Source organism: Pinus tabuliformis, chromosome 2_2 (genome assembly GCF_031772625.1).
Source record: "Pinus tabuliformis cultivar Carrire ecotype Pingquan chromosome 2_2, CPIR1, whole genome shotgun sequence".
NCBI classification, from domain to species: Eukaryota; Viridiplantae; Streptophyta; class Pinopsida; order Pinales; family Pinaceae; genus Pinus; species Pinus tabuliformis.
In genome coordinates, this window is record NC_142300.1 from 1294992682 (window position 1) to 1295064770 (window position 72089).

Here is a 72089-nt window from a genome sequence, read left to right on the forward strand (position 1 = left end):
AACTAAATCATTTATTCGACAAATTAACAACAATTATCAGTCAAGGATACAGTAGCAATAACTCATTCCTTTTTTAACTGATGTAAACTAAATCAAGCATAAATAAGATCCCCAATCTGAGAGCTTTGACAGCAATAGCCAATGTTATTTACAGTTGTTGACCTCACACACAACACACTAAATAACCAAATTGGAAATGACAATGAAGTAAATCAACAATACCACTACAGATTATGTAAATAAGATAATTCTATTTAAGAATGTTAAAAGTCAAAACTAGATGATTGCAGAAAGCAAATTAGCAGCAAAGCTATATAATAGAAATGAACAACAAAGCTTATGTGACTGCAATGAACAACAAAACTAAGTTACTGAAATGAACCACGAAGCTCTGTAATTAGAATGAACAACACAACAACATACTTGTAGAAAGCAATGATCATGTTATGAGGGAAATGAACAGCAACACAATTCAATTACAGAAGGTAATCATTAAACAAACCACAATTGCAGAAATTAGAAATTAGGCAAACCACATTGTATGGTACAGGAATAGCAAGTAGATCCACTAGGAGCCGGGCCCTTAGCTGCCGATGAATACCGCCGGATTACTTCAGGAGATGCGAAGGAACAACAACTCTACTTATATATTAATCATCAAATCGGGCAGCATTAGAGTAAGTTGTGTCTTCTCAGTAGTGAGAGTCTGCAAATAAAATTACAATTCGGAATAATAAGCATTCCATCCCCCTCTCCTCATATCGTATCCTATCTATCTCTAATCTAATAATCCATCTAATTCCCCATAATTCCCATCTCCTGTCTTTGATCTCTGTTTTCATTTAAATACACAGAGAGCAGGGAGCAGTTACAAGAAAGATGATTACAAAATGATTCTCATTACAAAATTGGCTTGTTCACAACAAATTGATCTACAAGACCATATTTGAAATATCTTTCCATCAGCATTCAACAGGAACATGTCGAATTTGGTATTGCAACTAAGATAATTTGGAAAATGGCCACAACAACAAATCTGAGAAAAATGTCTTCAGAGAACCTTCCATTTCTCTTAATACGGATCGAATTTGGGAAAACGGTTCAATAGAAAACTAATTTGGTCCGTTCTGGACAAAACCCATCTTTCGGATTTTCTAGATTCTTTTCCATTTGCCCAAAACGTCCAATGAAAAATTGTCACTTCTTGTTCCAACGAATTTCTGAGTTGACACCTTTAATGATGAGCTAGAGATCAAATTTGCAATCTGGAAAATATCTTGGAGGCTAAAATAGTGAGTGATGTTACAACAAATTTATTAATAAACCATCATTGGTAAAAACATGGATAATAATCAATTTATTAAAAATAAAGGAGAAGGAATAATATTTATCCATAAGAGCATAAATAATTATAAAATGGGATTATAATATAAATCATGATAAATGACATGATAAAGAAGAGTAGAAATGGATGAAATAGGTGTTAAAAAGTGATAATAATAATGACATATTAATGGCCCAACAATGGGCTGACTTATATCGTGGATGAAATTTGGTGGAAGGACATCATTCACATGGTTATCCACTAGCTGAGACTAATATGGTAAAACAATATGACCTTACTTAGCTCCATGTTAGTCATAGCGGGTGTAACCTTAATCTATGAAGGAAATAGTTTGCATGAGGACATGCAACCAAGCCAGTTGGGGATAAATGTTGGATGATGAAATTACCTACTTTCACCTATCCCTTTCCATCTATTTTATAGGTCTTATGAGGTCAATTTGTATCCCAATTAATGAAAAAGTATATCTTATTGGCATGTCTTTTTGAATTGCTAATTAATGAAGTGGTAGTTTTCGGTCGATAAAATTACCCATTTTCACTCACCTTTACCTGTTCCTTTTTATCCATTTCATAACTTTTATGAGGTCGATTTATATCTCAAAAACGAGAAGGTATATTAAATTGGTATGTTTTCTTGAAATGTTAATTAATAAAGCGTAGTCCTAGTGGAACATTGCTTAGATGAATTGTTGACTACATTCTCTTGAAAAATCATGACGGATGATGTTCAGTGGGATGCGAGTGCGCATGATGTTGTTAAAGGGCAGGAAATGCTATTCAAGGATGGGACCATAAAAACTATTCAATAGTCAAGGAGTTGATAAATCGACTCTGACTGTTATCTTTTCATTTTGTTTCTATCTGAATAATCATTGTATATTTGTGGGTAGGCATGATTGCCACAATTTCTGAGTTTGTTAATTTCTATTCATGTAATGATAAATTGTATAAGTAAGGCTTAGTGGAGCAAATTGGCCAACTTTTCCTTTGGACGTGTAACCACAAAAATTTAATTGTAGTCCCTTTTTTATTAATGAAAATTCCAGTCTTCTGTAATCTCATGTGATATCTAACTCTTCACCACAACCATGATCAGAGAGTTGGGACCACTCCCCTGATCAGGTGCTGCTGGATTTAATCGTGTGAATAGGTATGTGTTTTTATGATGTTATTGTTGTTCTTTATTTATAGTTTTATAATCTTACTGTGATTCTGAATTGTTGTTACTTTAGGTTGTTGTTACTGTTATTTACTTTGTTGTTATTCGATTCATAGAAATTGTAGGGCCTTGTATTTTGTGAATGCTCAATACTGGGTAGGGAGCTTGTGGCCTGCATAGACTTTGCACGATAAACATGAAATAATTAATGAACCCTAGATTGAAAATTAAATGTGGAAGGGATTGAATCTATAACCCATATCTGAACACCAACACTAGTCATAGGAGAACGATACTTAGATGATTTGTTGACGAGATTCCTTGCAGATTGATATTGAGTATTGTTCAAGGGAACAGAAGCTAGTGTGATGCTGTTGACGATAGACTGGTGGCACTATTCGAGCACTGAACCATCAACTGATCAACTGCCTGAATAGATGGAAGAACTAGCTTAGTTTTTATCTTTTAATTATGTTTTATATTTGAGGAATTATGATGTATTTTCGAACAAACAAATTGCCATGATTTTAGGTTTGTTAAGTAATGCTATTCATACAATGATGGTTGTGTATAAGTATGCATAGATGAGAAGAACAATAAGATTTATTTTGCATGTAACAACATAACTTCAGTTTGTAATTCATTTTTATGAATTAATGAGAATATCAACATATTGTAACTTCATGTAATCTTTAATATTCATCCACGTCCTTGATAAGAGAGTTGGGCCCACTCTTTCGATCAAGTAATATTGGATACAGTCATCTCGATAGGTATGCTTTTTAGCTAAATTGTTAATGATTATGGTCTCTTCATTGGTGGTGTCAACCTCCTCCTAATATATGATATATACCTTGGCATAGTCAGTAGAGTCTTGAAGGAGTGCTTCAAGTGGAGGGAGCTTCACATGATTTGCAAGGCACGTAAGCAGGGCCAAAACAATAGTCTAAAGGGAGATATCTAGTTCATTCATATGCCCTCCTAATATGGTGAGAGAATGGTTAGATTTCATTACCCTTCATGAAGAGTTAGAATGTATTTAACAACTTCAACATAAAGGAGGTCATTAGCTATATCAGTGTCACCATGCATAGAATTGAATTGGGATCTTCGAGTCTCTCTTTTCTCAATTAATATTGTTTTGATAGTCTTCGTCCCTATCAATTCAATTGAATTAACATTTACACAATGAGGAACCTCCATTGTGTTTCTAACAATTGTTGGGCATAACACTCCATTGAAAACAGTGAAACATCCAAACCGAGGGGAGACACAAAGTAATGACCAAACCCTACATAGTTTTCCCCAAGTACTAAGGAAGGAAATAATCCATAGAGCTTAGGAGAGGAATGGAATGGTGAAATCTCGAAGAAGCACATAATTTGATGGCTAAGGGAGATGTTGTATTGAATTCCCTTATTTATTAAGATGTCTTCCAACCACGAAAAAAAAGAGAAGAGAAGGTCCAAAGAAACTATATCTTCAAGCATGCAAAGCATAAATTTGATGGGAACTCCTACCTGTCAAGTAAATTTTTTATGACAGGTCTCTTTTTAATCACTTCACATGACATTTTATAGCTATTGATGCTCGTCATTTAAATGTTATTATTATATATGTTTTATTAATTTTTTAGAGAGAAAAAGTTATCTTGATATAATTTTGTGTTTTATCTTATCAAATCTACCTTGACTATAAAGAAAAATGAAAGCAAGTAAAATCATAGATATACGTGTTAAAGAAAAAACATATTGAATCATGTTCATTATTGTGAAACTAGCCAATATTTAGGAAAATATGTATAGTCGTTGTTTACATATTGAATCATGTTGGTAACTGTGAAACTAGTCAATGTTCTAGGAAAATTTTGTATAGTATTTGTTTATGTAATGCCGAATCTTTTGCAATTGATTGAATTATTCTAAAAAATTTGTCAATTAACATGCTCCAACCCATTAGTTGTAATGTATTTTGAAGAGGAGCAGTTGACCTCGACTTTCAATGTGATCACTTGGATTGAAAGATTAGGAAATAATAAAACAAATTTGAACTAACTTTTACTTTTAAATAGGAATTTGGGAGGATTCTAATATTTCAAGGAATAGTGATATACAAGATATGTGTTATGAAGAAATTCATCATTGTTTAACAAGGAAAAATCTCTCTAGCTAACATCTCAAGATTTTCCAAAGGTCCAAACCTAGTGATGCTCAAATTCAATTACAAATTTATGGAATGCATATGACCCATGATAACTTCACATTTGATATTTGCATTTACAACCATGAAATAGATCGATTTTAAAAAACCCAGGATCTATCATGAACATACTATTTTAAGAAACTACATAAAAGCTCTCAAAATCAAACAAAAAAATATTATGTCACATTTATTATTTTTATTGAACAACTACAAAAACCCTTCAATCTAGTTACTCTATCCTCATAGGTTAGTGTTTTATGTAACATACAAATGGCCCATGGGTGAGAACATGAGTTTCAACCTTCAAGCTTCAAAATTTAGGGTTCAACCGGGATGGTGTGGGATTGCACGATGTGAGTTTGTTTGTGCAATAATTTCTACTCTCCACAATTTTATCTAAATTCATCATTATTTCATAAGTTTATGTAAAGTTTTAAGAGTAGATAATTTTTTTTTGAAATAGTGAGAGTACTTATCATAAATTAGTTATGTATTAGTATTAAGGATAATAATTATTAATTATTATCTTAATAAATAAAAAATAGATAGTTTATTGGTGGTGTCCTTCTAGAATCTTCATAAAAATTAGTTGTCAAATTCATTTTCAACACATAGTTTGATATAAATCTTTTACAAGTTTTTTCTAGAATCTTCATAAAAATTAGTTCTCAAATTCATTTTCAACACATAGTTTGATATAGTTTGTTTTAAGCTTTTCCAAAGTTGCAATAGTATATTTTTAAAAATAGGGGGAATAGTTATCATTCAAAGCTCCATTAATAATAGAGATAAATACTATTGGTTGTTATCCATAACTGTAAACTAATTCATCATAGTTATTCAAAGAATTGAAGTTAAAGATTTCATAAAAAATTGGAATTTTCATGTATTTTTTATTTTTATTTTAATAAAACTAATTTTATTTATTTAAGATATAGTCAAAAGAAAGAGGATAGAATTTGTTGTTAAAACATTTTTTTTTTAATTTTGGATATAGAATTAAGATTAAGATATGATAAAAATATGAGTTTATTGATTTGGTTAATACTATTTTATTTAAATTAATTATTTTTCTTTTGGTTTTGGAAAAAGATTTAAAACTATTTTTAATTACTAAGAAATCACATTCTTCACACATAAAGAAATATGTGAGTTATCTAAGAGTCAAAAGTATTTATTAATAACAAATACATTTACATTTAAGAGTGACAGTTTACTCATTACAAACTATGAACAAAATACATTAAATATATTTTTAAATTATAAATTAACAATAAATTATGAAAAGATAAAGAAAGCATGTTTCTCAACTTCAAACAACCCTCACTCAATCAATGAGATTGAGATTTGTTCAGTCAGTGGAGTGGAGTGGAGTGATTCCAGCCAAGCTATTAGAGGTGCTACACCATTCAATTCATTTGATTTACAATTCGTCTTCGACTAACTCCATCTCCCCCTCCCCTTCTCATTATATTCTAATAATCACATGGAGTGGAAAGTGGAGCTAGGATCTTTCCGTGTTAAAAATAGCTAATTATTTGAGCAAGTAGAGCTCTAAATTTAGAGAGTAATTTAATTAAGTTAACTGACTGAACTGACTGTGAGTGAGGAGGAATTTAATTTAGTTAAGTGTTAAAATCTAATTTGTGTTATTATGATAGTCGAAAAAAAGATTAAATAGTCGAGCGAAGATTGATTTTTGATTGTAATGCAACTAATTGTTCATATCGACGCAAGCAAAGCAAAGAAAGAAGTAAAATCCATACACTTACAATCGCTATAGATAGATTAAGTAGAGCACAACACAACCCTTGGGGATGGGAAGTTACATTTCTTGCACTTCCAAGACTGTACCTTCCAGCACTGTGAAAGTCATCCATTGGAATGGCAGCGTTCATGACCTTCCTAAAGGCGGTGGCCGTGGGATAAAGGCGACAAAGCTAATGCTGGACAATCCTCAACAGTTTGTATGCCATGCCAATGGCTTGTAGATCGGGCAGAGGATTAATCCTCTCACGGAAGATGAAGAACTGGAGTTGGGGCATCTCTATTTTCTTGTGCCCATGCCCAAGCTGCATTCCCTACTCTTTGAGACAAACATGGCTACCTTGGGATTGAAGGTCAATTCCACCATGAAATCTAAAGCTAGAGCTAAAAACAGAAGAAGCTCTAGAGGCAGAGGTAGAGGCAGAGTACTCGCTTTCTGTGGTGACCTCATGTGTCGAGAGCCAAAAATAGAAATGAATACTGATGCATTATTGTTATTGGAGGAGGAGAAACAAATTAGCAGAGTGCAGGAGGAGGAGGAGGAGCTGTTGGAGCTAAATTTGGAAGACGAAGATCCAAAGGAGCTGCTGGAGCTGAATTTGGAAAACGAAGAAGATCCAGACGAGCTGCTGGAAATGAATTTGGAAAACGAAGAAGATCCACAAGTATTAAGGGGGCTTGCGCAGCTAAGATTGAACCCAAGCAAATGCAAAGAAGCCAAAGTTGGAGATAGTTGAGGAGTTCTGGCCAAAGCTTTAGGATATGTTGCAGTGGAATGTGGAGCTACATGAGAATTACTAAGCTGCACATTTAATCTGAACCTAAATCTTTTCTTTCTTCCACAATATGGATCAATGCTTTACAAACATACACATTCCTCCTCTGCATCTGTTGGAATTTTGGGTTCTATGCCAACTTAGTTTTGAAAATCACACAGTGATAAAACCATATGTACAACAAATTAACTCACAAACAATAAACTGGTGGAAAAGGTAGAGAGCCATCATGTGGTCTCTCATGCTCATGTCATTCTCTCTTATTCAAATAATTTAATAATACATTTAAATGCATGAGCAAGTGGTCTTAAGATAGTGCGTCTATCTTAGACTCACTTAGTTGAGACAATTTCTCAACTTACACACTAATTTAGGAGAGCTAGTTGGAGAGAATCTCTCATCCAAAACTAGACTTCTTAGTTTGAGAAACTAACTCTCATGATTTAATTTAATTAATTATTTTATTTGGATTTATAATTGTTTTTAAGAGAGTGAGGCTAACATTCCCCCCCTCAATGATAAATCCAAAAATAACAAGGAACCGCCTTCCAAGTTCTCAAGTTGCTCCTCAAAAATCATTTGCCTGAAAAACTGCCAAATCTAGATGCTGAAAAAAAACTCAAATTTGAAGAGAACATGAATCAGTTGCATGTCTGATTCATCTCTGAATGTCGCTTGACAACTCCATCACGTGCCAAGTTGCAAAAGGATCCAACTGTCCTTTGGCATATTCGTTGATGATGATCGCCCACTGGAAAATTTGTTGATGCTCACTACTGATGAAAAATGCCCACTGGCTGATGAAAATACCCACTGGCTTGTTAATGTCAGTGCCTTCATACTACCATCAGTGATCAAAATTCATTCTTTTGCATTCATATTAGGAGTCCTTATTTGGATTTATAATTTTTTTTAAGAGAGTGAGGCTAACATTCCCCCCCCCAATGATAAATCCAAAAAGAACAAGGAACCATCTTCCAAGTTCTCAAGTTGCTCCTCAAAAATCATTTGCCTGAAAAAACTGCCAAATCTAGATGCTGAAAAAGAACTCAAATCTGAAGAGAACATGAATCAGCTGCATGTATGATTCATCTCTGAATGTCGCTTGACAACTCCATACGTGCCAAGCTACAAAAGGATCCAACTTTCCTTTGCTTGAAAACAACATTTGGTGTCCACTAACACAATTTGATGAACGCCCACTGGCATATTTGCTGATGATGATCGCCCACTGGCTGAAGATGTCAAAAAACAACTCAATGTTGCTCACTACTGCTTTTGTTGTTGATCACCCACTATCAAATTTGTTGATGCTCACTACTGATGAAAAATGCCCACTGGCTGATGAAAATACCCACTAGCTTGTTAGTGTCAGTGCCTTCACACTACCATCAGTGATCAAAATTCACTCTTTTGCATTCATATTAGGAGTCCCATTCTCAATGAGTTGCATTCCATTAGGTCATGGATCAGCTGATGGTAAGATACATTCCAATTTTTTCCCTCATGACACATATCTGCTGACTTCTTTTCATGTGTGTTTTAGTCAATTTTTCAGGTTTAGGTTCATTTTTAGTTTATTTCATTTAATAGGTCTTTGGTCTTAGGGTTATAGTCTCATTAGGTATTAGGGTTTCACCATGTCGAATTTTCAGTAACCATTGATTAATAATGGTTAGAAAACACATGAGGAAGACAATAATCATCAGGAAACTTTTAATTTCATAATTTGTAAATTTAATAAGTTTTTCACCTCAAAACCAGTTTGAGGTGAAAACAGAGCATTGGTTTTTATTTGTAAATTTCATGTAATTTTATCATTTCTCATATGTAATTAATGGTATCATTCTACTCCTGGTCACCTGCTGACATTTCCAAATACATGCCACTGCAAAAACAAAAGATCATCAAAGCATCAATTTACCTATTTCCATACCATCGACTAGATTGTTATTAATACCATGCAAAAAAACATTATTAACCCTAATATTAGTATTAATAAAAGTAAAAATGGCACATGGTATTGACCCATGGTATTCACCAAAATGGCACCTGGTATTGAACCATGGTATTCACCAAAATGGCACATGGTATTGACCCATGGTATTCACCTGGAATGTAGCCTATTTAAATGGGGGAATTAAACCAGCATAGATCCATCTTTACTCTGGATCTACTAACCCCCGAGAGGTATCAAATATCGTGATATGCAAACTAGCATAGAGTGAAAAAATATTTGATCCCTCTCGGGGGTGGATGAAGAGTAAAAATGGATGTTGTAATTTTGGTTAAAATAAAAAATAAAATAAAAATCAACTATTAAATTTATTAATTTTTATAAATTACTAATAGTAACTTTTAAGCTCCAGGTTTATAATAACCCATGGTATTGACCCATGGTAATACCAAGATCTTACAAGATTTTATAATTGAGTAAAATATTCGCCATGCCTCGTGAGAGATTCGCCAAAAAATTATATATACATATTATATTATTGATAAAATCGCCTTCCATTTTTCCTATATACCATGGAGATTCGCCCATTTATTATATATATAAATTTAGGGGGGGTTCTTAAAATTTTCCCTAAAGAGGTCTCGCCTTCATCTTCATGCTACAGGCAAATGCTATCTCCACAAGGAGTGGAAGGGGCTTTGCCTTCATATTCAACTAAATAGGTACAGGTTGGGCAGCAACACAAGGGCAATGGTAAAGGCAAGAAAAAGATGCATGAGAATGATCTTAAGGATGGGCAAGAGAGATATTTTGACCTTGTTGATCATGGGGAGACACAAGGAGTTGATGTCATTGATTAGGAAACTCAAGGTACAAGGATTACCAAAGACATGATCATTAAGGAATAAGAGGATGAGATACGAGACTTGTCAGTCAATTTAGAGAGGTCTAAATGGGTCATCAATTATCTAGAGCAAGAAAACAAACAATTGACCAACAAGCAAGTCCTCATGGAGTTGCAAATGATCAAGGAGAACTGGCAAAAGGCAAAGAAGGAAAAGGTCAAGATGACCTCCATTGAGCAAGAGATTGAGAATGACTGGGAAACTTGGCTTGAAAGGGTCAACATACACCTTGAAAAGCTGCTTGAGAAGGCCAATAGAGACAAGAAGATGCTTAGTCACATGGCCTATCACTATATGACCTGGAACAAAATATGCAATATAAGGATGAGGAAGCTTAAGGCAAGGTTGAGGAAGGTCTTGAGGAGCAAAAAGGAGCAAGAAAAGCTAAAAATATTGGCTGAGGCCTCACTAGCCCATCAAATAAATTAATGAGAGTGCCTTGTGCCAAATCTGGGCAAGTTTTGGTGAGTTTTTGTCATTTTGAAATTTTGAAATTTTCCAACACAGAAAATTGCATTAGGTGTGTAGCACCACCGGTGCTACGCTTTTGACTGGAGAACTTTTTGGAGAAATGGTTTGCATATTTGGATTCAACATGATGAAAACATCAATCCCTGAAATTTTCAACAATTTTGGAGCAAAACTTGGTCACCTAAAGGTCAAAAAACCATTAAAAAATGACCTCTCTGCCTCTTTTTGGACACACAGGAAGTAGCCTTGGGAGATTCCACTTTTGAGGGGGCAAATGACCTCCAAATGCAAAAATTCAAGATGTTCTAGAAACTAGATAGGAAGAACTTTCCAATGAGCTATCTTGGGCTCAATTTGGCTAAGGGGAAGGCCTCCAAAATCAGCTGAGAAGTGGCGCTACGCACCTGGCAGGTGGCGCTACGCATAGAACCAGTTTGCTCAAAAATCCAAATTTCGCCTATTTTTCTACAAGTTGACTTTTTCTCTCATCTTGGATGAATTTATGATTGTAAATGATGTTATGCTATGTAAATGTAATTGTAAAATGACCTTAAAGGGTAGATTCATCATTTTGAGGTGGTTTGGGGGTGAATGAATTAGTTTCCATGGTTTTAGAGGCAAGCTGTTCCACTGCCTATATTCCTGTTCCTAGTTTAGATATGGTTGAAATAGTACCTTATCTCTTGGATTCAACCCCTGATGGCTAGCATAGGTGGTTTTCATGTCTATATGATGTATTTTCTTCCTCATTGGTAAATGTTTGACTCTTGTGGATGCTTTGAGCTACATTGTACATCTCTACAAGAGTTTGGCAAGGAAATAAACCAGGATTTGCAGCTATTTTTGTGGGATTCTTATGGTAATGTGATTTTTCATTGTTTCTCCTTCTGTCATTAGTTTTTCTCATGTGTTGTATGTGCCAAAATCTATTTCATTCTTCTTAACTAAATGAAATCAAGATAGATACATAGAATATATTAGTAACAGTGCTCTGCCTTGCGAATACATTTAGTTTTTTATGTTTTCAGCTATCTGAAGATGACTCATGATCCTTGCATGCCCTCCTCAGCTTCTCACCAGTCTTATATCTATCATCCCGCTCAATTCCAAGTTCCAAAACACCTACTTGGGTTTTCTCCACTGTGTTATTTTGAATTGGCGCTACGCACAGGAGCTGCGTTATGCACCTAGCAGTTGGGCTACCAACAGTTGCAGAATTCATCAAATCACCTCAAAACTCCCAAATTCCTCCATTTCAAGTAAGTAACATCACTACTCTTGCTAAAAAGAATTGTTGCATTGGTTTTGAGTTGTGTTGTCCCTCCAAAACATCAAACCCTAATTGTCACTAAACTATCTCATATATTGTAAAAATACAATCATTATTGTTGTCCCATATTATCTTTTATTGTTTCCCTAAAACTCATCTTCCCATACATAATTCCCTCACTAAAACTTTTCCCTACATCCCAAACCTTATACCCATACATCCCAAACCCTACAATACTCCTAAACCCTACACTATTCATTAACCCCACTCACTCCCTACATCCCTTTCCCATTCTAGTTTACCCTCACTTTTTTTCTTATTTAAATCTCTTCATACTCATCATACCTTTATTCACCAATCCACCACTCTTCATTTACCATAAATACAAACAGTTGTACAACAATGGAGAGGGATAGTGAGTATGAAATGGAGGAAGAAACACATAGTGACAGTTCCAGGGAGAGAGACACTCAGGGAAGAAGGCCTCATAAGGGAGGAAAACATATCAGAGAGGAGCCCACCAATTTGAGGGAGCTACAAACCTGCCCATTTGCCCTTTCTTGTTTTAGACATCATTCATGTTTCAGTTTTGGTGAAATGGTGGAAAGGGTAAAATTTCACCATGAATCAGCAAGGTCGTTTGTGACACACTTGGACAACAATGAGGTCAACCTTGTTGGGGTTACATTCACTTTGTCACCAGCTATCATTTTAGAGGCTACAGGTATTGCAAATGTGGGTGAAAAGTGGAACAAAGGTCAGTACATTGACAGGGAGTAATATGAGCCTTACATTAAGGATAAATATCATAACAAACTCAGCAGAGTATTCCCCTTTAAATTCTTGGAGGATAGGTTTGCTCCATTGATGAAGATCATCATCAAGTACTTTACTTGTGAAGGTAGGTTCTCCAGACTGTATGCCGACCACATTAGATTGTTGATGCATTTCACTAGGGTGAGAATGATGAATATCCGCTACTTCATCTTCAGAAACATTAAGAAGATGGCACTCATTGTAAGGAAGAAATCATACCCCGAGTAGCTAACCAGCATCTACCACTTCTCTGTGATTAAAGTCATTGCCTTACATTAGTTGAACCTACTTAACATACCATGGGAGACCTTCATTTCTCATGAAATGTTCAAAGGCCCTCAAGTCTTTTCATCAGTGCCACATGAAGAAGGTGGACCTTCAGGACAGGAAAAGGTCCAAGAGACTGAAACTGTTGGAGTGCCAGTATTTGTGACATATGAGAGAGGCACTAGGAAACTTTTTGCAGCTTCCAGGCGAGTATTATCTCCACAAGGAGTGGGAGGGGTCTTGCCTTCATCTTTAGGCCATAGGAAAATGCTATCTCCAGAAGGAGTGGAAGGGGCTTTTCCTTCATCTTCAGCTAAAGAGGTACAGGTTGGGAAACAACACAAGGGCAAAGGTAAAGGCAAGAAAAAGATGCATGAGAAGGATCCTAGTGATGGGTTGGAGAGAGATTTTGACCTTGTTGATCATGAGGAGACACAAGGATTTGATGTCATTGATTTGGAAACTCAAGGTACAAAGATTACCAAAGACATGATCATTAAGGAACAAGAGGCTGAGATACGAGATTTGTCAGTCAATTTAGGGAGTTCTAAATGGGTCATCAATTATCTAGAGCAAGAAAACAAACAATTGAACGACAAGCAAGTCCTCATGGAGTTGCAAATGATCAAGGGGAACCGGAAAAAGGCAAAGAAGGAAAATGTCAAGATGACCTCCATTGAGCAAGAGATTGAGAATGGTTGGGAAACTTGGCTTGAAAGGGTCAACATACACCTTTAAAAGCTGCTTGAGAAGGCCAATAGAGATAAGAATATGCTTCGACACATGGCCTATCACTATATGACCTAGAACAAAATATGCAATATAAGGATGAGGAAGCTTAAGGCAAGGTTGAGGAAGGCCTTGAGGAGCAAAAAGGAGCAATACAAGAAAAAAATATTGGCTGAGGCCTTACTATCCCATCAAAGTAATTAATGAGAGTGCCTTGTGCCAAATTTGGGAAATTTTTGGTGAGTTTTTGTCATTTTGAAATTTTGAAAGTTTCCAACATAGAAAATTGCATTAGGTGTGTAGCACCACCGGTGCTACGCTTTTGACTGGAGAACCTTTTGGAAAAATGGTTTGCATATTTGGATTCAGCATGATGAGAACATCAATCCCTAAAAGTTTCAGCAATTTTGGAGCAAAACTTGGTCACCTAAAGGTCAAAAACCATCAAAAAATGACCTCTCTGCCTCTTTTTGGACACACAGGAAGCAGCCTTGGGAGATCCCACTTTTGAGGGGGGGGGGGGGGGGGGGGGGGGGGGTGTGGTGGGGGGGAAATGACCTCCAAATGAAAAAATTAAAGATGTTCCAGAAACTAGACATGAATACCTTTCCAATGAGCTATCTTGGGCTCAATTTGGCTAAGGGTAAGGCCTCCAAAATCAACTGAGAAGTGGCGCTATGCACCTGGCAGGTGGTGCTACGCACCTAGCAGGTGGCGCTACGCCTAGAACTAGTTTGCTCAAAAATCCAAATTTCTCCTAGTTTTTCTACAAGTTGACTTTTTCTCTCATCTTGGATGAATTTATGATTGTAAATGATGCTATGCTATGTAAATGTAATTGTAAAATGACCTTAAAGGGTAGATTCATCATTTTGAGGTGGTTTGGGGGTGAATGAATCAGTTTCCATGGTTTTAGAGGCAAGCTATTCCACTGCCTATATTCCTATTCCTAGTTTAGATATGGTTGAAATAGTCCCTTATCTCTTGGATTCGAACCCTGATGGCTAGAATAGGTGGTTTTCATGTCTATATTATGTATTTTCTTCCTCATTGGTAAAGGTTGGACTCTTGTGGATGCTTTGAGCTACATTGTACATCTCTACAACAATTTGGCAAGGAAATAAACTAGGATTTGCAACTATTTTTGTGGGATTCTTGTGGTAATGTGTTTTTGCATTGTTTCTTCTTCTGTCATTAGTTTTTCTCATGTGTTATATGTGCCAAAATCTATTTCATTCTTCTTAACTAAATGAAATCAAGATAGATAGGTAGAATACATTGGTAACAATGCTCTCCCTTGGGAATACATTTAGTTCTTGATGTTTTCAGCTGTCTGAAGAGGACTCATGATTCTTGCATTCCCTCCTCAACTTCTCACCAGTCTTAGATCTACCGTCTCACTCAATTCCAAGTGCCAAAACACCTACCTACCTTGCCCCATAGAACACCCTACAATTTTGACTTGATTTCCCAGACCCAAAGTTGCCTGCTCCATTTGATCCAACAACAAAACCTTCAAAGTCAACCAAAAACCCTATAGCTACTATACCTAGCCTAAAATCCATATTTAATTCAGTCATCTCAACTGATATTGACAAGGAGTGAGCCCTCTCCCGACCTGGTAGGGCTAGCTACCAGGTTAAGCTTGGTATGTGGTTATCCTAAGATTGCCTCCCTTCAGCCTGAGGTCGATCTAGGCTCTAACGATGAAGATGTCTACTGGCTACTTCACTGATGTTGTTGGACTTTCAGTCTGACAACCACTTGTCAATTTCATTGACATTTCCCCCCTTTGTCAGCTGAAAAGAGAGACAATCTGCTTCAAATTATATCTGAATTCTGAACCCCCCCCCCTTTCAGGTGTAGGAGAGTTTCATTGTTGTACTCCCCCATTCAACTACATGAGAGTACCATCTTCATTTGACTATTGGCTGCAATATGTGTGAGTGAATCCGATTGTAAAACTTGTACAATCTTCTGGTTGTGGATGACCATTCCTAGGGACAATCCATGAATAATTTATCTTCAATATGGCCGATTGGTCTTGTTTGCAACATTTCTTTGATGAATGATTCGACTTTCCACAATGGTGACAAGGATGGAGATCAAAACACTAATCTTCCAGATGACTGGTTCTTTGACAATTAGAACATTTTGGTTTGACTACAACTTGAGTTTGCATGCATTTCTATTTGTCTGCACTTTCAGTTTGTGTACATTGATGTTTGTTTGCAACTTGTGGAGAACTTGTTGAGGTGAGATGTTCAACTAATCCACACTGATGAACTGAATGGGCTTTGAATAATCAGGGAAATGTAAGTTGTCATCATCTTCGACATATCCTAAGCCATGTCGATTTCGATTACTTTGAATTTCTTCTCATGGCTTGATGATGGGTTTGGAAGAAAGTTGAACTGGAACAACTTCAACACTTGCAGCTGGGTGGATGAATGAGATCAAATGATCAGCTGTGTCAGGATTGGTTAAAGACTTGGAAGCAACACACTTATCTTGCAACCTATTTCTTTGAAGTTGCGACTCCAGTTGAAGGAACTCAATTGTTTCATGTGCATGTTGAATATGCACTTGAATGTCAACAAGAGTTGCTTTGCTGATGTTCACCATGTCGCCAGCTAATGATAAAATCAAATTGTTAAGAATTTGGGACAGTTGAATGTGTGTCGCCATGTTAGCTTGCTCACTTTAAATTCAGGCTTGCTTGTACTGTTGTTGATTGCTGATGCTTTAAACACTTGCTAGAGTTTTATAACTTGTTTGCTTGAACTTCTGATTTCATGCTCGCTTGATGACGATCGCTTTGCTTCAATGCTTCACTGACACTTTGTGAATGCTTCAATCAACTTCACACTGGATCGTTTGTTGTAAATGTCATGCTATGAACTTTCACACTTGATTTTGACACGCTCGCTTGCTTGGTTATTTGAATGACACGCTCGCTTGCTTTCACACTTGCTTTCTTTCACACTTTCTTGCTTTGATTGTTTGAATGATGATTGCTTTAAACATTGGCTTGATTTGATGCTCACTGGAACATGCGTGAGTGATTACTGACACTTGTGATTTCTTGAATGTACTCATTGAATGTGATGACTTGTAAAAAAGGAAAGGGTGTTGAACACTGTCGAAAATGCACCAAAGATACAAATGACAAGTTCAATATTGATGACTCAGTTGAAGACTTACTTGAATTTATGTATTCACCTTAACAAGTCAAAATAGGGTGTCGGTTACAACCGAGAATGCACCCTTACAATTCAAATGAATTCTACTTTGATTACAATTCAACTTACAAATTATGATTTGCAAGTTATAGTTTTGTATTGAGCTTATTAAAAGAAATGGTGCAAGTGCAATTGCCAAAAAATTGTTGTTGAATAGCTGCAAAAAAGAAATTGTTGATGTAGGTGACAACTTGATTGAATTTTGATGCAGAAATGTCTTGACTGGAGATGCTTGATTTTGTAGCGTCCTTAACTTGATTTCTTTGGTTACATAATGTGAAATGTTGTAGCAGCTCTTATCAAGTCAATGATGTGACACTTTGTGTTTATGAACTTAATTGATCATGGGAGCTTTGATTTCAGGAGCTTGATCGATGACTTGTATATGTAAACTTTCTTATGTGCATGTAGTTGTTTTGTTTAAGCATAATAAAGAAAGTGTTTTACAAATTCAACTCAAATCATGCAAGCACATTCGCAATGTAGAGTGTACCTATGATCCCCTTATTCAATTTCGGGTGGATCTAGGACACGATCACCACAAAAAGAGATGTTTTTCTTAACCTTCAACATACATCATCATGACAATATCTTCAGTGAGGCATCTCAAGCACAGATTGAGAACTCCTTGGTGTCAAATTGTCTTCAAAAATTGCCTTCACCGACTCAATCACTCTCAATGTAAAATATTACTTTGGATTACAACAATGATTTTCTCTCAAACAAAAAATTGCTTATCACTCCCAATACAAAACACTTATTGCTCCAAATACAAAATAATTTCACATTATCACTCCACTACATAAAGAATTACAAATACTCCTTATCTCTCCAAAATATACAAAAATCACTTCTCCCTCCGAAAAAAAACTTATCACTCCAAAATATTAAAACATGTACTCTTTATTTTTCTATTACAAAGATATATATAAAACTTTATGATCCACCTTATCCGTCCATTAACTTTAATCTCTTTTCTCCCATTAAAAGAATTTTATGAAATTCTTTATAAGGTGAATTAAAAAGTGAATGGATTCACTTTAAAAGTGAACTAATCTCTTTTTTGAAAGGTCAACGGAAAATTCAAAAACACACCTTAAAAAGAAGGGAAGGAATTACATACGTACAACACCAAAAAAATTAACGCATTCACTTGTTTGCGTGGATGCTTTTCACCACATGCCAATGAGAAAGGAGTCTACATGGACGATTTTTTGAATCTTAACTTGGAAGTGCTGGAAAAGAGCTAACATCAAAGTGGTGGTAGAGGTTCTTGATGAGCGAATGATCTGCAAGTGTGAGACTGGCAGCGTGGAGCCCAACTTCTTGAACTTCTTGTTGTTGAAACGATGATTTCTATTGCTGCATTCATCAATTATAATTCTCTGCATCTTGGTAGCTTTGTTCTCTATAATCTTTTGCATATCTGCTTCATCATTTCATTTAATATTCTGCCATCAAATGATCAAAGGCATTGAACGCATCTCTTTACCGAAACAACTATACAACAAGAGCTCTGCATTTACATTTGAGAGTCTATCTTCTTGCAAAAACCATTAGACACAATCATAGATTTGCGTCTGTACACGTCCCGATACCAATTAGGCAATGAGTAGGAGGAAACCACTGAATCATAGCTAGTGGCAGATTTCATTTTTCTTTCATTCTACATCAAAACCCTTAATTTTCACATACTTGTAATTTCTGGCTTGAGTTCCTCTTATGTTAAGCAACAATTTTTGGCGCATATTGGCAGCTTTGAGCCACTTCGGTTTGTCAAATACCAAATTTATAACCCCTGAAGTCGAGAAGACTTACTAAATACTTTTGCATTAACTTTTAGAAATCTTATTTTTTCAGCCGAAGAAATCTTATTTGGAGCGATTTTCAAGTATACACCCCATCTAACCATTAAACCACATCTTTGCGACTACTCTACATCAACCCTACTTACTCACTTACTCACTGAACAACACTATTGTTAAAAGACTGACTGCCACACGGAGTCTCTCGGTAGTTATTGCATAAGGTTGCCTTTTGCTTTCAATAAAAAGACCTTGGGCAACTAACAACTTCCCTAATGTTGAAACAACTAGTAAGAACGGTCGTTTCATATAGGCAACAATTTTTGGAAGAAAAGGGAAAAAAATTAAGCTGCAGAACTGAGAAGTTCTAATTTAGAATACCTGTGGTGTTGAAATCCTTGGGAAGTAAATCAGAAGAAACGAAATTACAATTCCCCGTCTGATTATCAGCATTTAACAACTCGGATAGAACTTTTCTGTTCTCTTTTACCATCCAAAGGGTGCTCCTCTTTAAATGTCACCTCAACCATGGTAGCCAAAACCTCCACAACTGCAGGCTCCCATTGAAGGCTTTGAATGCAGCCTCCTCCCTAGCAATAGCTCTCACGCGGTTCTCACGCCAATACAAGTACGCAGCCTCATGTAGCTCTCAGGTAGTCAATATAGGTATGCAGCCTCACACAAGTCTCACGTAGCTCTGATACCACATGAAGAAAATCACACAGCAATAAAACCATATGTACAAAAAATTAACTCACAAACAATAAATTGGCGAAAAAGGCAGAGAGCCATCATGTGGTCTCTCATGTTCATGTAATTCTCTCTTATTCAAATAATTTAATAATACATTTAAATACATGAGAAAGTGGTCTTAAGATAGTGCGTCTATCTTAGACTCACTTAGTTGAAACAATTTCTCAACTTACACACTAATTTAGGAGAGCTAGTTGGAGAGAATCTCTCATCCAAAATTAGACTCCTTAGTTTGAGAAACTAACTCTCATGATTTAATTTAATTAATTATTTTATTGGATTTATAATTGCTTTTAAGAGAGTGAGGCTAACACACAACTTTTCCCTGTCTCAAATCTGCCAAAGATGTTGGAATTCTGGGTTTTGTACCAACAGATCTGCCAAAGATTTGACAGGTGACTGAATTACAAAGAGGCTCCTCTCTTCTTCATCTACTGCAAACTTGTATTTATTTGGGGACAATGATTATTATAAATATATTTGATTCTTTTATATATTGTGGATGGTTGTCCTATGCCTCCTTTTTATCCTGGCAATGGTTATGTTAATTTTAATATATTTAAAATTCATAAATTAAAACACCAATTTCCCCAATTTTTAAAAGAAAAGGGAACTTCAAAATTCATATATTGGGGATGGTTGTCCTCTGTCTTCTTATCCATGCAATGGTTATATTAATTTTAATATATTTAAAATTCATAAATTAAAACACCAATTTCACCGCATGATCTTAAAAATAATTATATATATATATATTGATTTTTTAATTCATTAATATTTAAATTTTAAAAATATTTTATTTAATGATATTTAAAATTTTCAAATATGTTTTTTATTTAGTGGTATTTTAAAATAATGATAGTGAAATTAAAATTTATTTCCCCAATTTTAAAAAGAAAACGGAATTATTTGAATTTCTTAAAATTTTTGTTTTTATATTACCAAAATATTTTCATGGCTTAGAAAGATATGTATTCTGTTAAATATTTTGAAATTGTAATTTAATTTAGGTATACATATGACACTTCGAAAGTGTTTTTCATTTTAACTCTTTTAGAGTCATAGAGATAATAGAGTCTTTTACCCCAAATATTCTAGGAATTATCCAATGGCATCTTTTATTATGCTTCTTCTGAGAGTTTCTTCTTATTAACAATTTTATTTTTCTTCTTTATAAAAACCTTGAAATACTTTGATCTTTTAGATTAGGCTTGACCAAATGCTTGTAATATTTTAATTTTCTTTATCTCATTTTCTCTTTTGCATTTAGGATTGTCCTTAAATTTATCCCTTATTTCTTTTTTTCATTTAGGATTGTCCTTAAATTTAAATGTAATAATGCTTTTGATATTAAAACTGACATCTTTATATCATCCTCATCCATGGTTCCTTTTGGCTAGACTTTCAAGTAGTTTTTTGGGATCCGCATTACGTTCGTGCTTTTTGTCTTGTTCTTGCACATTAACTACCTAATCATAGCCATGCCCTCAAAGGGAGAAATGCTTGCTTCTTTGATGATGATATGTTAGATTGTATTTCCGTTAATATTGATATTATCAATTACGAGATTCATTTCGATATCTATCTTTCTCTAGGATTCTTTAGAAACACTAAATCCCCAAACTTCACATCCATAGAAGATAATGGCAGTAACAAGAGTCTCCAAAACAAGTTCCTTCTTATCCCATAGCCAAAAATTTGCTAATTTATAATTGTTTTCAAACTCATAATAAGCTTTCCATAATCCATTTAACATTTTATCAATTGGTGTAGTTCCAAATGAGCCTGTATTGACTATCAATTTTGAGAATCGTATTTGTAAAAGGTACTTCCTCCAAGTGACCATCATATACTATAATATCATAGGTGAATTTTTCGGATTAGATTATCATCATCTTTATTACAATCCATGAAAAAGAGGAAAGAGGGAAACCCAGTGGGAAGAAACCCACCCCTCAAAATAGAATGCAAAAAGTAGAGAAAAGGCAACTGTTAGGCAGTTGTGTCCTTCACCTCGAGATGATGTCACAAAAATTGAAACTTCTGCTCAGTGAATGCCTTAGTGAAGATGTCAATAGTCTGCTCAAAACTGGGATAATATTGTGTTGGGTTGTGTTATATTCTTTCAACAAATAGTTGACATAGTTAACTGGGGGGCTAGAAGGGGGGCGGAGGTCCCCCTCCGTTGTGTCGATTGCATAGCTGGGGGGGGGTCACAGGGGGTTTGAGGGGTGCAGGTAACCCCACTCCATGGGGTCTGGGGCAGCGTCGCAGAAAATTTTGTTTTTGGACCCTATATTAGGTTGGGTGGACCTACCTATGGTTTTGTGCATGATTTTTCGCACATGGTTTTGGACTAGATGGTTTTTGGTCCATGGTTTTGGATGCGATGGTTTTCAGTCCATGGTATTGGATGCTTCGGCATGTATAAATATGTATTGTAACATTGAAAGGAACATAATGAAAAATCAAGCTAGTAGTCCCAGTTTTGGGATCCAAGGGAAAATCTCTGTGTATATGTGTTTTATGTGTTATGCTCTCGCATTGTTTATTTTCTGTGTTTAAGAATTCATATGCAGGTAATTTTTGTATAGGGTTAAAACCTACATTTGGAATCGAAGTTGTTTTGACTTCAAGGGGACACCTTTGTTGGTGAGGGGTTTCGCTCGGGCCTGTGGTAGACCCTGTTTAGTGGGATATCTTCAAGATCGATTCTGGTGGTGAAAAAAAGATGGCAGTGGAAAGATAAATATTGAGAAATTTAATGGTCAAAGTTATGAGTTGTGGAAACTCAAGATGGAGGATCTGGATAAAGATCAGTTGATCGTGGTAGATCCGGGTACTAAACCAACGTGAGTGTTCGATGAAGAATGGAAAAAGTTAGATTGGAAGGAAAAGAGCACAATACGATTGTGTGTCTCAGATTCAATATTGTTGAATGTATCAGGGAAGCTATGACTAAGGCTTTCTGGGACAAGTTAGGGACTTTGTACCAATCTAAGTCTTTGGTGAATAAATTGTTCCTGCGGAAAAAACTGTATAACCTGAGGATGAAAGATGGAGACTCAGTGACAGAGCATCTGAATGCATTTAATACTGTGGTAAGTCAGTTATTATCTGTTGATATTAAAATTTCAGATGAAGATATGTGCATCAGTTTGTTGTGTTCTCTACTAGATAAATGGGATAGTATGGTTATTACAATAGGTAGCAATACAACTGCCTTATAGTTTGATGAAATAGTCTCATCCTTGCTGACGAAGGAGATGAGATGGAAAAATATGGAGAGCCAAAATGGTGATGCCTTGTTTGTACGAGGACGGTCCTCGAACATAAACAAAAATAAGTCATCGAGTGGGAGATCTAAATCTAGAGGGAGATATAAATCTCCAGGAAAACCTGTAAAGTTGGTTTGCTGGAAATGCGGAAAGGAAAGGCACTACAAAAGGGACTGTAAATCTAAAGCTCCTGACGAAGGAAAGGGATCTAATGATGCTCCTTCTGCAGAGGTGAAAACCACCTCAGATGAAGGTGGGGATGTGTACTTGGCTTCTTCAAGTACACATGTAGATCACGAGGCATGGTTGATTGACTCAGGTGCATCCTTTCACTTCACTCCCCATAGAGAGTGGTTCTGCGAGTATGAGAAATACGATGGTGGTGATGTCTTCTTAGGGGATGATAGTAAGGCTAGAATTGTTGGTCGCGGAAAATTAAAGTTGAAGTTGCAAGGTGGAAGGGTTAGAACACTTCCAGGTGTTCTGCATATTCCTAGATTGGCCAGAAATTTGATTTTTGTAAGCAAGCTAGATGATGCAGGTGTAAAAACAATGTTCGAGAAGGATACCTGCAAGATGGTTCGGGGAGCATTGGTATTGATTCGGGGAGTTCAGATTGGAACTCTGTGCAAGCTACAAGGTAGCACTATTATTGATGGGTGCAACAGTTCCATGGTTCCTGAAAGTGGAGCAAAAAATCTAGTGGTCTCTGGAGAGAAGACCATGTTGTGGCATCAAAGGCTTGGACATATTGGAGAGAATGGCCTTCAAATACTTCATGGTAAAGGTATGATTAATAACTCTCTGGATTTTGATTTCTGTGAAAATTGTGTATATGGGAAGCAGAATCGGGTGAGTTTCCCCTCTAGTGGTAAGAGGGAAAAACAGATATTAGAGCTTGTGCACAATGATGTGATTGGACCTGTGAAGGTTCCATCACTGGGTAATTCTGTGTACTATGTATCATTTATAGATGACTTCTCAAGGAAAACATGGATATATTTCCTTAAGAAGAAATCTGAAGTTTTGACAGGTTTAAAGAATTTAAGGCTCTGGTGGAAAACCAGGCAGAGAAGAAGATAAAGGTGCTGAGGTTAGATAACGGTGGAGAGTTTTGTAGTAAGGAATTTGAAGAATTCTATAAGCAGTGTGGTATATCACGGCAGAAGACTACTCCATATACACCTCAGCAAAATGAAGTTGCAGAAAGAATGAACAAGACGTTGATGGAAAGGGCAAGAAGCAAGCTCAATGGTGCCTGGTTAGGACAAGAATTCTGGGTAGAGGCGGTGGAGACTACATGTTACCTGGTCAACAGATCACCTTCATCAGCATTGGAGGATAAGACTCCACAAGAGGTATGGATTGGTAAGAAACCCTCTCTTTCACATCTGAGCGTATTTGGATGTGATGCATATGTACATGTTCCAAAGGAGAAAAGAACAAAGTTGGATAGTAAATTTGAAATGTGCATATTTATTGGGTATAAGGATGGTTTAAAGGGTTATATGCTTTGGAACCCAGTAACAAGGAAGTTTGTGTACAACCGAGATGTGGTGTTCATAGAGGTGAAATATGTTATTAAACATGAAGTCCAACCAAAGGAACCTGAGAAGATAGAGTTTGAGCTTAAGGAGGAAGATTCAGACCGTACAGCAGAGGAGGAATCAGAAGATGAAGAGCCACAAACTCTGGGTGTGAGAAGGCCAGTTCGAGAAAGAAGGTAGCCAAAAAGGTATATTCCATCTGCTTTCTGTTCAAATTTTTCTTTATCTATTACTGATGATGATCCCAGAACTGTGAAGGAAGCAGTAGATTTAGAGGATGGCAAACTCTGGAAAGAGGCCATGGTTGAGGAAATGGAATATTTGCACAAAAATGAGGCATGGGATCTGGTGGAGTTGCTGGCTGGAAGGAACCCATTGGTAGCAAATGGGTGTTCAAGAAGAAGACAAATTCAGAAGGAAATGTGGAGAAATACAAAGCTCGGTTGGTAGCAAAAGGTTATTCCTAGGTGCCGGGAATTGATTTTAGTGATATTTTTTCTCTTGTTGCCAAGGTAGCTTCTATTAGATTACTTCTATCTGTTGCTATTGCTTTTGATTTTGAGGTAGAATAGATGGATGTGAAGACAACATTTTCTCACAGGGATCTGGAAGAGGAGATCTACATGAAGCAACCTAAAGGTTTTGCGGTGAAGGATAAGAAAGAACTGGTATGCAAGTTAAATAAGTCTCTGTATGGGTTAAAATAGTCACCAAGGATGTGGTATCAAAAATTTGATACATTTATACGGGGACTTGGCTTCACAAGAAACAAAATAGATCACTATGTGTATTTTAAATTAATTGGTGACTATGTTATTTATCTGGTCTTATATGTGGATGATATGTTGCTGGTTGGAAATGACAAGGAAATTATCCAGGATTTGAAGACCCATTTGTCCTCCAAATTCGACATGAAATATCTTGGTGCTGCAAACCATATTTTGGGCATCAAAATTAAAAGAGATCGGAAAAAGAGGAAGCTCTGGTTAAACCAGAGGAAGTATGCCAAGCCAATATTGTAGAGGTCTAATATGTAGGATAGTAAAGTGGTGAAGGTTCCTATTCATGTAGGTGTAAAGTTATCTGCTGAACAGTGTCCCAAGACACAAGAAGAGGAAGAGGACATGTCCCATGTTCCATATGCAAGTGTAGTCGGTAGCCCAATGTATGCAATTGTCTGTAATAGACCATACATTGCACATAAAGTGGGAGTATTGAGCAGGTTTATGTCAAAACCAAGGAAGGAGAATTGGACAACAGTGAAGTAGGTTTTCAGGTATTCGCATGGCACTAGTGATTATGGTTTGTGCTACTAAGGAAGACCAGGATTGGATAGTGTGTTGGATATTCGTGGCTTTGTTGATGTAGATTGGGCTGAAGATCTAGATTAGAGAAGATCTACAAGATGGTATGTGTTTAACCTATTTGGAGGTGTAGTCAGTTGGATGAGTAAGAAACAATCTGCAGTGGCACTATCAACTACAGAGGCAGAATACATGGCAGCCACTCATGCAAGCAAGGAAACAGTTTGGTTGCAGAGATTGTGTTCAAGTATGGGGTTAGTATAGGGAGCTATAAGGATAGACTGTGACAACCAAAGTGCAATTTTCTTGGTAAAGAACCCTGCATATCATTCAAAGACAAAGCACATTGATTTTTAGTATCACTTTGTGAGGGATATGATAGAAGACAAAAATGTGTTGCTCATAAAGGTGGAAACTTTGAAGAATACTGTAGATGCATTGACAAAATCTGTGAGCTCTGAGAAGTTCTCTTGGTGTAGAGAAACAATGGGCATTGTAGGACTAGATAAATGACTAAGCTCTCCTGTGGCCCCCTGTGGAAAGAAGCAACAAGTGGGAGAATGTTAGGTTGTGTTATATTCTTTCCACGACTAGCTGACGTAGTTAACGGGGGGGTTAGAAGGGAGGTGAAGCTCCCCCTTTGTTGCACTGATTGCGTCGGGGGGGGGGGGGGGGGTTCAAAGGGGTTTGGACGCGATGGCTTTCGGTCCATGGTATTGGATTCTTCGGCATGTATAAATATGTATTGTAATATTGAAAGGAACATAATGAAAAATCAAGTTGGTAGTCCCAGTTTTGGGATCTAGGTGAAAATCTCTGTGTATATGTGTTTTATGTGTTATGCTCTCGTGTTGTTTATTTTCTGTGTTTAAGAATTCATATTCAGGTAATTTCTGTATGGGGTTAAAACCTACATATTGCAGATCAATGATCACATCATGAATCAGTTCTCTAATGAAGTGCATGTGGATCTTAATATGTTTGGTTTGTTGTCGCTGCACTCGATCTCTGCAAAACTTTAGCGTACTCTGATTATCACACCATATGAGAGTCGAACAATGGAAACTAATACCAAGCTCAAAAATAAAATTTTATCGCCAAATGGACTGAATAGTGGCATTGACTTCTCCTCTGTACTCGGCCCCTGCTAATGATAAAGAAATCACATCCTACTTCTTGCTTGACCAACAAATTGGGCTGGATCCCAAACTAATTACATAACCAGAGGTGGACTTGCAATCAAGGTTGTCACTATCCCAATATGAATCTATGAACCCAATGAGATCCAAAGAACAATTTGTTGCATAATGGATCCCACAGGTTATTGCCCCCTAGACATATCAAAGGATGCACTTTGTAGCTTTCCAGTGTGTTGTACTACTCAACAACCCCCATTAATGTTAGTAGTAGAACTAATAAACAATGGGGATGCTTTTGAATTTAGGATAAAATCCTTTAAGTTTAAATAAAATAAGATGATATTAGTTTCATTTTTCCAAAAAACTTGACTAAAATGAGAAATCTCCCTTATTGGAACCTTTATATTGGAGCTTAGGCCCATGGTGCATATTCAAAAATATTGGATTTTGTATAAAATCCTTTATCGACAGAACTTTATCGAGGTATTTCAAATATGGTAACATGTGATTAGACTTTCCCCGATTAAAGTTTTCATGTGTTTTAAGCTTAAAAGTAACAAAGCACCTTTTCATGAATATAATAATAAGGTCTGACCCCACAACATTTCCATGTAGCATTTATCGGAGCTTCCAAATATCAGAGTTTTAAATGTAAACCTCATATTGCCAATCTCTGATATTGCGATCCCCGATCCGCTAATATCCCTTCTCGCTTAGCCTCCGATATAAAACATTGCCAATATTGCAATAGTCACAAAGCTTCGATCCTCCGATATCCCCAAACCTATGATCTCCGATAAACCTCCCGCTATTCATATCGCAACTCTTATATTGAGACTTTCCAATCGCCTGCCATCCTTTCACACCTCTGATACCAAACCTCCGATACAGGATCTTCGATACCTCTTCCCGCCTACATTTTTAGCCGTTACACTCTAAAAGCCTATCGGAGGATGAGAATATCGCATGTTTCAATGATACAACCATAAGATTTCTCTGATAAAATCCTCCAATATGCTGACGTGTACCAAAGCCCATGTGAGTCCACGTTTTACCATTTAATGGAAAAATGTAATGAATTTATGACTTCGAAGTTATTAATGGTTTCATTATTGTGAAACGATATCATAAGATTTTTCTCATAAAAGACATAGATTCATATGAAATTGGCTATTCTCTCTGAGTTAGAAAGTTTCTGCTTATCCTTGTATTTCTCTTAGCAGGTCAGTCCAAATAAGAAAAATTCAGCAAAAATGAAAATCTTCAGTGCCAGAGACATTTCAAACAATATCACAGAATCAATTAGTGAGAGCCTATTACAGGCTAACCTGATATTGGACTGCCCTAAGGATACTTTACCCGATGTAAAATTGTTGACTAGAGCATGGAAAGAATCATCGAAAAAGAAGGTTGAGAGGATCAAAACTCTGTCAAAAGTTGACTTGGAATGTCATTGGAATTTCTTAGTTAAACCGCATAGTCAGTGGCTGATGTTGAGGTGTCTCTCCAACACAACCACTCATCTGCTTCCAACACTCAACGATGCGCTATTCACTACACGAATGCGCATTCAACCTCATCATCCACCTGAATTAAAGTGTCCATTATTTCATACTAGTTGGCGCTACAGACTAGTATTTGTAAGAATAATAACATAGTGAAAAGAACAATGGTGTCACACAGGCCATAATGCCTCGTTATGGTTAACCAAGACTTGTAACACTCCGCAAAAGGATGAAAAAGAATATAAAGATTTGTTTCAACCATAGTCTTGTATATGTTTGTCACTAAAAGAAACGAGGGAGGGATCATATATATTATTTTTAAGGATAGGTGCACCGTAAATATATCAGAAAATACATTGTGTGACCAACACACTTGTGTGTCTGATAACATGGAGAGGATTCAAATTTTATAATGAAACTAGTATAGATCTATTTTATTCAGAGATTTAAAATGAGTTGAGAGGGATCGAATTTCTTCATGTGTAAATTTATTTTAGAGTGCAAAAAGCAATGCGTAATTGTTTATTGTTTAAGTTGTATTTTTTAATGTTAGAGAAATTACATAACATATGCATTTTAACCACAGATTTAACATGAGTTGAGAGGGATCAAATTTCTTCATTTGTAAGCTTATTTTAGAGTGCAAAAAAGCAATATGTAATTATTTATTGTTTAAATTGTATTTTTGAATGTTATAGAGATTACATAACATGTCCATTGATTTTTATCAACCCACATTAAACTGGTTTTTGTTATTAATATATTTTTATGTATACGTCAATATTAATTCATATTAAAATGTTTTATTCATAACTCACATTGGATATTTTATTGTATACAACATTAAAATATTTTCTTTTAACATTTTTGTTTCTATATATAGATATATATGAAGTTGATATCACGTGTTAAAATATTTTTGAAAAGTATATGGTTTTAACATCTTACTCACATATATTTTTTTATTTTTTATTATAACTGACAATTTCTTTTATTTAGAGAATATTTTATTTTTATTTTAAGAAGGAACTTACACATCACCTTCACATTGGGTTGTAGAATGAGCCTCTCAGCTCAAAGCTATATGCGAAGTTGATATCACGTGTTAAAATATTTTTGAAAAGTATAAAGTTTAAATATATTACTCACATATATTTTTTTATTTTTTATTATAGCCGACATTGTTTTTTATTTAGAGAATATTTTATTTTTATTTTAAGACAGACAAACATACTTACACATCACCTTCACACTGAGCTATAGAATGAGCCTCTTGGCTCAACAAGAGAAGGGTTATTTGTTAAATTTGTTAGCATGGAGGCATAGAGTAAGTCCTATACTTCGAATGAAAAAGTGAAGAACAATGTTAAGGCTATTTGTCATAAAAATTGTTGTTCGTAATGGGATAGAGAGGCAATGCAAACTGGATGTGGGAAAACTCTCTTTCAAGAGTCAAATATTAACAAACATGGTACTCCCTGATGGAGATAAAAAGCATATTAATTTACTAGCAATGAAAACTCGAGATTTCTACATATGCTTTGTTAAGACAAATGGGACATGGTGTATAATAGTTGTAAAATTATTAGAGCACATATACAGATCTAGCTGAAGAATAACGACACAAACTTGCAAGAATTGAAAAGAAAATTAGATTAGATATCATTTTTTGGGATTCAACTGCGTTAAGTAAGTCATTCAAACGTATGACCATTTCCATGAGAGGTAGTCGTAACTGACTAATTTCTCATGATTTTTGAATAGTTCACTTAGCACTCATTGCATCGGGTGATGCTCACAGGGGTGAAGAAGTGGGATTGAAACTAGTGAAATGTGGAGAACGAATCACATAGCATCAATCATCACTTCCGGGGCTTGCACCTGGTAACCAGGACTTCCCAGGAGGTCACCCATCCCAGAACTCCTCTGGCTCAAGCGCGCTTAACTGTGGAGTTTTCCCCACAATCAAGCCCACTTAGCTTGCTACCCCATTTGCAAAACCTTAGCAAGTATTGTGCCTCATGAACCATTCAAGTAGAGATCCCTTGACTCTTTTTGAATTTAAGTATGGGGGATTTACGCAGTGCATTATATTAGATATCATTTTTTGGGATTCAACTGCGTTAAGTAAGTCATTCAAACGTATGACCATTTCAATTACACAATATTGGTTTGAGAATCAATACATAAATCAACTAAGTTAAGCTTAGTTGTACATGGAATAACTAAGGATAATTAAAGCTAACTAAAGCTAAGTGTGCTTTATGTTCTGTTAATGTGTACATGTACCACATGCAAGCACTAGAGTTAACTAACTAAAGCCAAGTGCACACCATATGTAAGCACTCGAGTTAAATAACTAAAGCTAAGTGCACATCACATGTAATCACTCGAGTTAACTAACTAAAGCCAAGTGCACATCACATGCAAGAAATAGAGTTGAACTAAAGCTAATTAAGCCTAACTAGGTGCATGTACATCGACACCCCCCTTAAGCATATCTCAGGTGAGTGTAATGCAAAATGAATGGGTCCCGACAACAAGGCCATTTTATCTACCCATGTACAATGCATGAAAAAGAGGAAAGAGGGAAAACTTAGTGGGAAGAAAACCTCCCTCAAAATATAATGCAAAAATTAGAGAAAAGACAACTACAAAGCAATTGTGTCCTTCACCCCAAGATGATCTCGCAGAAATTGAAACTTCTTCTCAGTGAATATCATAGTGAAGATGTCATTAGTCTGCACAGAACTGGGACAATACTACAGATCAATGATCCCATCATGAATCAATTCTCCAATGAAGTGCATGTGGATCTCGATATGTTTGGTCCACTTCCGCTGCACTGGATCTCTGCAAAACTTTAGTGTACTCTGATTAGAGTAAGTCCTATACTTTGAATGAAAAAGTGAAGAACAATGTTAAGGCTATTTGTCATCAAAAATGTTGTTCGTAATGGGCCAGAGGGGCAACGCAAGATGCATGTGGGAAAACTCTCTTTCAAGAGTCAAATATTAACAAACATGGTACTCCTTGATGGAGATAAAAAGCATATTAATCTACTAGCAATGCAAACTCGAGATTTCTACACATGCTTCGTTAAGACAAATGGGACATGGTGTATAATAGTTGTAAAATTATTAGAGCACATATATGGACCTAGCTTAAGAATAATGACACAAACTTGCAAGAATTGAAAAGAAAATTAGAATTGAGAATGAATTCAATTACACAATATTAGTTTGAGATCAATACATAAAGCAACAAAGTTAAGCTTAGTTGTACATGAAATAACTAAGGATAATTAAAGCTAACTAAAGCTAAGTGTGCTTTATGTTATGTTAATGTGTACATGTACCACATGCAAGCACTAGAGTTAACTAACTAAAGCGAATTGCACACCATATGTAAGCACTCGAGTTAACTAACTAATGCTAAGTGAACATCACATGTAATCACTCAAGTTAACTAACTAAAGGCAAGTGCACATCACATGTAAGAAATAGAGTTGAACTAAAGCTAATTAAGGCTAACTAGGTGCATGTACACCAACATCCCCCCTTAAGAATATCTCAGATGAGTGTAATGCAAAAAGAATGGGTCTCGACAACAAGGCCATTTTAGGTACCCATGTAATATGCATGACAAAGAGGAAAAAGGGAAAACCTAGTGGGAAGAAAATCCCCCTCAAAATATAATGCAAAAATTTGAGAAAAGACAACTTCTAAGCAATTGTATCTGTCACCCTGATACGATCTCGCAGAAATAGAAACTTCTGCTCAGTGAATGTCTTAGTGAAGATGTCATTAGTCGGCTCAGAACTGGGACAATACTACAGATCGATGATCCCATCATGATCAGTTCTCCAATGAAGTTCATGTGGATCTCGATATGTTTGGTCTGCTTCCGCTGCATTGGATCTCTGCAAAAGTTTAGTGTACTCTGATTATCACACCATATGACAGTCGGACAATGGACACTAATACCAAGCTCAAAAATAAAATGTTGTATCCATATGGCCTGAATAGTGGCATTGACTACTCCTTTGTACTCAGACTCTATTGATGATAAAGAAATGGCAACATGCTTCTTGCTTAACCAACAAATTGCGTCAGATCCCAAATTAAGTACATAACCACAGGTGGACTTGCAATCAAGATTGTCACTATCCCAATATGAATCTGTGAACCCAATGAGATCCAAATAATAATTTGTTGCATAATTAATCCCATAGGTGATTGTCCCCTAGACATATCGAAGGATGCACTTTGCAGCTTTCCATTCTAACTCATGTGGCTCCTGCATGTATCTGGAAATGACTCCTATGACATATGGGAGATCAGGACGGGAGTGAGTGAGATGAAGAATATTCCCCACAAGCTAATAGTATAATGTGCAATCAACCAATGGTGTGTCTTTACCATTCTCAAGCTTTATCCCTGATAAGAAAGGTGTGGTTGTTGGCTTGTAGTCACTCATGCGAAATCGTGCGAAAAGTTATCTAACACACTTTGGTTGAGAAATGGTAATCCCAAAACCACTTTGATTGATCTCTAGTCTAAGGAAAGAAATTAGCAAGCCCATATCTGTCATAGAAAACCGCTTATGCAATGTAGTTTTAATCTCAACAATGGCAGAAGTTGAACTATTTGTTATCAAAAGATCATCTACGTAGAGTACAATGATCAACAAGGAGTTGACTTTCTTCAATAAATAAAAATTAGAATCATATTTGTAGTGTACAAAATTTTAAGATAACAAATAGGAATCCATCTTTGTATACCATGCTCTAGGTTCCTGCTTGAGGCCATAGAGAAACTTCTTTAGTTTGCATACCATAGATGAATTTTTCACACATCCCAATGGCTACTCTATGTATATTTCCTCCTCAATATCACCATGAAGAAAGGAATTGTTCACATCCATATGGCGCACCTCCCATCCTCTTGCTACTACAATGGAGAGAGCTAGCTGAATGGAATCCATTTTTTCCACTGGAGAAAAAGTCTCATCATAGTCAACACCATGTACCTACTGAAAACCTTTTTCCACCAACTGTGACTTATATCGACTAACTTGTCCATATGCGGCTTTCTTGGTCCAGTAAACCCACTTGAACCTGATAAGTTTACAATTGGAAGGTAGCGTAACTAGGTCCCAAGTCTGGTTCTCAATGAGAGAGTTGTATTCCTCATCCATAGTTGCTTCCCATTCAGGATTCCTAGCTGCTACTGCATAATTTTTTGGATCTGATGCATGCATCATATAAGATTTCATGGGTAGGCAGGGCTCCATAGCTAAGAGTGCTTGTGGAGCTTCCTCAAACTGAGCTATAGTGGCAAGATCATGTAAGAGATCACTCATGTTGTGCCATTTTTGTGCTGAAGGTGGTCGAGAATATTCTAAACTGCATGAGGAAGTATTATCTTGATGTTCAAGAACTAGTGGTCCAACAGGTGTCATAGGAAAAGGCTCATCTAGATCAGAATTTTGATCTAAAGTATCATCTGCATACTCATCAATTAATGGTGTAGGCAACTTTGTAATAGGTTCATATGGTGGTTCATGTAAAACATCTTCTTCAAACTTTATACTTATTTCAATAAAGAGCTCTTCAGTGTTGATATCAAGTAATTTGTACCCTTTGACTTCATAAGAATATCCAAAAAACATGCATGCCTTGCTCTGAGGTTGCAAATCATTTCTCTTCTTTGTAGGAATGTGGGCCCATCCTCTAGATCCGAAGATGTAGAACTAATTGACTTCAGGTTGCATGCCATTCCAAGCCTCCTCGATCATGAAAGGAAGACTTGGCGTACGTTCCCAAGGTACAACCTTTGCATGTGTCCACTTTCTTAAATTTACCTTTGGAAATTTTGGTAGAGATTTGCTACATTATCTTCAAGGCCCCATGATGCAAGTGGCCCAACTACTTATGCCATAACTCACCAATGTCTTGGCTTTGCACTAATTCTGCTTTCGAACTCAATGCAGCACATTCATCTACCTCTAGTTTATAGAGATTCTTCACTCGAATCCTAATCCTCTTGATCTGACCTGTGGCTATGTGTCTTAGGAACACCTTTCCTTTACTAAAGACAACATCGTAGCTTTTGTCCTCCAACATCGCGACTGATACCAAGGTCTTCTTCAGTCTAGGCACATACTTCACATCTGTCAAGGTGAGAGGAGATCCATGCTCCCTCTGAAAAGAAACTGTGCCTACTCCTGAAATACTGTACTTTCCGTCGTCACCTATATCTATGCGCATCTTGAGGTCTTTCTCCTCCAGGTACTGAATAAACTTTTATCGCTGGTCATGTGGAATGAGGCTCCACTGTCAAGATACCAAACACAAATGACCATCGATGAAACCATACATGCGATGAGGGTAAAGTCCATTTTGAACTGAGAGGCTAATGCGTCACCTTCCGATCCTTTTATGGATCCCTTCTTGGACTTTTGCGATGGGAAATTAGTTGCATAATGTCCCATCTCGTGACAATTAAATCATCTCACTTTAGATTTTTCAACCTTCTTCCCTCCATGAGAAGAATTCGATTTGGAATGGGAAGCCTTCCCTTTCCCTTTTCTTGCATTACTTGCTAAGGCCATATTTTCTTCATCCTCATTATTTGATGAAGATCCATCTCTAGTGCTTCTCCTGATCTCCACCTGCATGAGATCCGGCCATAGTCGTTCCCAATCTGACAGTTCCTCTCTTCCATTCACAGAGTCCTGGTAGCTTTTCCAGCTCTTTGGAAGACCAAGGAGATCAAGGCTCACCATATCATCATCGGCAATAGCTATTCCCACACTCCAAGCTCATCTCTGTAGGTGGTGAGCTTGTTCAGATATGTATAAATAGTATCGCCCTTCTCCATCTTGATTTTCCAAAGCTTATCCTTGAGCTCCAGTTTCCTCTAGTCACTATTGTTCTAATAGAGGTCCTTCAATGTCTTCCACATTAAAAACGGAGTCTCATTCCCATGGAGACTCGAGAAAATATGGTCTCGAACTCCCTCTAGAAGAATCTGTCTCACCTTCACTACACAATTCTTCCGTTCAGCCAATTCTTATGCATTAGCTACAGTTGGCTTGGGGATTTATTGATCAATGAAATCCTTCAAACCATTGTCTTCTAATACTACTTCCATTCTATCCTTCCATGCTATGTAATTTAAGCTGCTTTCCAAGGCATAATCGAGTCTCAAGTTGTAGAACGCCATTGACCAACCTAAAGTATGAGATGAATTCGATTTTTGCCTGCAATCCCGAACTTCAAACTTTGAATTCTCTTCTTCGTATAATGTTCACAACTCTGATAAACTTTGCTCTGATACCATGTATAAATTCTAACTGTAGATTAATCTGATAATGCAATATAACTAAAGCAAAATACTTCAATCTACTTGTACAATCAAACTTGCAGAAGCTTAATAGATTTGAGCAAGATCAAGCAGAACACATATAACTAGAAGCATAATCAATACACATGAAACACAGAAGAATACTCAGGGGAAAGCCTCAACTAAAAACCCCACTATCTGTATTATCATACAAGTGGAAATATCTCATGATTACACACAACTTTAGCTCTCACATCTATCCAGCTCTCAGTACAATCCCTCACTATCGCTCATAGATAAAATAGACTACTCATAAAGCCTTCTCTCTGCCCTCCAAGCTCCTATTTCCTTGCGCAATTTTCCCTGGGTGATCCAGCTATAACCTTGTGTGATATTGATCTCACACACTGATCCAACACATTGTAAAATTGTGCAAATCTCAAGGAATGAATTCCTTCTGCATGCAAGAGATTTTAATATAGGAAAATTATTGCAATTGATAGTACATTGTCCCTGTCCTTAATCTCAACTAGGTCTTTGTCTGAATAGACATGCATGAGTTATTTATGAGAGAATCTTCAATTATCTGGAGTACACTAGTTGCATGCATGCATGCATTAACTGATTGAACTCACAATTAGTTCCTCAAACTGTTTGAAACTAATTTAAATGGACATAACCCAGTTAACTAAGATAACTAATTACAACTCAATTACAACTCATCCTTATCTCCTTAATTAAGGGATAATATCCTTAATTTAAGCGATAACTATTGCATGACTCCACAAAGACTTCTAGCTTGAATTTCTCCAACCAATTAACTCAAGATGAATGAATTAATTATTTTTCAAGAAGCTGGTGAGACTAAATTCGAATTTTAATTCTCAATTTTAATTCAAGGACAAATTAAAATTGGAATATTCTTGTTGCCACATTTCAACAAATAACACTTTGGTTGCTTATTTTTTCAGTAAGGAGATTCAGGATTCTGTTGTTAGACTTGAAGAAGCTACTTTGATTTCTATTTGTCCATGTTATATTTCTTAGTATTTTTTTGGATGTATGATAAGAAAGGGATGGCGATATTTTCCCTACTTTTAACTTTCTACCTGTTTGTGAAGGTTGTCAACACTGGATCCCTGGCCAAGTTGCTCACCTCGACTTTCACTAAATTTTATATGGTCTATGTCGAGAGGTTATATTTTCATCATCAATTTAATTCCTATCTATGTTGTGATTCTTTGGGTGACCATGAGATATTCATTGTGATTGTATATCACATACGATTGTATGTACATCCTCAGAATTCTTCGTGTGATGAAGATCTAATTTGTAGGTTTTAATAAGCAAGTGTATTCTGGTGAACACATGGCTGCCATGAGATTCTTTTTCTTGTTGCAAGTATTTTACTTTGTATACTTGGTTAAACATCACCTAGAAGACCTAAAACTCTTTCAAGCCTTTTTGAAGATAACTGTGACTAGTGCAGTAGGAGTAGGGCCACTAACACTTGGACTTGGCATGACATCTGATTATATATCTCCTTAGATTGGATGTTTCTAATCTCTTTTTGATCCAAGATATGAAAAATATCATATGCCAATCATTGTCTCTGTCTCAGAGCATTAACCAATAGTTTTATCATCATTTATGTTTGAGTTTCACATCTTGATTTTCTTCTTTCCAACAGGGCTCTATTTTTTTTTCAAAAGATTGACAGATGGCACTATTTTTGTTGTGATATATGGACTTAGTAGCTTATATTTTGTAGGATTGATGGTTTATCTAATCCTTGTCGCAACTCCAGTTATGTGCCTTATTAGTGCTATAGTAATATCTTCACCTATGAAAAACATGTCCAGTTTAGTTTGTAGTAAGCCTAATTCTGCATCTACAGTTTCCCATAAAGGCTCAAGTGATTTAAAGGCAGTTGCAAAGGTTTCTATAAATCAAGGATCATCATTATAGAGAAAGGGTGAAAGAACCATCCTCTTAGGTGTACTTTACTTACTTACGAGATATGTCACCCACTACACCTAGGTGACATCAAAGGCATATTCATCTCTCTCTATTATTCTTGTTGTTAGGGGTACCCAAAGTGAAAGGGTTATCATTGATGACAATAGTGAAGCATACTTTTGGATAGAAAAAAATAGCCTTGTTGACGCCAAGATAATGTCATGATGGGACTATAGGTATTAAATCACAACAATGAAAAAGAAAATTATTATTATTGACAACAATACATGGAACAATACACACATTGCCATTGTTTTGATTATCTTGTTAATGGAGAGTATTGTGTTGACAAAGGGGTATCTCCTAAAATGTTGAACTATCTTATGTATAAATTATGCTACTATAGATTTGGGGAGCTTAGTAGTGAGTATGGCAGGGGCTATTGGGTGGGATCAATCCAGGAGAGTTCAAATAGGAAAAAAAAATGTGAAACTTGAGTACTTAGAGGACGCCTTTACAAAAACTAATTGGATAGTGAGAATTTACAAAGTCAAGCCATGAATCAATCAGTGGTGACATTCTACCATATCTTGGCATACCCAAAGATGAACTATATGTTAGGATATTCCGACACATAGGATATAGTTAAGTTCAACTTGGTCTAGCATAGAGTTAGGTTAGAGTTAGGTAAAGTGTGTTTCTTTACCGTTGTACATTTTGTAACTTACAATCCGACGGTCACGATATGTAGTGATCCGACGGTTCACTCTCACCTCGGTATTACCGACACTTGATCCGTGGCTTGACACCCGATTGGTCCATGAGTTCTATTTAAAGCGCATGGAGGGTCATTGTTCGGGTAATCCGTGCATGAGAGAAGCTTATGTAAATTTTCATTCTTTGATTAATAAATTGCCTGTAGTACCCACGTTGGGACAGGCCGTGGACTGTTTCCCTCCTTGCACTCTGAGGGTTTTAACCACGTCAAAAATACTGGTGTATTGATTTGAGATCTGGTTGTGAGCGGTGTCCTTTTGGTATTCTTTCTGTGGAACTTACCCTGTAAATTCCTACATGGTATCAGAGCTATTTGAGGGCCGCGTCCGTTGGTGATCCAAATCTGAAGCCGGTAGAACTGCATGCGGCTGTCGTTTCCTAGATCTGTTGTTTCTGACTGCTTTCGGGCCGAGAGGACTGCTCTGTTGCGTTCGGAGCATCTGTTCCAGTGAGGAACCCCTTTCGTTTCACGCGAAAAGGTTTCCGGTAGCCCTAGCTGCGTCATTTTTTAGATCGGGAGGTATACAGTGTTTTTTTGCAGTTTACTGTTAATTTCTCTCTGCTTATTTCGGTCTCAGTTTATTTAGCCTTTTTTTTTAACCGGATCTATACCTTTCATTTCTGCGTATGCTCTTTGCCCTGCGACTCTGTGCGATCTGGGCAAATCAGAAACAGAAAGGAAGGATTTTTCTCATGCGTATGCTCTTTTCCCTGCACCTTAGTGTGATCTCGGAAAATCAGAAACATTGAGAAAAATATTTAGTTTTTCGGCTAAAGCTAACTTTGAGATTTTTTTTTAAAATTTCTAGTTTTTTGGCTAAAGCTAACTTCGAGCCGCAAGGTTCGTTTTTCTTTGCATATTCGTGTTGGGTTTTGTGTTTTGTGTTTTGTAGGGAAAAAGAGCTTTCTCAAGGCAAGCACGCAAATCGAGGCCCCCCCCCCCCCCCTCTCTCTCTCTCTCTCTCTCTCTCTCTCTCTCTCTCTCTCTCAAATTTTTTGTATAGATCAATTGGTTCAAAGCTATTTTTAGAGAGTAGAGGTCTTGGGTTCAAGTCTCCATTTTGTGGGGGCGGATTTTTTCATTCCCGCACATTCGCGCACTTTGCCGGCAACGTCAACAAGTTTTTTTCAAAAAGCCATAACTTCTTCATCCGGAAGCCTTTTTCAGAGCCGTTTTTTTTAAAACCGCCTATTTTTTCGAGATCTATCCATTGGAACACTTACTTTCAGCATCTTCAGCTTCAGTTTTTAAAAAAAAAAATGGAAAGTCCATGCCAAGTCATTCTTGACAGCACTAACTACTTCCAATGGGTAGCCTACATGGAAGATTTACTTAGAAGTAAAGGTCTCTTCAGAATAGCCACAGACCAAGAGAAGAAACCCAAAGATGAAGACAAGGCGGCAAAATGGGAAAATAGACAAGATCAAGCACGTGGTTTGATAGGGATGTCTATTTCTCCTGATCTTAGATTCCACATTGCAGGACTTGAGACTCCTCATGAAGCATTAGAAAAACTTGCTAAAGTTTTTGGGATTAAAAATGAAATTAGATCCCATCAACTTGAAAATGAGCTGCTTACTTTGGATCCTAATAATTTTTCTTGCATTGAAGATTTCTTGTCCAAATTCAAGACCCTTAGATATCTCTTGGAAGGTGTTAAAGTTAAGAAAGATGATGGTAACCTTATTTATTCCATCCTTACTAAGTTAGGACCAGCCTACTCTGTATTTGTTTCCACTTTCCATTCTACAAGGGAAGCTTTCATTTGTCAAGGACAAGACTACAAGGCCCCTTCCTTTGACTCCTTTTGTGATTCCTTAATAAGAGAACAAGAAAAACTCTTACACCTTGGTCTTCTTAATCTTGGAAACTCTTCCACAAAAGCGTTAGCCGCCCAGCAGCAACCAAATTCAAAGAATCCTAAGAAGTCATATCCTCAAAAGAATGGTCCTAAACCATCTCAGCCTCAAAATGAAAGATCATTTCAGCAAAATGATAAGACCAATAAAAACAAATGGAAGAAGACTGATAGACATTGTAACTTTTGTAATCGAGATGGCCACTTAGAATCTAAATGCTTTAAGAAGATGGAAGCCTTGGAAGCCGCAATGAAGAAACATAACATCCATCTGGAGCCTACTTCAACTTCAACTTCCGGAACGGCACTTTCTGCATGTCATCGTCAATCATCTCAGTCTGGTTATGCATTAAATGTATCTTCTTCTTCTTCTCATTCTCATGAGTGGCTCATTGATTCTGGAGCCTCTTGTCACATGGCCAAAAACCAAGCCATGTTTTCTTCTTTAAATGATTGTAACACCAAAAATATATATGTTGGTGATGATAGATCTCTTAATGTTGTAGGGACTGGAACTGTTCATCTAGACAATGGTCAGTTCAATGATGTATTATGTGTTCCAAACTTATCCTGCAACCTTCTATCTGTCTATCAGATAACTCATTCAGGTGAAGGTAAAATTGTTGAATTTTCACCTCATGATGTTGTAATCAAGGATCTAAAAGATCCTAAACAGATTCTAGCTACTGGTCTTGCTGATGATTCCAAAAGGTTGTATAAGTTTCACAACTTTGGGTCATCCCATCTTCCCTCAGTATTTGTTGCTCATAATGATGAAGTGAGCAAACTTTGGCATGAGCGGTTTGGTCACTTAAACTATCGCTCCCTTCAGCATCTATGTAAAGAAAATATGGTGACAGGTCTTCCTATGGTATCTTGCAAAGATGGTGTTTGTTCCGGATGTGTACTCGGAAAACATCATCGGGACAGTTTTGACAAACGTGCCTCTTGGCACGCCTCAGCCCCTTTACAGCTTGTGCACAGTGATTTATGTGGTCCTCTTCCTGTTGCTTCATTCTCTGGCTGCAAGTACTTCTTAACTTTCATTGATGATTTCTCTAGACGCACTTGGGTATACTTCTTAAAACTCAAGAGCGAAGTATTTAGCACTTTTTTGGCCTTCAAAGCATTTGTTGAAAAACAATCTGGACATCAAATTCTTAAGCTAAGAACTGATAATGGTGGAGAATATGTTAAAAACACATTCATCAACTTTTGCACCGAAAATGGAATTCAAATGCAACATACTGTTCCATACACTCCACAACAAAATGGTGTAGCTGAAAGGAAAAATCGCACCTTAAAGGAAATGGCTAATTGTATGCTGCAATCTAAAGGACTCAGTCTTAGTTTTTGGGCCGAAGCAATTAATTGTGCAAATTATATAATCAATCGCACTCCTACTAAGGTTCTAGAGAATATCACTCCAGAAGAAGCTTGGAGTTCCATTAAACCAGATGTAAGTCACTTTCGTGTGTTTGGAAGTGAAGCATGGGCCCATATTCCAGATGAAAAGCATAAAGCTTTAGAACCTAAGAGTGAGAAATGTACTTTTGTTGGATATTCTGAAGATGTAAAAGGTTATAGACTTATTCCATTTAAGTCCAAAAATGTTATCATTAGAAGAGATGTAAAATTTGATGAAAATAAATCGGCCTGCGAGCCTAGTCCGGCGGATGTGCCACCTCTTCCTATCTCTTCTATCTTTGAAAACATTTCTTCTTCTGATGATGAAAGCGAGGATGATAATCCTCCCCCACCTTCTCAGGATCCTCAACTTCCAAGATGGGTCCGTGCTACTCGGGATGCAGCAGGTGATCTTGCCGGTGATCCTACAGATCAGCGACGTACACGTTCTCAGTTTGAAAGAGCCTCTTCTTTACTGGCTCAAGCTCCAGTAAATCATGATCCTGACACTTTTGCAGAAGCTTCAGGCCATCCACATTGGGAAGCAGCTATGAATGAAGAATATCATTCATTGATGACAAATGATACATGGGATCTTGTTCCTCTACCAAAGGGACGCAAACTTGTTAGATGCAAATGGGTTTACAGAACCAAGTATGGACCAGATGGGAAAGTTGATAAACATAAAGCTCGTCTAGTTGCTAAGGGCTTTTCACAGGTTGAAGGCATTGACTACACTGAAACCTTCTCTCCAGTTGCCAAAATGAACTCTATCCGCCTTGTTCTTTCCCTTGCTGCCTCTTTAAAATGGGAAGTCCATCAAATGGATGTTAAATCTGCCTTCTTGCATGGGGACTTGCAGGAAGAAATCTATATGGAACAACCCATTGGCTTCATACAAACAGACTCCAGCCTCGTTTGTCGACTTAAGAAATCCCTTTATGGCCTCAAGCAAGCTCCTCGGGCTTGGTATGCCAAAATGGATAGCTTTCTTTTAGAATCTGGCTTTTCTAGGTGTCATTCTGACAATACTGTCTACACCAAGAAAGTGGGCAACTCTCTTATCATCCTTGTTCTTTATGTTGATGATCTTATTCTTACTGGTAGTGATCCCAACCTTATAAACCATGTGAAGTCCAGCCTTAAAAAGAAATTTGAAATGACAGACTTAGGACACTTACACTATTTTCTCGGTCTTCAAGTCTTGCAATCCCAAGAAGGTATTTTCCTTTCCCAGTCCAAGTATGCTTGTGATATTCTTCGTCATTTTCACATGGAAGACTGTAAGCCAGCCCCTTCTCCCTTTCAGTCTGGAGTCAAACTTTCAGTCTCTTGTACTTCTCCTGAAGTTGATGCTACCTTATACCGTCAACTTGTCGGAAAACTCTTGTATTTAACCCATACTCGTCCTGATCTTTCCTTTGCTGTTGGCCTTGTTGCTCGTTTTATGCAAAACCCCCGTGAAAGTCATTGGAAAGCAGCTAAAAGAATACTTCGTTATGTTCGAGGTACAGTACAGTTTGGGATTCATTACAGTGCCAAAGCAGCTCCTCTGTTAGTTGGTTTCACTGATTCTGATTGGGCTGGTGACCTTGATGATCGGAAGTCTACTGCCGGTTATGTCTTCACTCTTGGTTCAGGACCTATTACATGGGCTTGTAAGAAACAGGCTGCCATTTCTCTTTCGTCAGCAGAAGCAGAGTATCGTGGTGCCGTGGAAGCTAGTAAGGAAGCCTTGTGGCTTCGTCAGATCCTATCAGAGTTTGGCTTTGAGCAGCAGCATCCAACCACACTTTGGTGTGATAATCAAAGTGCCATTCAGCTATGCAAAGATCCAGTCCAGCATCAGCGCAGCAAACACATTGAACTACACATGCACTTCATCAGAAAGCTCATTCATGACCATGTTCTTGAAGTGCAATATTGTCCAACGGATGATCAGGTTGCAGACATCTTCACAAAGGCTCTCACAGAGGCGAAGTTCACTAAACTTCGATATATGCTTGGAGTTCAGGAAGTTGTCACTAAGGGGGGATAGGCTCTAGTGCCTCCTTCCTTCTCCTATTGTGTCATATTTGTAAATCCTTCAATCCTATCCCAAGTTGTTCTTAAGGGGGGATGTTAGGATATTCCGACACATAGGATATAGTTAAGTTCAACTTGGTCTAGCATAGAGTTAGGTTAGAGTTAGGTAAAGTGTGTTTCTTTACCGTTGTACATTTTGTAACTTACAATCCGACGGTCACGATATGTAGTGATCCGACGGTTCACTCTCACCTCGGTATTACCGACACTTGATCCGTGGCTTGACACCCGATTGGTCCATGAGTTCTATTTAAAGCGCATGGAGGGTCATTGTTCGGGTAATCCGTGCATGAGAGAAGCTTATGTAAATTTTCATTCTTTGATTAATAAATTGCTTGTAGTACCCACGTTGGGACAGGCCGTGGACTGTTTCCCTCCTTGCACTCTGAGGGTTTTAACCACGTCAAAAATACTGGTGTATTGATTTGAGATCTGGTTGTGAGCGGTGTCCTTTTGGTATTCTTTCTGTGGAACTTACCCTGTAAATTCTTACACTATATTGAAGTCTATTTTCTATGTCATACATCATCATTTTGACTTAATGACTATGGTCTCTTCATTGGCGGTGTCAACCTCCTCCTAATATATGATATATCCCTTAGCACAGTTTGTAGAGTCTTGAAGGAGTGCTTCTAGTGGAGGGAACTTCACATGATTTGCAAGGCACGTAAGCAGGGCCAAAACAATAGTCTAAAGTGAAACATCTAATTCATTCATATGCTCACCTAAGATGGTGAGAGAATGGTTAGAGTTCATTACCATTCATGAAGAGTTAGAATGTATTTAACAACTTCAACATAAAGGAGGTCATTAGCTATATCGGTGTCACCATGCATAGAATTGAATTGGGATCTTCGAGTCTCTCTTTTCTCAATTAATATTGTTTTGATGGTCTTCATCCCTATCAATTCAATTGAATTACCATTTACACAATGAGGAACCTCCATTGTGTTTCTAACAATTGTTGGGCACAACACTCCATTGAAAATAGTGAACATCCAAACCAAGGGGAGACATAAAGTAACGACCAAACTCTACACAATTTTCCCGAAGTACGAAGGAAGGAAATAACCCATAGAGCTTAGTAGAGGAAGTGACTGATGAAATCTCAAAGAAGCACATAATTTGATGGCTAAGGGAGATGTTGTATTGAATTCCCTTATTTATTAAGATGTCCTCCAACCAAAAAAAAGAGAAGAGAAAGTCCAAAGAAACTATATATTCAAGCATGGAAAGTATAAATTTGAAGGGAACTCCTACCCGTGAAGTAAAATTTTTATGACGGGTTTCTTTTTAAATTTTCACTTCACATGAAATTTTATAGCTATTGATGCCTGTCATTTAAATGCTATTATTATATATGTTTTATTAATTTTTTACAGAGAAAAAGTTATGTTGATATAATTTTTGTGTTTTATCTTATCAAATCTACCTACAAAGAAAAATGAAACCATGTAAAATAATAGATATACATGTTAAAGAAAAAACATATTGAATCACGTTCGTTATTGCGAAACTAGCCAATATTTAGGGAAATATGTATAGTCGTTGTTTACATATTGAATCATGTTGGTAACTGTGAAACTAGTCAATGTTCTAGGAAAATTATGTATAGTAGTTGTTTATGTAATGCCGAATCTTTTGCAATTGATTGAATTATTCTACAAAAGTTGTCAATCAACATGCTCCAACCCATTAGTTGTAATGTACTTTGAAGAGGAGCAATTGACCTCGACTTTCAATGTGACCACTTGGATTGAAAGATTAGGAAATAATAAAACAAATTTGAATTGACTTTTACTTTTAAATAGGGATTTGGGAGGATTCTAATATTTCAAGGAATAGTGATATACAAGATATGTGCTATGAAGAAATTCATCATTGTCTAACAAGTAAGGAAGAATCTCTCTAGCTAACATCTCAAGATTTTCCAAAGGCCCAAACCTAGTGATGCTCAAATTCAATTACGAATTTATGGAATGCATATGACCCATGATAACTTCAGATTTGATATTTGCATTTCCAACCATGAAATGGATCGATTTTAAAAAACCCGGGATCTATCATGAGGATACTATTTGAAGAAACTACATAAAAGCTCTCAAAATCAAACAAAAAATTGTTATGTCACAATTATTATTTTTATTGAACAACTACAAAAACCCTTCAATCTAGTTATTTTATCCTCATAGGTTAGTGTTTTATATAACATACAAAAGGTCCATGGCTGAGAACATGAGTTTCAACCTTCAAGCTTCAAATTTTTGGGTTCAACCTGGATGGTGTGGGATTGCATGATGTGAGTTTGTTTGAGCAATAATTTCTACTCTCCACAATTTTATCTAAGTTCAGCATTCATTCTCATATAATATTTTATAAGTTTATCTAAAGTTTTACGAGTAGATAATTTTTTTAAAGTAGTGAGAGTACTTATCATAAATTAGTTATTTATTAATATTAAAGATAATAATTATTAATTATTATCTTAACAAATAAAAAATAGATAGTTCATTGGTAGTGTCTTTCTAGAATCTTCATAAAAATTAGTTGTCAAATTCATTTTCAACACATAGTTTGATATAGTTTTTTTTAAGCTTTTCCAAAGTTGCAATAGCATATTTTTAAAAATAGCGGGAATACTTATCATTCAAAGCTCCATTAATAATAGAGATAAATATTATTGGTTGTTATCCATAAATGTAAACTAATTCATCATAATTATTCAAAGAATTGAAGTTAAAGATTCCATAAAAATTTGGAACTCTTATATATTTTTTATTTTTATTTTAATAAAATTAATTTATTTAATTAATATATAGTCAAAAGAAAGAGAATACAATTTGTTGTTAAAACAATTTTTTTTTTTTTTAAATTTTGAATATAAAATTAAGATTAAGATAGGATAAAAAATATGACTCTATTAATTTGGTTAATATTATTTTATTTAAATTAATGATATTTTTTTTTGGTTTTGGAAAAAGATTTAAAACTAGCTGAGAAATCACATTCTTCAAACATAAAAAAAAAATATATGAATTATCTAGGAGTCAAAAGTATGTGTCAGTAACAAATACATTTACATTTAAGAGTGACAATTTACTCATTACAAACTAGGAACAAAATACATTAAATATATTTTTAAATTATGAACAAAAATACACTAAATATATTTTTAAATTATAAATTAACAATGATAAATTATGAAAGGACAAAGAAAGCATATTTCTCAACTTCAAACATCCCTCACTCAATCAATGAGATTGAGATTTGTTCAGCCAGTGGAGAGTGGAGTTAGGATCTTTCAGTGTTAAAAATAGCTAATTATTTGAGCAGGTAGAGCTCTAAATTTAGAGTAATTTAATTAAGGAATTTAATTAAGTTAACTGATTGGTGACTCTGAGTGAGGAGGAATTTAAGTAAATTTAAGTGTTAAAATCTAATATGTGTTGTTTTGATAGTCGAAAAAAAGTTTAAATAGCCGAGCGGGAGGGGAGAAGATTGTTGGTTGATTGTAATGCCGCTGATTGTTCATACAGAGCAGCACAGCACAATTCGGGATGGGCAGTTACATTTCTTGCGCTTCCAAGACTGTACCTTCCAGCACTGTGAAAGTCATCCATTGGAATGGCAGCGTTCAGGACCTTCCTAAAGGCGGCGGCCGCCGGATAAAGGCGGCAAAGCTAATGCTGGACAATCCTCAGCACTTTGTATGCCACGCCAATGGCTTGCAGATCGGGCGGAGGATTAATCCTCTCACGGCAGATGAAGAACTGGAATTGGGGCATCTCTATTTTCTTGTGCCCATGTCCAAGCTGCATTCCCTACTCTCTGAGACAGACATGGCCGCCCTGGGATTGAAGGCCAATTCCGCCATGAAAGCTAAAGCTAAAGCTACAAACAGAAGAAGCTCCAGAGCCAGCGCCAGAGGCAGAGTACTCCCTTTCTGTGGTGACCTCATGCGTCCAGAGCCAGAAACAGAAATGAAGACTGATGCATTATTGTTATTGGAGGAGGAGAAACAAATTAGCGGAGCGCAGGAGGAGGAGGAGCTGCTGGAGCTGAATTTGGAAAACGAAGAAGATCCAGAGGAGCTGCTGGAGCTGAATTTGGAAAACGAAGATCCAGAGGAGCTGCTGGAGCTGAATTTGGAAAACGAAGAAGATCCAGAGGAGCTGCTGGAGCTGAATTTGGAAAACGAAGAAGATCCACAGGTGTTAAGGGCGCTTGCGCAGCTAAGATTGAACCCAAGCAAACGCTGGAAGCCAAAGTTGGAGACAGTTGAGGAGTTCCGGCCAAAGCTTCAGGATCTGTTGCAGTGGAATGTGGAGCTACATGAGAATTACTGAGCTGCACATTGAATTTTCTTTCTTCCACAATATGGATCAATCCTTTACAAACATACACATTCCTCCTCTGCGTCTGTTGGAATTCTGGGTTCTGTGCCAACACAACTTTTGCCTGTCTCAAATCTGCCAAAGATGTTGGAATTCTGGGTTCTGTACCAACAGATCTGCCAAAGATGTTGGAACTTTTACCTGTCTCAAATCTGCCAGGCGGCTGAATTACAGAGAGGCTCCTCTCTTCTTCATGTACTGCAAACTTGTATTTATTTGGGGACAATGATTATTATAAATATATTTGATTCTTTTATATATTGTGGATTTTTGTCCTTTGTCTTTTTATCAATGCAATGGCTATGTTAATTTTAATATATTTAAAATTCATAAATTAAAACATTAATTTCATCTTTTATGATCTTAAAAATATATCTATATATATTTTTCAATATTTTGATTTTTTAACTCATTAATATTCAAATTTTAAAAATATTTAAATGATATTTAATATTTTCAAATATTTTTTTTATTTAGTGGTATTTTAAAATAATAATAATGTAATTAAAATTGATTTGACCAATTTTAAAAAGAAAGGGAATTATTTGAATTTCTTAAAATTTTTGTTTTTATATCAGGAAAATATTTACATGGATAGTGTCAAATATTTTGAAATTGTAATTTAATTTAGGTATATATATCACACTTAAAAAGTGTTTTTCATTTTAACTTTTTTAGAGTCATAGAGATAATAGAGTCTTTTACCCCAAATATTCTACGAATTATCCAATGACATGTTTCATTATGCTTCTTGTGACAGTTTCTTCTTATAAACAATTTTGATTTTCTTCTTTATAAAAACCTTGAAATACTTTGATCTTTTAGATCAGGTTTTACCAAATGCTTGGAATATTTTAATTTTCTTGATCTCTTTTGCATTTAGGATTGTCCTTACATTTATCCATTATTTCTTTTTTTCATTTAGGATTGTCCTTAAATTTAAATGTAATAATGCTTTTGATATTTAAAAGTGAAATCTTTATATCATCCTCATCGATACTTCCTTTTGGCTAGAATTTCAAGTAAATTTTGGGAGCCTCATTATGTTCATATTTTTTGTCTTGTTCTTGCACATTAAATACCTAATCATAGCCATGCCCTCAATGGGAGAAATGCTTGCTTCTTTGATGATGATATGATAGATTGTATTTCCTTTACTATTGATATTATCAGTTACGATATTCTTTTGGATATCTATCTTTCTCTAGGATTCTTTAGAAACACTAAATCCCCAAACTTCACATCCATATAAGATAATGGCAGTAACAAGAGTCCCCAAAAGGAGTTTTTTCTTATCCCATAGCCAAAGATCTGCTAATTTATAATTGTTTTCAAACTCATAATAAGCTTTCCTTAATCCATTTAACATTTTATCAATTGGTGTAGTTCCAAATGAGCTTGTATTGAGTATCAATTTTGAGATATTTGTAAGAAGGTACTTCCTCCAAGTTGGCATCATATACTAAAATATCATAGGTGAATTTTTTGGATTAGATTATCATCATCTTTATTTTGTCAATGTTCAAAGTCATACCCATACTAGAGAATACATTTTTGAGGATTCTTAGTTCTTTACCAAGGCCATAAGGACTCCTAGCCATATGAACAATATCATCGATATAAAAAGGAAGGATGATGACTACACCAACGAGAGCTGTATCAGCATCACTTTTATCTTCCAAACAACCTATTAACTTGTCAATGTGTATGCCAAAAAGAGTAAGGGACAAAGGAAAACCTTTCTTGACTCCTATATTACAGTGAATTTATTTCAACCAACCCTCCTATGTATGTAATATCAACTACATCTGATTGATGTCGTTTTATCAATGTGTTAATGCATTCATCACAAGGGACATTATTGTGAGTTGTTGTAGAGCTAGACCTTTGTTGTTTCAACGCATCTGTCAATGGATCCCAGAGATGCTCAACACTAGTGAATGTGACATAAAATGTTGGTGGACTAAGTCATCGTATCATTACAAATATGTCTTTTCGTATGCTTCCAAATTAGTCAATGGATGTGCTAATCTCTTTCGAAGATTGATATTGAATCAATGGTTGTAGTATATTTTGAAGATTTTTTTTTTTTTTTTTTGGACGTCTTTATCAAGTAGTTTTCACCCTTTACCTCTCCCTTGCGAATAGAAATCCAAACCAAGTTGGAAATTTGTTGTATCAATATACAAATTTCTTTAAAAATATTCCCATAATATGTGTTGAGAAGTCACTAGACATGTGCAATAACTCCCATTATGAAAATTGTTGATAGGAGAAGCGGTTGATGAAATCAACATATTTATTAGAGTTATAAAAACAATATAGGAAAGTTAAGTTCTTCAGGGAACTTGTCCTGGAAGATGGCCAATGGTTGACATCATTTGGAAGACACAATTTGTATTATTCTTGTATCAAGATCATGGATTAAATGGGCCTTCGAGTGGCCATGTACAAGTGTTTCTAATTTTGGCTCTAGATCATTGTCAATGTTTGGTGAATCTAGTGGATCTATTGTTGGAACATTACTAGCATGGTTTTGCTTACTTTGGTCGAAATGTTTCTCCCATTCATTGTTGATTACTAGTCCTTCATTTTTGTAGAGAGTGGTTTTGCACAAGTCATTTAAAGAAGTCATAACTTTTTTTGGCTGAATATTTCCAGAGAAATAAGCATTCATGTACTCCATTTTCTCTTTAGCATAATTGTAACTATCATGAATTCATCAATATTTCTAAGTAGGTTTGTTTTCACATTGTTCAAATTGGTAGGAGCATTTACAATTGTGCATGCCAATCCAATCTATTATCTTTTGTAGCCAAGTTTCTTTATTTGTTAAAAGGTCATTCTTGGTGCCACTGATATCTCCTCTAAAGGTGTTGACTTTGTAATAGAAAGCAATTTCTGGTTTCGACGAATATGTAGAGGTGATGAAAATGTAGGCAACTTTTCATTGAGTATTGTAGTATTACAAGATCTTCAAATCTGTTCATCGATTTTGATGGGTTTGACTTCTATTGCAGGAATGGGGTTATTAAAAGTTGACAATGTGAGAATTTCATGAGCCGCATGTCTTTTCCTAAATGAAATTTTGTTACAAATGTATCATGCATATGTAGGTGTGTCTTGGATCAAATGCAAATATGTCTCAATTGCTTTAATTGATTGTATGTGCTCTTTTTGTTCTTGTTATAGCAAGGGACCTTGTGTTTGTATTGCATGTTTTAATTGATGCAAGTGAAAATGTTACTTGTTGAATTTATTGGAAAAAGAAACATAAATTTTGTTCTTGTTGTGTTTTCCCAATGACAAAGAATGGGATTCTTTCTCTAAGTGAAAACTTCTCTTATTCATAATGTTTAGAAAGAACTATTCTGGATTAATCATATAGATAGTTCTCCCAGATCGACGTGTTTTGAACCACCCAATGTGGTTCACCATTAGGAATAAGATGGAGAGACTGACTTAATCCAATAATTAAATAGTGTAGAGATGCGAGGATGAAAATACTTATAATGGTCAATATTTTTATAATGTGAAATGCTTAGGCACTTTAACAAATTTTATTTCTAATGACATTTTATTATCAATTGAGTGATAATTTAGTTGAGAACAAGATGTAGCAACATTGGGTTCTTTGTCGACAAAATTTTTGGAAGGTACACTTGACACGACATTGCAAGATTTTTTTTGTGACCTAGATTCGAGCATTGTTTGTACTCAGTTTAAAAGACTAGAATCAGAAGGAACTAGTTTTTAAATCATTAGAAATATAAATATGTTCTCTAGTAGAAATATATATTATTTTGGGTTCTCACCCAGGCGGCACCGAGAATGTAAAGTACAATAAAAATGTGTATATATAGGGTTGTTTACAATTGAGAGGAATGATATATATATATATATATATATATATATATATATATATATATATATATATATATATATATATATATATATATTGTTGAAAATGCAACAAGATGATGGAGCTTAGTGGAAAGGAGTCGCCTTCACTAAGTGGGCCCGCAGGCAAATTATGGCGCAAAGTCTATTTTTAGACTATGTCTATTTTTAGACATATGGATCATGGTCTATGAGTTGCAGTATGTTATTTGTGGATGATTGGTCATGTTGGTAAAAATAGATGGACTTCTATTTTTAGACATATGGGCAGGTTTCTATTTTTAGACTGCCAGGCTAAAAATAGAACAGTTGAATATTATTGTCTCATAATAATATTTGGACTATAAACATTATCTTATTCTCTTGGAGCACTTCAGTTTGAGCTACAAATGTGGCACATGCAGCTGTCAGAAGGAAATACGCTTTTCTTATGAGTCAGTTGAGCTATTGCATGCAAGACTACAATTAGAACTCATGTGGTTGAGTTTGGTGGAGTTGATTGTGGAGTTGATGGAGTTGTGTTTAGTTTGACTTGGTTAAACTAGTTGTATTTTAGTCTAACTAAAGAATACTCTAGTGATGAGTTGTGTGAATTAAATATTAATTAATTCACTAATAATTATTAACTCATAAAGCAACTGAAGAATACATCAGTTAACTCAGTGCATGTATAGTTCAATGGAGATAGGTGTTAGAGGTTGAGATTGCTATTAGTTGTGACTATAGTTGTTCATGAGATCTTGTACAATCAATGGGATTGAGTTATGCCAATGAGAATTGCGCAGTGTGGGCATATGCCAAGTGAAATATAGCTTGTTCTCACGTGATTTCCAGTGTGGGTGATCATTTCTCTTGCGCAATGGAGGCAGGAAAAGTAGTGGAGGAGATTTGAACCTATGACTTGTTCAGATCTGAGCTAGTTTTGTGTGTAACAGGTGGAGATAGTGCTGAATACTTGAGAGGAGTATTGTACTATGTATTATTACATGTTCTCAATCATTATAATATACAGATAGTGTGGGGTTTTCATTTGTAAGCTTTCCCCAGGTTACATACTGTGTTAATGTGTGCATGTGATTGATGTTTCATTGTTTTTGATGTTGCTAAATTGATGATCAACGTAGAGGAGATTATGTATTGTGCATATATTCCGCAATAGTGTATAATTAGGATAATATCTGTGAATAAGTGTCATATTATTCAAAATTTCTACATGGTGTCAGAGCTATTGATCATCAGATCTATTATTCAGAAAGTGTTTACATTTTATTTCTTCAGGCAGAGTCTGTAATCGGGCCAGGTAGCCTCTGGATTCATCCTTTCTTTGGAAGGTGAGATATCCAGTGAATGCCCATACAATTGATCTTTGTACAACAAAAACTTTGTTCTCACGAATTTTAGATCAGAGGTGGTTGAGTTTGGAGCTGGTGGAATTCGAATTTGCAGAATGGTTTTCTTGGTGTCAAAGTTGCAATGTCTTTCAACAGATTGCGATTGGAGTATTCCCTTGAGGGTAGCTTGAACTATATTGCATGGAAAGACGGGATGGAGGTGGTGTTAGATGATAATGGGCTGAAAGAGTTCATAGAGAATGATGTCCCAAAGCCTACTGATGCTACTCAAGTTGATGCTTGGCAAAAGAAGACAGCAAAGTGGAAGGATTCTGTTGGAGGGCGTGAAGGATCACATTGTGTCCAGCCTACATGGAAAGGCTTCTACATACTTGATGTGGAAAGTGTTGACATATCTATTCCAAATCAAGAGCGATCAGAGGAAGCTGGCGCTCAAGGATAAACTCAGAAACATCAAATGTGAGAAGGGCGATAGTATACCCAAGTATCTCACGAAGTTCACTCAATGCCGAGATGAGTTGGGAAGTGTGGGGGTGACTGTCAATGATGAGGACTCGGTGAGCTTGGCTCTCCTTGGTCTTTCAAAGAGTTGGCATTCCTATCAGGACTCTGTCAATGGTTGGGAGAAATTGCCAGGATGGGAGAGACTTTGGTCGGATCTTGTGCAAGAGGAGATCAGGCGGAATACCAGGGACGGATCTTCATCAAAGGCAACTGATGAAGAAAATTGTGCTTTGGTTGCCAAAGCAAAGAAGTTGAAGAACAAGAAGGCTTCTCATTCCAGTGCGAAAGGCAAGAACCAGGACATGTCCAAGGTGAAGTGCTTTCACTGTCACCAGCACGGACACTATGCCACAAATTGTTTGCAGAAGAAGAAGAACAAGCAAGCTACTAGATCTGCAGTAGGAGAGGCTCTAGCCTCATAGTTTGAACTTGATTTTTCATTGATCGCAAGCTTGGTTTCAAGTGTGATGGGATCGGTGTGGTTCTTGGATAGTGGTGCGTCTTTTCACATGACAGGAGATCGAGATTTGTTTTCTGATCTGGAGGAGAAAGATCTTGGAGTGCACATCGAGATGGGTGATGATGGTAGATACAGTGCGATCAGTATCGGTACCATTTCCTTTGAGAGGGAGTCTGGTAAACCCTTCATATTGAAGGAAGTGATGCATGTTCCAGGATTGAAGAAGAATCTTATCTCTGTGGCGATGTTAAAAGACAAGGGATATGATGTTGTTTTCAGCGAGGGAAAGGCTTTCTTGTGCAGTAAGACAACTGGAGAAACCCGGAAGATAGGCATTCGCGTGAGGAACCTTTATCAGTTGCATGTAGATGGCTGCGTAGCAATGGCATGCAAGGCAGAAGCATTGGTGAGCCGGGATGATGGCGAGCTGTGGCACAGGAGATTGGGCCACCTTCACCATGGAGCCTTGAAGATACTGCAACAGATCACTACAGGGCTTCCTAAAGGCACACTTGCGCAGTCAGATCAGTGCAAGGGGTGTACTTTGGGAAAGTTTGTGAAATCAACCTTTCACGAGAAGGATAGTTGCGCCACAACGATCCTTGAGAGAATTCACAGAGACGTTTGTGGACCTTTCTCAGTATCTTCGACAGCAAAACACATGTATTATGTGATCTTTATTGATGATTTCTCTCGTAAGTGCTGGATCTTCTTCATACAGAAGAAGAGCGAGACATAATCAAAGTTCTGTGAGTTCAAAGCACTGGTCGAGAGGGAGTCGGGGAAGAAGGTGAAGGCTCTTAGGAGTGATAATGGTGGTGAATACATCTCTGGCGAGTTCAAGGATTTCTGCAGTGCAGAAGGGATTCGAAGAGAGCTCATAGCTCCCCATAACCCACAGCAGAATGGGGTTGCTGAGCGGAAGAATAGAATGATCGTGGGTGCTGCACGGGCAATGTTGCATGATCTGGGCCTACCCCTTCACTTGTGGGTGGAAGCATGCAATATTGTAGTATATGTGCAGAACCGTTGTTCTCACAGGATACTTGGCATGAGTACACCCGAGGAATCTTATTCTAGTAAGAGGCATGGTATTTCTCATTTGAGGATTTTTGGTTCTAATGTTTACATGCATGCGACGAAGGATGCTAGGAAGAAGTTGGAGCCGACTGCAGAGGTTGGGATATTTGTGGGGTACACTGATACGCCCCACAACTATCGTGTGTATTTTCCAGACAGTGGAAAGACTGTTGTGCGACAGGATATAAAATTTCAAGAGGAGAAAGCCATGAAGTGTTCGCTTGAGAGGGAGACACACTTGCATGCAGATGAGGAGCCATTAGTTCCTAAAGATGAGCTTCAGGACGTGGATCAGCCACAGGACGAAGTTCATGGAGTGGAAGAGACCACTCATGCAGTGCCAACCATCGGAGGGCGAAAGCGCTTGACAGAAGCTGAGCGACTGGTTCAAGATGCAGAGAAGGTTATAGGACCACCTACAGCTCAATGTAGACAGAGACAGTCACCTGATCGGTACACTAGATACATGGCTCTTGTGAGCAAATGTGTCGTGACTGAGCCATCCTCTTTCGAGGAAGCTGTGGAGGATCCCGCATGGGTAGACGCCATGGTGTAAGAGTATGATTCGATTGTCAGAAACAGTGCATGGGAGATTGTCCCAAGACCGGAAGGGAAATCAGTGGTGGGTTCGAGATGTATCTACAAAGTTAAGCAGGCAGCTGGCGGGAGTGTGGAGAAGTACAAGGCAAGATTTGTTGCCCGAGGCTTCTCACAGATAGAGGGGATCGATTATGAGGAGACCTTTGCACCTGTCGCAAGGTATTCTTCCATACGGACGATTCTTGCTCTCTCAGCACAGATGGGGTGGCACATTCATCAGATGGATGTGAAGACTGTGTTCCTCAACGGAGTCATTGAGGAGGAGGTGTACATAGAACAGCCCAAAGGTTTCGAGATCTTCAACAGCGAGTCGCATGTATGCAGGCTCAAGAGAGCGTTGTATGGGTTGAAACAAGCACCACTTGCTTGGTACACATGGATAGACAACTATTTCACTGGACTTGGATTCTCCAAGAGTGAGGCAGATCCTAACCTATACCAGATTGTGGTGGAGGGTAAGCTGCTTATCATTGTACTTTATGTAGATGATTTGATTTTAACGGGAGATGAGCTGTTGACAGAGACAGTCACCTAAGGAGTTTGAAATGAAGGACTTGGGCCACCTTCATTATTTCCTGGGATTGGAAATTTGGCAGCGCAGTGGTGGACTGTTTGTTCTCAGGGTAAGTATGCTCGGGAGATACTGGAGAAGTTCAACATGCATGGCTGCAAGCCTGTTGATACTCCTCTTCCTGGAGGTTGGAGGAAGGAGGATGCCACTTCAGCAGAAGAAGTGGATGCCACTGTTTATCGACAGTTGGTGGGGTCGCTTATGTATCTGGTCAATACACGACCTGACATATGCTATACTATTAACCAGCTTTCACAAGCTATGGTTAAGCCAACCAAGCTCTTCTGGAAGGCAGGCAAGCATGTATTGCATTATTTGAGAGGCACATCGGGATATGGATTGTGGTACAGATAGGAGGATGAGGTGAAGCTATGTGGCTTCACGGATGCAGATTGGGAAGGGAGCCCAATGGACAGAAAGAGCACATCAGGAGGGGTCTTCAGTATCGGGTCAACAACAGTTTCTTGGTACAGCAGGAATCAGAGATCCGTGGCACTCAGTTCAGCAGAGGTTGAGTATATGGCAACAAGTTTGGCTGCATGCGAGGCTATATGGAAGAGGAAGATTCTGGTCAGGTTGTTTGGTTCTCACTTGGATCCTACTGTGATTTATTGTGATAACCATAGTTGCATTAAACTCTCAGCTAATCCAGTATTTCATGATAGATCTAAGAACATTGACATCAGGTACCATCATATCAGAGATTGTGTGCAGTGGAGAGTCATGTTACTTTCATACATTCCAATGGAGGATCAAGATGCTGATATCTTGACGAAGGTGCTCACCAGGAGAAAATTCGAATACCACTGAGGCAGGATAGGGGTTGCTGATAATCCATATCTTGTTGAGAGGGAGTGTTGAGAATGCAAAAAGATTATGGAGCTTAGTGGAAAGCAGTCGCCTTCACTAAGTGGGCTCGCAGGCAAATTACGGCGCAAAGTCTATTTTTAGACTATGTCTATTTTTAGACATATGGATCATGGTCTATGAGTCGCAGTATGTTATTTGTGTATGATTGGTCATGTTGGTACAAATAGATGGACTTCTATTTTTAGACATATGGGCAGGTTTCTATTTTTAGACTGCCAGGATAAAAATAGAATAATCGAATATTATTGTCTCATAATAATATTTGGACTATAAACATTATCTTATTCTCTTGGAGCACTTCACTTTAAGCTACAGATGTGGCACATGCAGCTATCAAAAGGAAATACACTTTTCTTATGAGTCAGTTGAGCTATTGCATGCAGGACTACAGTTAGAACTCATGTGGTTGAGTTTGGTGGAGTTGATTGTGGAGTTGATGGAGTTGTGTTCAGTTTGACTTGGTTAAACTAGTTGTATTTTAGTCTAACTAAAGAATACTCTAGTGATGAGTTGTGTGAATTAAATATTAATCAATTCACTAATTATTAACTCATAAAGCAACTGAAGAATACATCAGTTAACTCAGTGCATGTATAGTTCAATGGAGACAGGTGTTAGAGGTTGAGATTGCTATCAGTTGTGACTATAGTTGTGCATGAGATCTTGCACAATCAATGGGATTGAGTTATGCCAATGAGAATTGCGCAGTGTGGGCATATACCAAGTGAAATATAGCTTGTGCTCACGTGATTTCCAGTGTGGGTGATCATTTCTCTTGCAGGATTGCGCAGTGGAGGCAGGCAAAGTAGCGGAGGAGATTTGAACCTGTGACTTGTTCGGATCTCAGCTAGTTTTGTGTGTAACAGGTGGAGATAGTGTTGAATACTTGAGAGGAGTATTGTACTATGTATTGTTACATGTTCTCAATCATTATAATATATAGATAGTGTGGGGTTTTCAGCTGTAAGCTTTCCCTGTATTACATACTATGTTAATGTGTGCATACGATTGATGTTTCATTGTTTTTGATGCTGCTAAATTGATGATCAACGTAGAGGAGATTATGTATTGTGCATGTATTCCGCAATAGTGTATAATCAGGATAATCTCTATGAATAAGTGTCATATTATTCAAAATTTCTACATATATATGACAAAAAAAATGTAACTCCATGAACCCTCAGTGGGATTTGAAAAAAAAAAATAGAACAAACAAAGATAGGTTTCGTATATATTTATCCATGAAATATACAAACGCTATATATTTAAACCAATGCCAAGAAAGTATTACTAAATTCATTTTCCCCATAAACCACGGTGGGTTCTATATCTTCTAATGGATGATATTGATAAAAACACGAGGAAAGAGATCATTAATTGAGTTACACAACATGAGGTAAGAGGTCATTGATTGAGCTTGACGCGGAGTGTGAGATGGGTGTTTGTTTAATTTTACAAATTTAATACACTTTCGTAAGTATTTTTAGTAGAAAACTTCATAATAGTTAAACTATAAATGTGAATGGCCCTTGAATGCTCTAAACATGATTAAGTGTGAGACAGGAGTTTGTTTAATTTTACAAATTTAATACATATTCTTAAGTAATTTTAGAAGAAAACTCCAATCTAATATTTAAACTATAAATGTGAATGGCTCAACACTCTAAACATGATTTAGTAAGAAGTGGATAACAAGTTTTGTTGGGCATCATCATTTGCATAAATCAAACTACCCAGAAAAATAAAATAAAAATGCTAACCTTACACTCCTCTTAAAACAATCAATAAGTCCAAATAGATAAATTATTAAAAATGGGAATAATTCCTACTTGTCTATTCTAGAATGAGAATGTTCCTAAAACTTGGGAGTTTATTTAGGTCTATTGGGCTAAAAGATTCTCTCCAACTAGTTAAGCTCCTAGATTGGTGTGTGGTTGAGATATTCACTCAACCAGAGTCATTGTGTGTCCAAGATAGATGAACTATCTTGAGACATAGCTTGATGTACTTGAATGTATCATTATCATTCTTTGTAAACAATACATTGAGGCTACAGGCCTTTTCCGCCATGTCTCTGTTCCTATTGCTTATGTCTCTATTGAATTAAGGTTTTTATTTTATTTAATATCCTTTATTTGGTATCATAGCAAGGTTTTCCTGGCTCCCTAGTGAGAGGGAATGTGATCATGTGAAATATGTGTTTGTTGTGATGGTTTGAGCATTATAGTTGAGTAGAGGCATGCGTTGGAAATTAAAGAGATAGATTGCATTACATGATGTGACTAAAGACGATATCTGAACTAAATATCGACCATTGTTTGGAGAGAAATGTGTAATTCACCATCCATAAGTCTAAGAGAGAAAGATTTGCGAATTTGGAAAGCCTATGGGAAATCACTGGAGTTTGTTTGCACTAAGTTCACCCTCTTAAAGGAAATCACTCGAGTTGTTGCATGTCGTATTGTAGCATAGATCTAGTATGTTGGAGAATCGAAGGCTTATGACAGTGTGAAAAGAAAATGCCAAAGTGGAGACACCTAATGTCATTTCGCAATCGTTGTCCAAAATGTCATATTCTCAGATTGATGTATCAAAGGTGACATTTTTTGTTGAATGAATCATTGTGCACCAAACCATGGAAGTGGAGTTCCCACCACCATTAACGATGTAAACTTTGAAACGGGAACTATAAACTCAAAACGGGAACTCTGGCCAAAAAAACCCCGAAAAAACATCAAAAACAGTGCTAAAAGTGAAAAGTGTTGATGCTGGAATAACACCTTTTCTTTTATTGGGTAAATTTTCAACATGTTTTAAAAATGGCAGTGAAAACCAATTTTTTGCGCAAAAATTATCCAAAAAACACCCTCAAAACCAAAAAGGTTGATTTTGAATTAACACTTTTTTTTTTTTCAAAAGTAAAATTTCAACATTTCGAAATAATGGCATGAAATATTTTATCATGACCCCGAAAAAACATTAAATTTAAAAAAATAATGAAAACATAAAATTGAAAAAAAATAAAAACAATGAAAAAACACAAAAAAAGGTTAAAAAAAAACAAAAACAAAACATAGATAAAAATATATATTAAAAGAAAAATATAAAATAAAAATTAAAAACGAAAAAAAAAAAAAAATCAATCATAAAAACGTAAAAATAACGAAATTAATGATAAGAATTAAAAAACAAAAATAAATAAATTATAAACAATTAAATAGTAAAAAAAATATTTTAAAAAAATGGGGAAAAAAAGGAGTTATCTTGTAAACCAAAAAAAAAATTGGCAAAGAAAATATATATATGGAAAAGAAAAAAAAACATTTAAAAGAAACAAAAACTTAAGTAGGTGAAAAAAAAAATTTAAAAATTAAAAATTGAAAATTAAAATTAAAAACAAACTAGATTTAAAAAAAATAGAAAATAAAAAAAAAAAAAAAAATTAAAAACTACTAAAATTAAGATTAAAATGTTGATTACTTTAAAAAGAAATATAAAAATATATATAAAAGACAAAAATAAAAAAACAAAAAATGTTAAAAAAATTATCTCACAAACCATAAAAGAGTTTCAAAAACAAAAAAACAAAATATATATATATATATATATATATATATATATATATAGATATATATATATTAAGTAAGTAAAAATAGAGAAATTAAAAAAAACATTATGAAAAATTAGGAAAAAAAAAAAAAAAAAAAAAAAACTAGTTAAAAAAAAATAGAAATTAACGAAAAAAATTTAAAAACTAATAAAAATAATATTAAAAAAAACAAAAAAAAATTCAAATTATAAAAAAAAAATCAAAAAAATGCGTAATTTTTATTATAAAAAAAATATAATTATTTTTTATTAAACATAAATATTTTATTTAAAAAAAATCAAAATTTTTTTTTTTTTTTAAACAATCTTTTTTATTATTAAAAGCAATTTTTATTTTTATTTTTTATTTAAAAATAAAAGTATTCAACATACCTTTTATATTTTAAAAAAATAAAAAAAATTAAAGCTATATTTTATATTTAAAAAAATAATTTAAATTTACATTTTTTTAAACAATGTGTTTTTATTATAAAAAAAAATTAAAATTAATTTTTTTTTTAAACAATTATTTTTTTAAAACAATTTTATTTGTTATAATAAAAAATAGGTTTTTTTTTAAACCAATTTAATTTTTTTAATTTAAAATTTAAAAATTATTAAAAAAATAAAAATTAAAAAAATGAGCATTGAATCGACGGCCCGCCCCTCGGCCGCCCGTGGTGGCGCTGCCATGGGCAGAGGGGCCTGCACACAAGCCCCTTCGCGCACGGCAGTGCCACCACGGGCGGCCGAGGGTGGGAGGGCCACCAAAAATATTTTATTTTTAATAAATAAGAAATTAATGCTCATATTTTAAATTTCAATTTTTTTTTTAATATTTTTTAAAATTTTAAAATAAAAAAAATAAATTTGTTTAAAAAAAACTATTTTTTATTATAACAAAAAAAAATTGTTTTAAAAAATAATTGTTTAAATTTTTTTTTTAATTTAATTTTTTTTTTTAAAATATAAAAGGTATATTGAATAATTTTATTTAAAAAAAAATAAATAAAAAAAGTTAAAAATTGTTTTCAATAATAAAAAAGATTGTTTAAAAAAAAATTTAAATTTTGATTTTAAAAATAAAAATAAAATATCTATGTTTAATAAAAAATAATTACATTTTTTTTTAATAAAAAATATGCATTTTTTTTGTTTTTTTACAATTTGAATTTATTTTTGTTTTTTTTTAATATTAATTTTATTAGTTTTTAAATTTTTTTCATTAAGTTCTATTTTTTTTTTTTAAACTAGTTTGTTTTTAATTTTTTATTTATTTTTCCCAGTTTTTTCTAATGTTTTTTTTTAATTTCTCTATTTTTACTTAATATATATATATATATATATATATATCTATATATATATATATATATATATATATATATATGTTTGTGTTTTCCAAATTCTTTTATGGTTTGTGAGATAATTTTTTTAACATTTTTTGTTTTTTTTTTAAATATTAATTTTACTATTTTTTTTAATTTTTTTCATTAATTCTTTTTTTTTTTTTTTTTTTAAACTAGTTTGTTTTTAATTTTTTTCCTAGTTTTTGCTAATGTTTTTTTTTTTCCTCAATTTTTACTGACTTTTATATGTATATGTATATGTATATGTATATGTATATGTATATGTATATGTATATATATATATATATATATATATATATATATATATATTTTTTTTTTTTTTAATTTTGTTTTTTTTTGTTTTTCCAAATTGTTTTATGGTTTATAAGATATTTTTTTTTTAACATTTTTTTTTTAATTTTTGTCTCTTTTTATATATAATTTTACATTTGTTTTTTAGAGACAATTATTTCATTTGGATTGAAAATTTAATTAACGATGTATAAATATGTAAAATATCGAAAATGAAAAATATCGACCTTATTCTTTAAATATGCAAATCAATAAAAACCTCACTACAAAAAAAATAAAAATAAAAATAAAAACAAGAAAATATGAAGAGGAATACCACTTCCAAAATTATTAAATTTACAAAATAATTATTTACATTTCATATATTAGAAAAGTTAAAGTCAAAAAAATAGGTCTTTTGAAAAAAGGGTCTGATGCAGAATAACCACTTTTTAAAATTAGCATGAAAATCACTACCATTCTAAAACGCAATGTACATAATTTTTTTTTTAAAAACTTAAAGTGCCAAAAACTATGCTCTAAAAAAAACATGTGTGTTCTGCATCACCCCTTTTTAAAATCGGGTCACTTTTTTGCTATCTCTACAAAACTGGTAACAATATCAGTTCTCACTTCAAAGTTTACATTGTTCATTGTTGTTCACTTGAGGAAAGAGGACAATGTTTTCAAGAAAGGGGATGTGTGTTCTGTTTGGTTACCATTGGAGGAGAGAACCTCTGTGAAGCATTAAGTGTTATCTGCCATTGAAGATCATTATTTGTAATGCGAAGGAGCTGTGTTGTATGCATTTAGAAGAATTTCTTGATTGCATATTAGTGGAGAAAGGTTTTATAATTGATTTTGATAGGACAAAATGTTCTTTGCCGGTGAAGTGGGTTGTAAGTCAGCCCAAGCATTTTTAAGTAACACAAAGTGATGATTGTGCCACCACTAATAGAGATTGTGCTACATTCTGCTAGTTTTAAAGGGTCATTGTTATTGTTTCATGTTTTCATTGAGTAGTTGTGGAAGTCTCTGTGTGGAGCTATGCTTAGGTGTTGTTGAAACTGTGTTGGACACATATCATTCATTCAATCTGCTAGCTTTCTTTGTAACAGATTGATTTTCATGGGAATATTGAGAGAAGAGCATATGAGAGCCACAAGCGTAAGAGAACAATGTGGATACTAAAAAGTTACAGATATCAACTATTTCTACATCAACTGAGGATACTCCTCCTGGTCACGTGATTGGCTCTCATGAATTTCTCCCTTCACATCATTTCAAGTTGGATGCACAATCTTGGACAATGATTTAACTATTCGCTTCACCTTTACAAAATCAATCGTTGCTGGCTATGGAAATATTCACATTGTTGTATGCTTGCAACATAGTTTTGATTGTGCAGACCTACAAATTCATGAGAAGACTATGTTGCAGAGACTGAAGTCATTGAGCACGTGCAACAGAAGCATGATGTGGCATCTGAACATGATTCGAATCAAGATTAAAAGTCAATTAAATAAAGATATTTATGTAGTATAAGGGTTTGGTGCATAGCAAGAAAGTTTTTAAATCATATTGAAGGTCAATGTACTCTTTTAGCCAGTGTATAGATCCGATCGAACAAAAGTAACAGGGGTTCCCCAAACAAGTTTTTTTGTATGAGCTATCCAAATGGTGGAAGATGATATCTATACATATGGAGATACTAATTCGTTTGTCTGCTGAGTGTGGAGGAGTTAGCTGAGATGCAGAGATCTTGTGACAAAAAGGTGAATCTGTGTGAGGATTGGAGACAATTTGGTCTTAAATTAACTAGAGGAAGAGTTTTATGCTTGTAGCAGGATTCTTTGTGTGCAGTTGTTGTTCAATTCAAAGGGAATTTCAAGCATCATGTTTTGCTACATTTATCATTGTTCAAACATTGTTGTAGGACAATGCTCCAGGAAAGATCGAAATACAAATGTGAAAGGTTTGAACAAATATACTTATAGAAATGAAGTAACATCATTTGTTTTTTGAAATTTAATAGTCGAGATTGCTGGAAGATTATAGTGCACATAATATTAAATCTGGGATAATTATAGAAGGATTTGGTAAAATATTTTTTCGAAAAAAATCTCAAAAGGATCAAGAAATACCTGGCTTGCTTTCCGTTTTCTTTAAACTAGAGGATATTCCTTATGTAGCATCAATAATTTTCCGATCTAAATATTTTCAAAATGTTTTGCTTCGAGAATTGCATGTTTTTTAATTAAACTAAAGGATTATTCCTCTTTAGCCATTGGATTAATCTGAAAGAATATATTCACATGATTGATGGCACATTTGTTGTAGTACAGGCTACTACTCGAACACTATGACTCATAACTGATTGATGCTGTAAACCAGTGTGTGAAGGATCTCGATTTTTTTTTAACAAGAGCATAGAACGTGTGTTTATATCATGGACATTTCTCCATGCGTTAACCAAAGAAAGAGAATACCAACAACGTGGATGCAATGAACTACAGAATAGTACAACTATGCATAAATATAGAGTGTAGGAATGGACTAGCCCAGATTGTCGAAAGTTTCCTTTATCGAGTGGAGACTGACTCGATCATTCGCTTCCTCTTTCGGTTGATACATCTTCCGAGTTAAAAAAAAACTCATTGTATGTTGTGAAGCCTAATAAGTCTACAACTTCCCTAAACCATCTGGCATTAAGTGGAGGGGGCAGTGAAGAATCAATCTATCGTTGGAGATTGCAATTGGAATGCAATCCTAACAACGAGATGCAAGTAGCATTGGAAGGTTTTTGTTTATTACTTTCCTTGAAGCATTGATGTTTCAATTAAAATTTTAATACATACGGATGCCCTCCTTCAACCATTTGTTCAACCATTTGAGCTCTGTACTCCAACACAAAGATCAAACCTCCCAAATCAACATTCTTTGATCCACTTTTAATGGAAACTATTTTTAACCTAAGAAATTATTTGTTATAACATTTCATATACATAAAGCAAAGTGGCACATTTTTAAAGATTACAAAAGGAATATTTGGAAGAGAATATTTAAAAAAAGGTACTTTGAGTTGTATTTCAGGAGATTTGAAACATAATGGAGTAATAAGGTGTCATTTTTGTAATTTTGGAGTGATACAGTTGTAATTATAGGGATTTGAAAAGGAATTTTTTTAGTTATAGACAAGTCCAAATTTGAGTCCAAGGTCAAGAATTTTTTTTAATTGAACTAAAGGGTACATTCTCGGTTAAGCCTGACACCGAAGCCTTGAATCATTAAGTCAAAATTCATAGGAGGTTGAGTTCTTTCAAGAAAAGTCATTTGAATTTTTCATTGCATTGTAAAATCATTAGCTTGGGTGCATTTTCGATGGTAGCTGAAACCCTAAACTTGTCAAATCAAGGGAGTGAAGCAAAGCAAAGCACCTTTAAGATCAAGCGAGCGTGAAATTTAAGAAAGAAAATTTAAGCAAACAAGTTCAAGTGGGTGGGCTAGAAAATCAAGCAAGTGTTAAAATCAAGAGAGAGTTCAAACAGAGAAAAACATTCAATTGTTAGAGTTTCTAAACAATTTGATCCTATGCATTGCTGAGGACACCGTGAAAATCAACAAAGCGACTCTTGCTAATATAAAAAAGCATCTACATTATGCACATGAAACCATTGAATTTTTCCAACTTGAATCACAACTACAATGTTTAACTTGGTAACTGGTAGCAGCAATTCGCTTATGACCTGACAGAGTAGTGAGGAAATAGAGGATTTGATAACCTAGAATAAAATACAAGTAATGTTATAAGGTGAAAATTTATGTGGAAATTATGGCTTACCCATTAAATGGCACGAAGGGAGGTTATTAATGTGTAATGGAATAAATTTTAACAGGAAAATGGTTGCCAAATGGGGAGTTGACACTTGGAGAAATGAGAGTTTTATTAGAAAATGGAGGGAAATGGTGTAACGACCTTTCAAATGGGGAAAAGTGGTTTCCAAAGGGCGTAGGTAGTGATTTATGGTTTTGGAGTTGGGGGGTGTGGAATGGATGAGAGAGGGGCACATGGTGGAGGTGGTATGAGAGAAGACCACTTTTCTGCACCCCTTCTCATCGGTTAAACTTCGGATGGGCTTGGGGGGTGCAGAGTAGCATAAGCGTCCTTGATCTATGAGCGCTTACAAATCGCGCCATTTAAACTTGTTTACATATCGCATAAAGAAAAAAGAGTCCCGTCCTTCCATTTTTTATAAAATAAAACTCTATTTGCATATAACCATGTTTAATTGTTAATTAAACACAATTAATTTATTTGAAAGCGACATTTTGGCTAGTGTGCTATATTTGGGATTTTTTGATATATTTTTCTATTTTTTTGTATTTTATTTTTTGTCTTTTTATTTTTTATATCCCTTTTGATCAACATATATATTTTTATGAAAACATCTACCTTATCAAAACAATCAATGTTACAACACGATTTTCACCATGTTAAAGGAAATCACTAGAGTTGTTTTGTGTTGTGTTGTAGCATAGATCTAGTACGTTGGAGAATCGACAGCTTATGACAATGTGAAAAGAAAATGTTGAAGTGGATACTGTTAACCTCCTGTTGCAACAGGTTTCATATTTCATGATTGACAGTGGAAGTGCCGAAAATGTTCATCTTTTCCATACTGCAAAAGTTTCATTTTTGAAAGATTCATCGGTTAAAGGAAGGCCAAACAGCTTAGTCTTGGCTTCCTTAGGTTTAAAATTCTTGTTTTAGAGATAGAGAATAAATATCTGTCCAAACAGCTTAAGCTTGGCAGATTAATAGCTAGGTAGAGAATGAAGGTGCCCAACTGTCTAGTCTGGGCTCTTGGAAGCAATAAGGGTAGTTTTTAGATAGGAGGGCAGTTAAAAAGGAAAAAAGCAATCAGGGTTTGCAAGTCTAAGTGCACCCTTCCTGAAGTAACAAAAAATGCTAGGAGTATTAAGCTGGGTAGGTAGCCTGGGGTTGCAGAAGCAAGATTATCTTCAGTTTTGGCCCTGACAAAGAAAGCTCATCTCATCAGTGGTAGAGGTAGCAAAGCAGTGTTTATGGCAGAATTATGAAAAAGCATGTTTAATTTCCCTTCACCCCCCCTAAAAGTCTCTTACTAACATCCCCCTAAAGGACCTTGGAATCTGCCCAACAAGTCCTGATTTCATTTCATTTTTGTGAAACATCAAGTCAAAGTTTTGGTTTTCTCCATGAAAAGAAAGCCACATTTCTTGTACAAAAGTCATTTGTCCACTTTCTATGCTATTCCTATGTATATCACTACTTCACAGACTTATCATTGTTCCCTTTCCATTTACACTCCACCAAGCCATATTAACTTCTAATTGTATTATGTAGCTCCCTGACTATTTCCCCATCCCCATTTACTACTAAAATTATATGAAATCCCCAAAAATATTAAATAACCCCCCACCTTGGCACTATAGCCATATGTTTTTAGTCCAGGAGATAGTAGCCCATCTGGGGCTCCTACCAACCCTTCCGTGTCCAAGCCTGGAATTAGTCTGACAACTGGTCACACTAATAACCTTTTCCCTTAAGTCCTGACCCTACAATACTCATTTCCCGCCCTTGTCCTAAGGTCACGCATGTAAATATATTTCACCCCGTTTGTATATAACCCAAAACCCACTTTCCTAAAGTTTTCCCCCCGCTAGAATAAAACAATTAATAAAAAGCGCCGTGGGCCCCATCCCTAACCATCCGCCGCGTTAACTGTGCCGCCAACCGTCCGATCTGGCGCGTCCAAGATCTACGGTGGGCGGGCCTTTTTGTGACTCGACATGCCGAGGGTTAGCGTCCGGGAGATGGGCAGTTTTCCCGTCGTACTCCCACCATGCGTCGCCCTCCCGGATGTGGCAGAGCCCCTCCCTTCGAAACCACCTGCACACAAAAGCGGTGCGCCTGAAACCAGATACCGCCCTCCCCTGTGTAAACGTCGGTGCCACGTCTCCCCATGACGTCACCTCCACGCTTCTGCTGCTCTGCCGCGATTGCCGCCACCTCATCCCTTTCGTACCCACACCCTGCCACCGTGTCATTGCCATGTCACAGCCCCATCAGCTGCCACGTCACTTATCCGTACCCGGGACCCGCTGATGACATCGTGCTGACATCATCCCAAAAAAGCGCCAAAAGCGCTAAAATGTCATTTTTTGCATAAAAAGCGTGCAAACGACCATTGTATTTCACTTCTATTGGTTCATTTGCAAAGCTCTGGCTCGTTGTTTTACCATTTTCTCATTCCCAAAGCTTGAAATCGACCAACCAAGCTGCTGCGGCCTATTATTCGACGCCATAGCTTGCCATTGCACCAACTCGTCCACTCTCGGTGTCGTTTTAACCAGGTATTTGCCAATTTCTCCCCTCTTCGCTCCGGTTCTTCCATGTTTTTCCGCTGTACATGCTGCAAACCTGCAAAATTCCTCAATTGGCAATTCTGATACACCTAAGACTTCACTAAAACCCACTGGTAAGCCCTTATTTCAAAAGCAATCTTGTAAACCCGCACCCGTTTACAGTTTCACCGTAAAAAAATCCATTTAAAGCTTGGCCTCCAGACAAAACCTTGTAAGAGCTCAACATTGCCCAATTTCACCTCATTCCACTGTATAAATCAGTCCATTTGAAGTCATAGTAACTCCTTCCCCTTCTGCATTGCTCCTCGCAGTCTTTAACTCCAGAAAGTTCACTAAGAGAAGGGAAGTTGGCCCACAAACTTTGCAAAGATTGTCTCTCTCATAGCATAAGTGCCAAGCAGTCAAGCTATCGTTACATTTGAGTTCAGTCCTAGGTTCCTCTGCTACTCCTTATAGACAACTTTGTTAGCCAGCTATTGCATTGACCTTCCTTCCAAGCTCAAACAGTGAAAAGTTACATAATGGCCACTCCATCAGATCTGAGCATCACTCCCATGAATCCAGCAAGCAAAGAGCTTGAGTCAATGGCCTTGGCTGACACAGATTATCTCATTCAAGACCTAATTGGGAACAGGAATCATTTGCATACCTACTGCCAGCTAAGAAACAACTTTATAAACAACACTGACATGTATGGCATATGGGAGTCCAATTTGCCACATTATTTCCTCCCCTCTGTCAATATTTTTCCTGAGATTATTCACCTGTGTGCTGCAAACTATGAGCCAAATTAGAGGGCTGTTAAGTCTCCATCTGGGAGCATACTTTTCTACATCACTCCTGACTCCATCAACCAGATGTTAAATTTCAAACAGACTGAGCTACTACTTCCCTTCTCCATGAAGCACTTGCTGGATGAGGCCTCCTGGCTCCCTGGCCCCAGGATTGAGAGAATTGCTAAGACATTTATGAGGACAGATTGCCAACCTAAGGAACCACCTCCATTCCTTTATGTCCATTTCAATGAGGTGGGCAAGCTACTTGTAGACATGATATCCTATGTGTTAGGCTTTGTTACACTAAAATTTGTCACCATGACTATTTGTAGTTCGTATGGCTCCATCAACTGTCATACTATCCTCCTTGGCAAGTCTCATACCTCTGCTCCTCATGTCAAACTCCAAGAAAGAGAGAATGTCCTTAAAAAGTCAATTAACTCTGGTTACGCAGTTTCTCTTAACCTTGCCTGCGTGTACGCACCCCAAGTTCACAATACCTGCGTACTTGTACGCTCTGTCTGTAAAGGGATGGGTGCGTACTCCTGTAAAGGTCAAAAGGCGCGAGTTTTACTTCAAAAAATTTACTTGTGGTCGAATCTAGAGCATTCTAGAAGATGGTTTGACGTGTATTGAGCGCCTCCAGATGGTTCATGCATCCCTATGAAAGAGGAACTTATCCCATCAAGAGGGGAGCTATCCCATTCAAAGAGGGGCTTATCCCATTGATGGTGGACCTGATTAACTTCCTCCAAAGCATTATAAATACAGGCATTGGGCCAGAGGGAGGGGAGGTTGAAAGCTGAACATTCCTAAGGGTAGATGCTGCTGAAATTAGGACCCTTATAGAGCTTGAGAGGAGAGATTCCCATCCTTTCTTAGCTTCATTTGGAAGTGGGTGAGCTGATCAAAGTAGAGGAGAACTCTTGGTGGACCCTGGGAGGGACCTGCACAACACCAAGGCACTGGTTGTAATGGTTTCTTTTGTTTCCACTTAATACAATTAAGTTCATTTTTCTCAACAAGTTGTTATATATAATTTGTTTCATATACTCCTTGGTCTTTATGATGAATATGTTTTATTTTATGAGTTATTTAGGTGCTATGTAATCGTTTGCTTGTTAGTGAATGCAGGTTTCAAAGAGAAGGAGGAGCTCATCTGGATCAGTGAGGCTGGACTACTACAAACAGCGTTGGATTAAAGGTATGTTCTAAACACCTGATTACTTGTATTCTAAATGCATATTTAGAGAAAGATAGTGCTTAATTGTCTTGTTTGTCACTAGAAAGCCTTAGCTTCTAGGGAGGTCGGTTTTGTCCACAAAATTGACTCTTTCTGCATGAAAAAATGGCGACTCCGCTGGGGAATCCATGTATTTGATTGATTTCTCTTTTGATTGATACTTTGATTTGAGAAAAGTCGATTTCTTTATGGTTTTTGGCTGATTTACTGTGAATTTGGGTGGAATAGCTTAGGGTTAAATTAGTTTTTATTTTTCTTGGTTTTGCTAGCAGTACGCACCCTCTGAGTTAAGAACAGTGCGTACTTGTACGCACTGCAGCTTTGTACACAGAGCGTACACGCACCTGTGCAAACAGGTTGCCTGCGTACCGTGTCAAAAGTTGAGAAATTTTCAATTTTTTCCTTTTTGCCTCTTAGATTTTGTTTATAATTTTTTTTTGTTGCCCAGATCCACTGGTTACTGTCAGAAGTCTTCATCTAAGCTTGTTTCATTAGTATCAAGGGTTTTAGTGAAATTCATAGAAGTTCTAGCCCTAGGGTTTGATTTTTGCATTGGTCCTGTAGTGACTTTGACTTTAGAAGTTGTAAAACCTTGGATCTCCCTGGTCTTTTCAGTCTTCTTAGGAGTCAGACCTTTCATAAAATCCACCTGTGTGAGAAACCTACCTTTGTGTTGTCTCTTTGCGGAATTTCGACAAAGCTTGTTTGTTAAACCTGTGAATTTCATTCTTAAGAAAAAAAAAACAAAAGATTTTGATTTTTGTTTTTTGACTGGTTTATGATTCTGCATGAACTAGTCCTTGGTTGAATTGTAACTGAGTAAAACATCCTGGAATTATACTTTGTAGGCTTTTGCCTCATTAGATTTGCTTTTAGGTGAATTTCTCTTAGATTTTCTTTTAGGTAAAATTGATTTGATTGTCATAGATTTTTTAAATTTTATTTTTGTTAAGTAGTTTTATATGCTTTGTTAATATAGAAAAAATACAAAAATCTCTTTGGAAAAAGTTTGTTTTAGTAGCGTTTGAAGT

General features: G+C 36.0%; 1 pseudogene; it reads left to right on the forward strand.

The window, feature by feature from the left end:
- Positions 1-6807: 6807 nt before the first annotated feature.
- Positions 6808-38108, forward strand: LOC149198251 (dolichyl-diphosphooligosaccharide--protein glycosyltransferase subunit STT3B pseudogene; annotated as a pseudogene).
- Positions 38109-72089: the final 33981 nt, after the last annotated feature.